Source organism: Coffea arabica, chromosome 6c, assembly GCF_036785885.1.
Source record: "Coffea arabica cultivar ET-39 chromosome 6c, Coffea Arabica ET-39 HiFi, whole genome shotgun sequence".
In the NCBI taxonomy this organism is placed as follows: domain Eukaryota; kingdom Viridiplantae; phylum Streptophyta; class Magnoliopsida; order Gentianales; family Rubiaceae; genus Coffea; species Coffea arabica.
This window is the reverse complement of record NC_092320.1, coordinates 31,884,602-31,956,690: the sequence shown is the minus strand read 5'-3', so window position 1 is coordinate 31,956,690 and position 72,089 is coordinate 31,884,602.

Below are 72,089 nucleotides of genomic sequence, written 5' to 3'. Positions count from 1 at the left end.
TGTAGTCATCCTCCAAAACTGGCCTCAATAGGACATGTCTCGTATCCAAAAACCCTACTGGACAGTCCCCCTTTAACCTTAATGAAGTGATAAACTTCTTGATCAGTTCCATAGGAGTCCGACCATATGCAAAGTTCCCCACCACAGTATTGTGAAACGATTCTGCTAGCAGCATCATCTCACTCCTTGACATACGTAGTGCTGGCTCTCCCCGAAACGTAGAAACTACACCAGGACCATCATAGTCATGACCCTTGAAGACTTAGCAGAAACAACTACAGCAAAACTTCTGATTGGAGGGGCCGAGACTCCTCCAAGAGCACGATCAGGTGGCAGTGAAGCCGCCATGAATAGATTAGCGAAAAAAAGGCAGAGCCTCGTTGCTATAAGAAACCCTTGTTGTATAAGTTATCTACACATTGTACTTTATAAATTTTATGAACAAGGATATAAATTATTTTATAGTTTCTATAATATGTACATTGAGTATATAATCTTCCACATTGTTCTTTACAAAGGCAAGAAATTGGCCATTGAATTTCAAAATAAAAGTAATACACATGATATTTATTTTTAACATAGAATTGATTACTCTATCCAGTATTGGGCTTTCTTTGTACTGTTAAATTATAATAAGTACTATAAAGTACTCTTGCATGCTTTTCCTTCTTCCTTTTTTTTTAATTCTTTAATGTACAACCAAATTAATCTATGAGATGCACATTGATGTATTGCAAAAGTAAATTATCAATTTCCAACTTGATAATTTAGTTAAATAATTTGGATATTGATAATTAAAATAGATTATATTAATTAAATATGTCAAATAAATGGTGATGACAAAACTTTTTAAAGAAAAAGGAAGAAATTTCTTTCAAATAATTGCTTTCATAATTTTAACTCTCAAAACATTTTTTTACATCCTTCCATATTTTTTCTCTTTTTATGGGTATTTAATTGACATTTTAAGTAAATGTGAACTAGCACTAAATGATGTTGTGTAGTCATATTAACATCAATAGTAAGTGTGACAGCCCCACCTTCCCCTAAGGCGAACCAAAGGGGCTAGCGGACTGCCTGCCCAACTCTCACTAGGACTAACGGGACAGTTCAATGCGATCTACAACGTTTTGGAACATACAAGCGCGCTTAAACAAGTCAAAATTCACAAAATAAAAAAAAAAACAAAAATCGGAGCCGACATGAACAGTGCCAGACACTTCAAAATCCGGCCGGATACCGGCCAGAGAGCAATGGCCGGATTTTAATTTTTGCTCAGGGCAATCCGACCGCTAATCCGGCCAGTTTCTAACCGGATTCTTGGGCGGATTCGACCCTGTCTTTTCCCGCCAAATTTTTTCCTTTCACCGTTTGAAACCCAAATCTGTCCGAAATCTGGCCAAACGTCAACAAAGCATGTAAACCAAGAAATCACATAACTGCAAGCCCAAATAGCATACCAAACACCTGTATAAATGTACGGTTCCAAAATTTACAATTCAAAAGAAAGGTCGGATCTAAATCCAACTAGGGTTTTGTACATCGAAGAGCTAATCAAAAGGTGTTTAGTCAAGCTCAATTCGGCAACCAAAATATCAGGGCCTTCCAAACGGTTTTCAAATCCCTGTAAGGAAAACAAAAGAGAATAGGATGAGCTTTCGCCCAATGAGGTACTTTCACTCAAGCAAGGATGTTCAAATAAGCACAAGTCTGATCATTCCAAATTCATTCCATACGAAACCAACTAAAGTCATATATCAATACAAGTAGTAAAAGGATACGGACGGCTCTCAAGAGCCCCTTTCCTCGGTTGCCATACTTGATCGTATCTCATTGACCCTCCATCAATGTACAAAGTAACCAAACGTAGACTCCACTTTACTCCCTTTTCCTTCCACCTCACATACCCCAACCGGGCCCGAACTCCAAACAGTTTCGATTTGGTAATACTCGAGTATACCGGAATCGAGAGCCTCATACTCCAAGATTCCATATAACAGTCCCCATGGCTCATCAATTTTCACGACCAAACCCTTGCCGGCTCGATTCAATCGACCACCAATAGGGTTGAGCTCAGTGATAGCAATAACGGCCGTTGGATACTTGTCCAAACGACACCAATTCAAGCATTTTCATATATCAGTCCAGTGACACTGTAAACAGTCATATAAAATATAAAGGGTGAGAGTGATCAAGTACACCCTCACTTTAAACAATATCAACGATGCAACTAGGCATTCAAAGCATCAATTTCAAGTGAACAAAGCCACACAGTAACAAACCAGTGAGTAGTACACTCACCAAGCAAGTAAGAGAATTTCACAAATTTTCACTCGAGCGTCTTGAATCACCGTCACACCCTAAAACATTTAAATAAGTACAATGAGACTCGATTACGAGTCATAAGTCCAAACCGCACATTACTAATGTAAAATCGTAATAACTTGCAAGTAATATAAATACACTTGGGGCTAAAGGTTTAGACAACCCTAGGGTTACCAATTACCCCCCTAGAGCACCCCAAATCTGATAGAACACAAAATATTACAGTTTGGACAGCATTTCCTTTTATAACTTCAAATTTCCAACCTATGAACATTCACCCTTACTTTCCAAATACAATCATCAAAACCATTACAAGTCATAAACCCTTTGATACCTCATATTAGGGTCACAATACCCTTCAATCAAAGCCAATTCAAGTGTGTGAGAGCCTGTAATTTTGCTTTAAAGTACTCGGTTTTATTTTTTCTTATAATTGCCCGTTTTTTTCACATTTTATTGATTTGAGAAATTGGGAAAATAATTTTTATGAGTAAATATGGTTTTTGGATGATTTTTCTAGTATCGGATAGTTTTTGAGAAATTAAGAGCGTATACCGGACGTGGGACCTACTAGTGCGAAAAGTTCGGAAAAATTCGGTCAACTAGGTTAAGTTTTGGATACTGGACTTAATTTATCGGGTGTTAAGAGATAAGTAGAGGATGCTAAGTGGATTGGTATAAGAGAGACAAAAGTTAGGCAAGCATTAAATGAGGTGACAAGTGTCACCATTTGATTGGAGTGACTTGTAAGACTACTATTCCTTTTCTTACCATTGACTAAATAAATCACAAAATTAACCAAAAATTCCCATTTTCTTCTCTTCAAGTGGCCAGCTCTCTCTCTCCAAAAGAAAGAAAGAAACTCTTCAAGGTTTGCTTCCATTTAGCTCAAATCCATCCAACCAACCATTGAAACTTGCAATTACTCCATAAAACCTCTTCAATTAGTGTTAGTGAGTTGATTTGTGGAGTTATTTGGAAAGCTAAGAGGACCTATTGCTCTCTCTCTCTTGTTTCTAAGGTGAGTTGTGAAGAACCACCCTCCTTCCTTAATTGATGCTTCAATCATGATTAGTGGTAGTATGAGATGCAAGTTTATGGACTATTTCTTGATTTGTGGTTGAAGTGGTGAAGTTTTATTATTTTTGGGGATTTTTCTGTTTTAATATGAGCATGATTGTGTGGCTATCTATGATGATTGGAAATGGTATATAATGATTCTAGAAGGTGGAAAAAGTGGATAATTGCAACCAATTTCTGGTTTGGAAGAAAATTGAAAAAATCAGGGTTCTAATGGTTACATTCTGCCCGAATTTATAGCTCCTAGTTACAGGCCGAATTGGCCTTGGCTTAAAACATAAAAGTTGTATGGAATGACATTTTAGAGGTGCCTACAAAATTTCAGGTCAATCGGAGTAGCGTAGAATGAGAAAAGTCGAAATTACCCTTGCTGTCCTGGTTTTACCCGAATGCTAGAATTGCGCCTGTAATTGGTTGTTTTGGCTGGAATTGCTTCCGAATTGGTTGTTGAGGTCTTCTGATGAAATGTATCCCTATTTCTTAGCTTTCAGCGGGTTTTGGAATTTCTGGATTTGGACTTGGGTAGGCTGAGTTATGATGTTTGTACTAGAACGTGTTCTGTGAATCTGTTTTTCCGATTCTGGTGTAGTTTCTTGCATTTTTTACCTGGTTACACTCAAAACTGGGTTAAGTGACCTTCTGAAATATTGTAGCCCTATCTTTTAGCTTCAAAACAGTGGGTCTTGTACCTTCATCCGATAATCGTAGTACCTTTGGTGCCATTACCGCAAAATGAGGTCAAAAACTATTTTTTTTAGGGTTAAAGCTAAATCATTTCCGGATTTTTTTTTCTGGTTTCCTCTATTGCTTCTGTATGCTTAGGGAACCCTGTTTTGGTAGTATATAGAATTGGTTTATGACTTGTAATCGAGTATTATTGTGTTTATTTGAATAGTTTAGGGCTTGACTTTCATATCCGGTCATTTCCTAGCTAAATTTTGTACTTGAATGACTTTAAGCCTAGTGAACGGCTTTTGGAAATGAGCTTATTTTGTGTGAGATGTTGGGACTGATTTGAGGAAATAATGAAGCCATTAATGGCTGGAAATAGATAAACACAAGGGATTTGCTGCCGAAATTTTCTTGAAGGCTAGTTGGATTCCGACTTGTCTTTGGTCCAAGTGCTTTTTGCCGCAAAATTTTATAACCCTTTTAGTTTAGTTTTGCGTTTGGTCTATGAAACCCTAGATATTTTCGACCATCAGTCCAAATGCCCTGTTTCGCTTTAAAGTCATTTTTATGCGTTTTACTCATTATTTATTGTGTTTTTTGGATTTCACCTAATTAGTTGTGCTATATTCTTTCTCGTTCAATCTTAGGTTTTCTCGGTGATTAAGGATTCTATCCAGAAGGATATTTTGCACGTTATTTTGCATAGTTTGGTGAGTGTTCCTTGTTTGCTATATTTCTTGACTTCATGACTTGTATTTTTTATTGATAACGTGTTAAGTGTTTTTAATGATTTCCAAAACGAGCTTTCTAGGCGAGTGTGTACTTTATCGCACTCGACCTAAATAACTATGCAATTTTCAAGGATTTGATGATTGAAATGTTACTTGCGCGTGAATGTAAGCCTTTTGGGATGAACTGGCCATTGCCCCTTGTTACCGGTCGTCTCGAGCCAGAAGCGGTCTCGGTCGGGCGATTAGGGACTTGGGTGAACGTTTGGTATACTCGAGTATTACCTATGTAGGTTGGTGGAGGTTGGTGGAGCTTGGTGAATGAAATGAACGAACGAATGAACGAGGGATTTATTGATAAATGAAAAATGCATTTTCAAATGAATGAAGGAAGGAGAATGTCAGGAGAACGAATGAATGATCGAATGAATTGCTCCCTGTGAGCCGTATCCTTTTCATGAATGTTTTATCGCTTTCCATTGTAAATGTTTCGTGAAGTAGTGATATTCCATGTTAGTGTATTGGATTGATTGTTTTATTATGTGTTCGGAACCTCACTGAGCTTTTAGCTCATCCCTTTAGTTTTGTTTTCCTTAGCAGGGGAAGGCGAGCAAGGACGAGAGCTCTGTATAGACTAGCTGGTCTAGCTTTTGTTTTTTTTTTTTGTAATGGTTCTCGCCCTAGTGCTTGGCCTTTGGCTGGTTGTATGGTGGATTTGGAACCTTTGTATATTCGACGGTTGTACTTCTTTTGAGATCGTAATGTATATAAGTTTCGTTTAAGTTTTTGGATCATTGCTATATTTTTCGTATGGGCTGGATCTGGTTTTGCTCGAGGATGGAAGTGATCGACTGAGTCCCGGTAAGAGTTGGGCAGGCGGTCCGCCGAACCCTTTGGTTCGCCTTAGGGGGAGGTGGGGCTGTCACAAAGTGCTATGTAGGAACCCTAGAAAAGCCCCAAATCCAAACCCTAAATCTGAAATTTCCCGTCAAATGCGGAAATTTTCCACAAACAACCACAATTTACGCTCTAAAGTCTCATTCTACACTATTCCAAGCCATCATCCATGGCCCAACAATATAAAACATATGAAAACGGAAAAATCATGAATAAATATAAAAATTGACCAATTTCTACCAAAAGTCATGAAATAACACCTCAAATCATCTCTTTAACTCACATAAGCCATTAATTAAACATGATTGAGAAGTGAAGAGAGATTCCTTAGCTACTCACCTTGCCAACTCAAGAAAGGAAGCAACTTAGCACCTTAGTCTTCCAAACCACTTCACAACCAACCTTATTACCACTAAACTAAGGGTTTTTATGGATGAAATCCAAGTTGAATCGGTTAAATTTGAAGATTGGAGCAAGTTTTGGAAGGAATATGTTGAAGGTTTTTCTTTCTTTTCTCTCCAAGATGGTCGGCCAAGAGGATGAAGAAAGTGATGAATTTTTTGTCAATTTTTTGATTTAATTGGTAAAGTAAAAAATTGGTCAAAGTCCAAGGGTTAATCACTAAGTGACACTTGTCACTTTCATTAAATGCATGGCTATCCTTTTGTCCCTCTCACGCCAATTCATATAGTAACCTCTAGTTATCTCTTAACACCTGCTAAATTAATCCCAGTATATGAAACTTAGCCCAACTGGCCAAATTTTACCGAACTTTCAGTACTAGCGAGCCCCACGCCCGATATACACTTCTAAAATCTTATGAGCTAATTTATACTAGAAAAATAATTTAAAAACCCTATTTACCCATAAAAATGATTTAGAAAATTTTCCTAAGAAAGAAATTATAGAAAAGCGTGAGATTAAATAAAATAAACCCTAGAAAATAAGAAAATTTACGGGTTCTCACACTCTCTCCCCCTTAAAAGAATTTCGCCCTCGAAATTTCTCACCTTGATTCACAAACAGTTCAGGGTATTTCTTTTGCATTTCTTCTTCCACCTCCCAGGTAGCCTCTTCTACCCCATGATTTCTCTACAATATCTTTACCAAAGGAATCTGTTTGTTTCTCAGCTCTTTAACTTTGCGATCCAACAACTGTACAGGTTTCTCTTCATAAGTGAGCACTTCATCTATTTCGATTTCCTCCGGTTGTAAGATATGAGACGGGTCGAGATAGTACTTCTTAAGCATCGAGACGTGGAAGACATTGTGAATTCTAGAGAGACTCGGCGGCAATTCTAGCCGATATGCTACTGTACCTATTCTCTGGAGAATCTTGTAGGGTCCGACAAACCTCGGTTGCAATTTCTTTCCTCTACCCGCCGTGATGCTCTGTAATGGTGTAACCTTGAGGAAAACACGGTCCCTAACTTCAAACTCAAGATCCTTTCTTCGATTATCCGCGTAGCTCTTTTGTCGGCTCTGAGCGGTTTGGAGTCTTTGTCGTATCAACTTGAACTTTTCTTGCACCTCTTCCATCCATGGAATAGCTGTTGGGTCCAAGACCTTCCTCTCACCGACCTCATCCCAGTAGATTGATCATCGGCACTTTCTCCCATAAAATGCCTCGTACGGGGCCATTTGTATCGACGAATGATAGCTGTTATTGTACGCAAACTCCACTAAGGTCATGTGTTGACCCCAGTTACCTCCAAAATCCAGAATGCAGGTCCTTAACATGTCCTTAAGAGTTTGGATTGTGCGCTCCGATTGTCCATCCGTCTTAGGGTGATAGGTAGTGCTTAGATTGAGTTTAGTCCTCAGACTCTCTTGGAACGTCTGCCAAAACCGTGATACGAAGCGTGGATCTCGATCGGAGATGATGCTCACTGGAACGCCATGTAACCTTACAATCTCGTCCATGTACACTTGAGCCAATTTGTCCATGGAATACTTCATATTTACCGGCAAGAAATAAGCCGATTTGGTTAGTCGATCAACGATCACCCACACGGCATCATGTCCTCGTTGTGTTCATGGTGTGACATCCCGAATATTAGGAGTTTATTTGTAAATAAAATACTAAAGTTATTTCTTTGGGTTTGATTTAAAACCTTATTTTGTTCCAAAAGACTAGAAACCCTAAATTTTAATCGAAAACCCTAATCTACTTGTGACTAATCGCTTTTCTCAAATATCTCATATTTTGATGGAAAACCCTAATTTTAATTACTGGAATTGTAAAATTCCTCACGTTTTTCTTAAAAAGGCCTTTTATTTGGAAATTATTCAATTACTATGGCCATACAACCCAATCACTCCACAATAAGTGTAAATGAACCTAGGAAGTAGGGGTTCACTTTTCAATTCTAAGTTAAGAGTGAATTAGGGTTTTTGCGATTTTTGCCGGATGAATTTTCGGTACGGAACAAGGATCAAATTTGGTGATTAAAAGTGACTTTTAAGTGAGAAATAATATTTGATTAGGAGCAATGAGATAAGGTTAGTGAATAGGAGATAAAAACCCTAGTACGTGTGTTTTTAAGAGAAACGGCGCGAACCGGCGGGTCCCGCGCACTACCGTTTGAACGCACCAATTGACTATCACTTTCTTACCATACAAGCTTGTTGACTCTTGAACAAAATATCTTCCAATTGCCAGCTATTTTGACCGAAATTTGTGGCCTAAAAATGTAAGGGAAGAAAGAGAAAAATGCTTGGCTATGGTGGTGACACTTGTCACAACTCTATTGGGTCCTTGGTTGATATTTTCTTTCTTGCTTTCTTATCTTTCCTTGGACTGCATTTCTTCTTCATTTCTGCTTGTCTTGGCCGAGAGTGAGAGGGAGAAAAACCAAGAGAAAGAAACTCCAATCCATCTTGAGTTTGATCCATTTAAGTGAGCAACAAGAAAACTAAACCAATTGATTGTAAGTTTGGAAGCTTGGGAAGCTAGGGGAACCAGAAATTTTCCAAGGGGGTTGATTATCACTCATCCAAGCTTGTCTTTGAGGTATGAAATCTGATCATGGTCTTTGATCTTTTGAATCTTGTGTAAATTAGCTTAGCAACTCAAATTTGGTGGTGAATAATGGATGCTATCATGTTTTGGGGGTTTTTCCCTTTTGGTTATAGGAACTAGGGTTTGATGATTTGCTGTCCAACTTGGTGTATGGTTAATATATGTTGTAATTAAGGTTATATAAGGGGTTTTGGTAGTGTTGGAAGTAAGAAATCAAGGAAGGTTGTATGGAAAATTGAAAATTCCAGAATCTGGAAAATTTTGCCCTCTTTTCTGTCCGGTTTTGTATCATATGGTTAGAGGCCGAATTGGCCTTTGTTTAAAACATGAAAGTTGTAGGTATTGATGTTTTAAAGGTGCCTGTAAAATTTCAGGTCAATTGGAGTAGTGTGGAGTGAGAAAAGTCGGAAATACTGAGACTGGCCTGGGAAGGGGTGCTGCGAACAGGGTTGCCTTTTCACTCAATTGGACCGTGACTTTTCACCCTGATCCTCACCGAATTAGATTTTGGCCAAAACATGAAAGTTGTAACCAAGGCTATAAAATAGTTACCTGTAAATTTTCAGCTTAATCCGACCACTGTATCATGTGATATGACCGAAATACCCTTGACTGTTTTTGAAACCTGTTTCGCGCCCAGATTTCTGTTTTCGTGTAGTCTTCCATTTTCGATCATGAAAATGCACGATTTGGCCTTTGAGGTCTTCTGATGAAATGTATCTTGATGTATTAGATACCATATGCCCTTGGAATTTCTGGATTTGGACTTGTAGAGCCTGAGTAATGATGTTTCCGCTGGAATGCGTTTTGGTGAATCTGTTTTACGTTTTTGATATAGTATCTTGCCTTTTGACCTATTTACACTCGAAACGGGGTTGAGTGACCTTCTACAATATTGTAACCCTGTCTCTTAGCTTCGTAACGGTACCTCATGTACCTTGATCCGACACTCATAGCTTCGATTAGGCTCAAAACAGTTTTGACGGCAAAATGGCTTGGCCGCCATTCCCGTTTCCGTGTGCCGTTTCCGCACTCGTATGTGCCGATTTTGTCGTTTTGCTTGTTTTAAGTATGTTAGTAGCCGTTTGTGATATATTGTGACACAATCTTCTATTTCAGACGTTGGTGAGCTAGGTGGAGCCTGTAGGGCCTACTAGCTACTCCTCGCGGCACGAATTTCGTATTTTGCTCTTTTGTTCATTGTGTAAGTATTCAGGCCGCTTTTGTGTGTTAGTTGTTTATGCGTTTCGATATGTATGAAAAGGGTACCTAGGCGAGGGTGTACTTTATCGCACTCGACCTAAACCCTAGTTTGTACTCATATTTGTACATGACATATGTATATGAATCATTTTGGAACTAAACCCCTTGAGCTTGTGGCTCGGGGTGACTTTTGAATAAATTTTGTGAAGTTTGTGAGTTTGAGGTTGAACTCATGACCTAGATGGACTATTCGGGCCGGTTAGGGCTTGGTCGAAGTCAGTCCAACTTAGTCTGAGGTCACCAAGTTTGTAGGTTCATGTTATGAACCAATTTTGTGAATCCGGTTCACCGAGAAGGTGACCAAGTTTGTGACCCGAGCTTGTGACTCAAGCTCAAGTTTGTGATTTCGTTCGCCCGGGCAAGTTTGTGAGGTGACTGGCCAGTGAGGGTGATAAGGTGTCGGTGGGTGTACAAGTGAAGTTCTACGGACCTTATTTTTGGTCGACGGAGTGTCGACAGGAGATCACGCATAGCACATGACTTGGCTTTGGAGCCATCTGTATCCTTATTATGTGATGTTACTTTTCTGCTTTTGCTTTACTCTTATTGTGTAATGGTTGCTACGTGAATTTATGCTTTCGCCCCTGTTTACTTACTAAGCATATAGCTTACCCCTTTCCTTTTGTTTTCCTTAGCAGGGGCCGATGCGGGGACTTTTGGCACGTACACTAGTCTAGTTAGGTTGATTGTAATACTTGGACATATAGTATGTTTGTTTCTTTGTTTTGGTGGGTTGTATAAGGACCCTTCTTAGGGTCTATCTTCTGCTGGTTGTGGTTATAGTGTATTAGAGTAGTTTGACTCGAGACTTTTGAAGATGTAAATATAACTTTTGGGATTGTATATATTGTATATAGTGCTCTTTCGATTCATCTCGTTTTATTGCTTTAAGTTTTGAGTCCTGGCGCGAGCTAGGCAGGCGGCCCGCCGATACCCTTGGGTTCGCCCTTGGGAGAAGTGGGGTCGTCACACATGGCAACCCTGAAACGAATTCCATGGTGATGTTTTCCCACTTCCAGTCGGGTATCTCAAGAGGTTGTAGTAAGCCTGATGGTTTTTGGTGCTCTGTCTTAACCTGTTGGCACACGAGACATTTCTGCACGTACAGAGCGATTTCCTTCTTCATATTGTCCCACCAATAGGCTCCTTTTAGGTCTTGATACATCTTGCTACTACTCGGATGGATCGTATACTTGGATCGATGAGTTTCCTCTAAGATCTCCGTCTTTAACGCTTCATCTTTAGGCACCACTACTCGGTTTCGGTACTTTAAAATACCCTCAGGACTAAAGTTGAAGTCAGTTGATTCTCCTTTTTCCACCTTCTCTTCCCATTTTCACACCATTGAATCCTCCTTTTGAGCTTCTTTAATTCGCTCCAGTAGGGTGGATGTTACCTTCATATTACCAAAAACCACCTTATGACTCCCGAGGCAGGGTTTCCACTCGTAAACGGATTCTAACAAATCCCACTCTTTGATCATTAACCCTGCTACTTGAGCCTTGCGACTTAAGGCATCGGCCACTACGTTCGCCTTCCCCGGATGGTAATTGAAAGTGCAGTCATAATCCTCTCGAAATTCCATCCACCGCTGTTGCCCCATATTCAATTCCTTTTGTGAGAAGAGATACTTAAGGCTCTTGTGGTCTAAGTACACCTCGAATGTTACCCCGTACAAGTAGTGCCTCCACTTTTTCAGAGCAAAAACAACCACGGCTAATTCCAGATCATGGGTTGAGTAGTTCTACTCGTGGGGTTTTAACTTCCTAGAGGCAAAAGATATCATATTTCAGTTCTGCATCAGCACACACCCTAGACCTTCCCGTGACGCGTCGGTATAAACGGCAAACCCGTCAACTCCATTAGGCAGGACTAGAACTAGCGCCATGGTCAACCTTGTCTTTAATTCCTGAAAACTCGTGTCGCATTTGGCATTCCACATAAACCGGCCATGCTTCTTCGTCAGGTCGGTTAAAGGACCGGCTAGTTTAGAAAAGTCTTTGATGAAACGCCGGTAATACCCCGCTAAACCTAAAAAGCTACGAACTTCGGTGGGGTTTTCTGGTCTCTTCCAATTAATCACGGCCTCTACTTTTGCCGAGCCAACCGAAACGCCTGCTCGAGAAATTACGTGCCCTAGAAAGGAAATTTTCTCCAGCCAAAATTCGCACTTACTGAACTTGGCGTACAGTTGATGGTCTCTTAGGGTTTGTAAGACAACCCTCAGGTGCTGCTCATGCTCCTCATGTGTCTTGGAGTAGACCAGAATGTCGTCGATGAAAACCACGACAAATCGATTCAAGTAGGGCTTAAAAATCCTATGCATTAAGTCCATGAAGGCGGCAGGGGTATTGGTCAGTCCGATAGGCATAACCGCAAACTCATAGTGCCTGTATCTCGAATTGAAAGCGGATTTCAGAATATCCTCTTTTTAATCAATAACTGGTAATACCCCTGGCGGAGGTCCAATTTCGAGAAGACCACCGCTCCTTGTAACTGGTCGAACAGCTCATCTATATGGGGCAGGGGATACTTATTTTTAACTGTGACATTGTTCAGGCCCCGATAATTAATACACATTCTCAAACTGCCGTCCTTTTTCTTCACAAACAGTACAGGAGCTCCCCAGGGAGACCCACTCTCTTGAATGAACTTTCGCTCCAGAAGGTCTTGTAACTGCAATTTCAACTCCTTAAGCTCCGCAGGGGCCATTCGATATGAGGTTTTTGAGATAGGCGAGGTTCCCGGTGGCAAGTCGATCTTGAATTCTATCTCTCTCTCCGGAGGCAAAGATACTAACTCATTAGCAAACATGTTCGGGTATTCCCTTACTATGGGTACGTCCTCTACCTTCAATTTATCCGTGGGGGTGTTAATTAGAAAGGCTAAAAATCCCTGCGCCCCTCTATTTAACAGTTTCCTAGCCCGGATGCCCGAGATCAGGGCGGATGAGACTAATCTTCACCTTATATCTAATCTCAGGGTCGCCTCCCCGGGAATGTGGAACTCCACCACCTTCGTTTTGCAATCTAGTTGGGCATTATACCTGGTTAACTAGTCCATGCCCAGAATCACATCATACCCTTGATGGACAGGCCAATCAAGTCCCCTAACAATCTCCTCTCTCCTACCCAAACTTCACAATCCTTATAAACCAAACAATGATCCCCCGCAGGCATACTAACTTCTAGGTCGTAAGGTAAACTAGCAGGTTTTATATCGATGCCACACATGAAATTAGGGTTAACGAAGGAATGAGTGGCACCGGGATCTACTAAAACTTTTGCAAAGTGGTGGAATACAAGAATCGTACTTTCTACGACCTCAGAGGAATCTAGAACCTGTTGTGGCTCTAACGAGTACACTCGAGCCGCGACCTTAGGTTTCGTCCCATCTCCCTTTGCTGGTCCAGCATTGGTCCTCGGTGGTTGCTGACTCCCCTTTCCATCTTGCTTTAGGATTGGGCAAGTAGCAAGCTGGTGGTCTGCGCTTCTGCAACGCAGACATTTGCCCTCTTTCTTCCAGCAGTTATCTTCAGAATGATTCGGCTTTCCACAGTACCCACAAGGTCCACGGGACGCCGAGCCTGAACCCCTTTGGAAATTTCCAACTTAGCCTCTCCCAACTGGGCCACCCCTGGACGTAGCCCCTCTACCTACTCCTGACTGTCGTCCACCTCCAACGCCCTGTCCGACCTTGGAAGGGGTCCCTTATCCCCCTGCCCTGAACTGCTTCCAGGAAAGCCTCGCTTCTTTGCCTGGAAGTTTCGTACTTGTAGCCTAGCGCTTTCCACTCGTTGGACTTTCTCCACAGCCTCGCTAAAAGCATTAATTTGGGCTACCGTGAGGTCCTTCTGAATTTCTACATTCAAGTCCTGGATAAAACGCCTTATCCGCCGTTGTTCAGTCATGATCAGTGCGGGGGCAAATTTAAATAGGCGGGTGAACTGGCTCTCATATTCCGCTACTGACTGGGCCCCTTGGCGAAGTCGGATAAACTCATCTTCCTTCTGTTCCTGGACTAGAGGAGCGAAGAATTTAGCGTTAAACTCTCGCATGAAATTCATCCAAGTCCGGGGTGTTTGCTCCCGTTCCCATTTCTGTCGGATTATGTTCCACCAGAAACGGGCCGCCCCTTCTAGTTAAAAAACGACGAAGGTCACCTGCCTTTCTTCGGTGTAGTGCAAGGCCGCAAAGATATCCACCATTTTCTCGAGTCACCTTTCAGAGACATCCGGATCGGGCCCCCCAATGAACTTCGGTGGGGCAAACTTTTGGAATCTCTCAAGAGCCCTGTCGTCGCTCTCGACGTGGTTGCCAGGGTTTCCAGGGTTAGAATTAGGGTTTTGACCCTGTTGCTGCACCACTTGTGCCAGTAAGTCGGTCATTTGCTGCATGGCAGCAGTTATCTGAACGTTGGGGTCAATCCTAGGTTTAGAGTTGGATCCAGACGAGGTCTCCCCAGCGTCCCTGTCTGACGTGGGTTGCCTACTTCCACGCCCACGTCCCCGACCACTACGTGTACCCTCCATGGAGTCTATCCAATCTAGGTAAACGTAACTAAAACAATAAAATAACAATACTTGTAAGGAAGAAACCCAGAAGCTTTCACAATAAAGCATATATATACATTGCAAATAAGGTCAAACAAAGCACACATTAACAAGCAGTCAAGTCAAGTACAACAAAACAGTCTACAAGGGAACGGTATCATCACAAGTCATATAATTGCTAGGCCAAACATACAAAAACGGCTAGCTAACGTTCTTTCCCCGGTCTACCCGTCCCTATCCGTCCTATATACAATAGTCAAAAGCCTCCAAAATGCTACAAAAGTGATGGCCTAGTCCGTCGTTGGGCGAGTGGACCCATCCGACGGGGTGGATTCACCTCCCGCCCCGGCCCTCGTACACGACGCCTCGTCGCTCTCCTCCTCGAGCAAGTCGTCGTAAAGGTTCAAGATTGACTCGGCTCGAACCCTGACTTTTCGTGCTCTCTTGGTCATACACTCACGAGCCTCTCCGAGTTGAGCGCAAAGGTCGTCCACCCTATCTTGACCTTCGAGCATGTCATACTCCAGTTCCTTGATTCGTTCGGCTTGCTTCTAGTTGGCCGCTCTCAGTTGGTTCACCTCGGCCTCGAGTCTAGCGTTATTCTTCGCCAACTCGTTTCGTTCCTCAACCACGGCCAACACAATGGTGTTGGGGTAAGCGTAGGCGTGGCGGCACTCACACCGTCGGAGGCGGTTAGCCGGGCTCCAACGCACGACGGCACCTCGCGGCCGGATCCTTTCGTTACTAGATTAAATAAATTGCACTTAGAAGCTTGTAGCTTCATGTGGGTACCTCTATATTGTTGTAGATCTTGTGAGTGGGCTCTATAAAATCCCACAATGGATTTGATGATCTGATTTGATGAGATTGGATGTCAATTGTGTTGATTAAGTGTTAATCTAGTAGAGTTAAGTGGTAAAAGTGAAAAGGAAATCAAATGAAGGGTTGCATGTGAAGTGCCGGTTCTGCCCCTGCTTTGCCGCACCTGTTGGTGCAAATTTTTGTGGTCCAATTCACTTGATTTTGATGCAGATATGTTGTATAGGTTGTGTGAAAAGTTTCCACCAAAAATCACTTGATTTGGTCGGGTAAATGTTTAAATTTCAAAATGGTTTCATGGCTGGAAAACTGTCCACAGTTGCTCTGGCAGTGATTTTGAATCGACCATAACTCTTTGTTCCGACGTCGAAATCGAGTGCCATTTGTGGCATTAGAAACTAGACATTTCCACTTTTCCTATGGTATAAAATACATCCCATGATTCCACTTGAGTGAACTGTACCAGCCTTTTAAAGTCACTTGCCCTATTTCTCGACTGTGTTTGAAAGCCTGTTTTGTGCTGGAACTTGATGCTTGAAATGAGCTAGTTATGGACAAAATCTCAAAAACAATTTCTTCTTAGAAATTGTAGCTCGATAAATCTAGTTTCCAGCACCACAACCACACCCAATTCCAAGTTAAATTGAGTGAGTTGTGGCCGAATTTCAGAACTGCGTTAGTGATTGAAAACCCTAATTTTGGGCTAGCCAATGGCTCATTTTGAATTGGGACTTGTTATTTTAAAACCCTTGGTGTTACTGTGAGGACTCGCAAATTTTCTTATTTTAAATTCCTATTACGAGCTCATTTAAATATTTATTTGGCCGTTTACTTCGAATATTTTATTTCAACCTCTTTATACTCAATTACATGGAATTATGACCTATGAGTATTTTAAAAATACCTTGATTCGAAAATTTATTTTTTTAAAGCTCGTTCAGAGTGAATAGTGGATGCGCGTTTGGAGACAATAATCGAATCGAGAATACAATAAGATTAGAAAATTGGAGACTTGTACATTAGTCTTGAAATAGGTATTTTTATGTTTAAGTGCTTAAGTATTAGTAAGTAATACTATCGTTATAAGAATTTCTTGAAAATTTCACTTTATCGCCCACAAATCGGGAGTATGTGTTTTCGCGCGTGCGATTAATTGAGGGACTTTAGACCTTTATTTTTAGACTATTAAGAGTGAATAATAATAGTATGAATGGAAGTGAATTAGAGGTTTAGGGCACTAGTGAAATGAACCAGAGAGGAATCGGGCATGAAACGCGCGCAAACGCGTACTATTGAAGGGTTGACTTTTGGAGCACCTTTTGGCCACACACTTAAGCTTCTTGAAGAAGCTTTTCCACCAGCCATTTCTCTTTCCTTTCTGCCTCAAGACAGCTGACTCTCTCAAGCAAGAAGGAGCAAGAAATTTCTTCCAATCCAACCATCCATTTCACTCCAAACTTGCAACTTAAACTCAAGACCAGTTGGAGATTCACTTAGGCAAGGAGAAGAGCTTCATTTCCACCATTTTTTGGAGCTTTCTTGTGGCAAAAAATCTGACCTTTAGCATCTAAGAAGGTATCACATGATCTAACTCTTGAAACTTGTTATTTATGAGTTAGATTGAGCTTAGAAACTTGTAGCTCCTTATGGGTAACTTTGTTTGGTTATAAATCTTGTGAGTGGGCTCTATGAAATCCTACATTGGACTTTATGGGTTTATATGATGATTTTATATGTTATATGTGTTGTTTTAGTGCTAAACTAGTGGATCTAAGTTGAGGAAGTGGAAAGAAATCAAAGGAAACTTGAAAGAGGAAAGGGCCGAATCTGTCCTGTTTGTGCAGAGGCTTTAATTCGAAATTTTTCATTGTTCAATTGACTTGTTTATGATGTATATATGTTGTGTGGGTTATGAGGAAAGTCTCCACAACAAATTACGTGATTTGGACGGGTAAATGTTGAGTTTTCGAAAATTTGTCAAAGCACTCTGGCAGTGTTTTTGTTTTGACCATAACTTTTTGCTCCGATGTCAAAATCGAGTGCCATCAGCGGTATTAGAAACTAGACGCTCCCAGTTTTCCAACAGTATAAGTGCATTCTCTGATTCCACCTGAGTGAACCATACCAATCATTTGAACATGCCTGTTCTGTTTCTCGTCTGTACTGGAAGCCCTGTTTTGAGCTGCGACTGGATGCTCAATTATGAGCTAGTTGTGGATAGAATTTTGAAACAATTCCTTCTGAGAAATTGTAGCCTTATGAATGTAGTTTTTAATTCCACTAGCCACACTCAATTCCAAGTTGAATTGAGTGAGTTGTGGCTGAATTTCGAAACTGACTTAGTGATGAAAAACCCTCTTTTTGGCTAGTTGAATGACTCTTTTTGAATTGGGACTTGTGATCTTGAAATTCTTGGTGTTAATCACCTACCAAATGTATCTTGGATATTTCTTAGACATTTTTATTCATAAATGGACCATGTTTGAAAAGATTCATTGGCCAAATGTTTTAAAAAAGGGAAATGGAAGTACAAGGCAGCTTTGCCTTGGAAAATTGGAAATTTAGTGACTTTGTTAACCCACTTCCTGAATGGATGTTTCTATGAAAATTGATAGAAGAATAGCCCTTAAATGGTAGTGTAATACTACCAAACTTGGTGCCAATCTGAGTCCATTTCGATGCCCAACCAAAGTCCCAAAGTTCGTGATTTAAACCTGGAAATTAGCCTAATAGTCTCACTTTTTCAGCAATTTTGAGCCACTATCTCTTGGTGCTCAAAACTCCGAATCTTGTTCCTCTTGTTGTTTTTTAAACTTTGATTGCAACTCTAATTGAGTTCCAAATTTCAGAGGCTAGTTCACATTGTGTGAATTTTGCCGAATTTACAAACTTTGCCAAAAATCAACCCAAATCTGTCTTGGTATTCCAAGACAACATCTTGGACCCAAAATTTGAATGTCTTCCAATTAGAATCATGTGAGAACCCGTAATTTTCTTAATTGCTAGGTTTAATTTTCTTTTAATTGCATACTTTTCCACATTTTATTTATTCAAAAAATTGTGAAAATAATTTTTATGAGTAAAGATGGGTTTGAAATCATTTTTTTCCGAGTATAAGTTAGTTTATAAGATTTTAAGAGTGTATATCGGATGTGGGACCCACTAGTACGGTAAGTTCGATAAAATTCGGCCAATTAGGTTAAGTTCTGTATACAGGAATTAATTTACTAGGTGTTAGTAAGATAAGAGAAAGAATTGGAGGATAGGAACATGATTTGGCAAAGATTAGTGAGAGAATGGCCAAGATGGTGCGAAGTGGCAAGACACCAACCATGTAACTTATTTGACCAAAGAATTTGATGAATTAAAACCATTTTTTTTTGCTCCATTTCCTTCATAAGCTGGCCGGCCATCTTGGAGCAGCAAAGGAGAAGAAGAAACTCCATTTTCTTGCTTTTTACTCTTAGTTTAATCTTAGGTAAAAAAATCAAAAATGAAGGAGTGAGTTAGTGAGTGAAATCCATCCAACTCTAGTGTGTGGTCTTCAAGCCTTGAAGCTTTTGGTTGGTGGTTGTTTTGGGTGACTTAATCAACTTGTAAGAGAGGTATGTGATCTTTAATCCTTGCTTTTATGGTGTTATATTAAGTATTTAAAGGTTTGAGGGCAAACTAGAAGTTGTATGGATGCTTCCTATGGCTAAATCTCTTGAATTAGTGAAGTGGTAGTTGGGTTGGTTAAGTGGCCTACCATGTGTTTGATTAATTGTTAAAGCTTTGGTTCATGGTTTTAGTTAGAGTTAATGTGACAGCCCCACCTCACCCTAAGGCGAACCAAAGGGTTCGGCGGACCGCCTGCCCAGCTCTCGCCGGGACTCAGTCGAGCCGTTAAAAGAAATAAAAAACGTTCAGGAAGGTAATAGCACGCTCAAACGATTCAAAGTCACCAAATAGCAAAACGAAAATCAACACCAAAAAATGAATAGTGGTTGCCACTTCACCACCCCGCCAGGAGCCCAACGAGTACAGATATGGCCATATGACTCGGGAAAACATTTCCAATCCAAATAGGATACATGAACAGGGTAAACAGTTTTATACACATACGTTTGTAATTTACGGAACAAAAGAAGATAATTAGATCAAAATACATTTAGGGTTTTCCCACTATCGAGGAGCTTTACAAAAATATAATAAAACTAGCTTGACTCGTGCGTCAAAACATCTTAGCCCCGAAAGTGGTTCCCTGTAAGGAAAACAAAGAGAACGGGAAGGGGTGAGTTTACGCTCAATGAGGTACCAAAATAATAGCAAATAAGAAACATGGAACTTTATATTCAATTAATCACATATGTGCATCAAATAAAGAAGTGAACAAACACCATAGACAGAAAGGATACGGGTGGCTCTCAGGAGCCAAATTCCCATTTGCTTCACCGAAACTTGATCGAAATAACAGTTGACACTCCGTCAACGTTACAGAAGTAACCAATATCGTAGACTCCATTTTCTTTGATTCCTTCCACCTCACATACCCCCACCGGGCCCGAAATCCAATCAAATCAGAAATGGTAATACTCGAGTATACCGGAATCAAGGGTCTCAATACCCAAAGATCCCAAAACAGACTACCGTGGTTCGTTATCTAATCGACCAAGCCCTTGCCGGCCCGACTCGAGTAACTTGCCACAGGTGTTGAGCTCAGAGGTCACAGAAAGGTCGTTGGATACAAGTTTCCAAACGACGTCAGAACAGATACAGATACAGATACCAGATACAGATAGCAGATTCCGATACGCACTCAAAATTGGCATATGAACAGACAAGAGAACGAGTGTGATAAAGTACACCCTCGCCTCCATTTTATCAAAATAGTATTTGGCTCCAACAGTCATAAATCAAGTATTTCAGATATTCAGATATTTCACATAACGGGTAGCAGGTAGTGGAACACTCACCGATTCAAGTACAGATACTTCAAAAGTTTTCACTTCAGATTGGCTTTAATCGCCAAGAAACCCTAAAAGAACCAAAGTAAAACAATTGAAGGTTCCACTTCCAAAATCGAGTATACAGAATGCACATGTGAGGCTCGACAACCAGTCGTAGGCCTCGCCAAATAATTACTAATGCAAGGGTGCAAAACATGATTTTAAGGTAACATGAAGACCTAGGCTCAAACAACCCAAAAGCCTTTCATTTCTACCAAAAGGGCAATTCAAACTTAAAGGAACCAAACGGTCTCGAAAATTGGACAGCATTTCCCCTAAATTTGCTTACTTTTCCAGCCGTCATGGCTTCATTATTTTCCTCAGCCAGTCCCAAAGTCACACACAACATAAGTTCATTCAATAGCCGTTTAGTAAGCTCCAAGTAGTATAAGTACAATTCAAGCTAGGGAAAAGTCCGGAAAGGAAAGTCAAGCCCTAAAATATTCAAATAAGCACAATAAAACTCAATTACAAGTCATAAACCAATTCCAAATACCACCAAAATAGGGCTCCATAAGCATACATAAGCATTAGAGGAAACCAGAAAAATCCGGAAATGGAGTTAAGCGTTAACAAAAAAAAACAGTTTTTGACATCATTTTACGGTTTTGGTATCAAAGGCACTACGATTATCGGATAGAGGTACAAGATACACCGTTTCGAAGCTAAGAGATAGGGTTACAATATTTCAGAAGGTCACTAAGCCCAGTTTCAAGTGTAAACAGGTAAAAAATGCAATAGACGACACCAGAACCGTAAAAACAGGTTCACAAATCGCATTCTGGTGAAAACATCATAAATCAGGCTACCTAAGTCCAAATCCTGTAATTCCAAAGCCATCCGAAAGCTAAGAAATAGGGATACAATCCATCAAAAGACCTCAACAACTAATTCCAAAGCATTCCCAACCAAAATAACCCATTACAGAAGCAATTCTCAAATTCGGGTAAAACCAGGGCAGCAAGGGTAATTCCATCTTTTCTTAAGTTACGCTACTCCAATTGACCTGAAATTTTGCAAGCACCTCTAAAATATCATTCCCTACAACTTTCATGTTTTAACCCAAGGCTAATTCGGTCTCTAACTATGAGCTACAAAACCGGACAGAATGTAGGAACATGAACCCTAGTTTTCCAATTTTCCTTCCAAAACAGAAATTTCCAGCAATTAACCACTTTTTCCACCTTCTAGCTTCCTTAAATATCATTTTCAATCATCATACAAAGCCACACCATATGAATCATATGAAATCAGAAAAATTCATGAACAAAAGAAAATCCATCAATCTTACCCATAGGTCATGAAATCATCCATAAAATGCAATGCTCTACCACTAGAAATCCTTAATTGATCATTATTAGCATGAGAGGGAAGATATTTAACACCTCACCTTTGCAACTCCAAGAAACAAGACAACTAGAGCTTGTTCTTCACAAATGGCTCCACTCAATACCTTAAACTAGCTTAGCAACTCACTTTTGTAGAGAAATTTTGGAATTTAACCGGTAGGTTTGCAAGATTCAAGCTAGAAATGAAGGAAAATTGAAGACACTTTCTCTCTCTTTCTCTCCTCCATGGCCGGCCAAGAGCAAGGGAAAATGAAGCTCATTTTGGTCAATTTTTGGTATTTAGTAAAGTTGGTGAATAGTGGTCAAATCCAAGGTCCAATGAAAACGTGACACCTAGCAGCTCTTTTGGCTTGCAATTATCCTTTTGTCTCTCTAATACCAATCCACTTGGGTAACCTCTAATTATCTCTTAGCACCCGACAATTTAAACCCAGCATCCGAAACTTAACCTAGTTGACCAAATTTTTCCGAACTTTTCACCCTAGTGGGTCCCACGTCCAGTATACGCTCTTAATTTCTCAAAAACTAACCGATACTAGAAAAATCATTTTAAAACTATATTTACTCATAAAATTTATTTTTAAAAATTTTTGAATAAAGAAAATGTGAAAAACGTGCAATTAAAAGAAATTAAGACCTAGAAATTAAGAAAATTACGGGTCCTCACAGTTAACACTTGGTATGTTGGTTAAGAGGAAAACAATGAAAGGATGAAGCAAGAAAAGTAGTGGTATGCACTAATAGCCCAAATTTCAGATTTCTGGAAATTCAAACTTCAGTTCTGCCCGGTTCCAGTTCGTGATGTTAGAGGCCGAATTAGGCTTAGCACAAAATATAAAAGTTGTATAGAATGATGTTTTGTAGTTTCTTACAAAATGTCAGTCCAATCGGAGCAATGTAGCCTGTGAAAAGACCGAAATACCCTTGCTGCCCTGTTTCTGTCCGAAACTGATAATCAGCTTCTGTAATTGGTTAGTTTGACCAGGAATACTACTGATTTGGTTGTCGATATCTTCTTAAGAATTATAGCCTTGTATCTTAGATTTCAAATGGCTTTCGAATTACCTGAATCGGAGTTGTGTATGCTGAGATATGCATGAATGAATCAGGACTGCTAGTGGAATTTCACAGTGAGCTTCGAACTGGAAAATCAGGGGTTGTTTTGGTGCCTTTGACCTATTTAGGATGAGACCTAGACTAAGTGGTCTTCATCAAATTTATAGCCCTCTGTCTTAGCTTCGAAACGGTATAACTTGTACTTCAATCCAATAAGCGTAGTTTCGGTTAGGCCCTATACGCTAAGTAGCGGTGAATCTGCCTTTTTGGTTTCCTAGCTTAAAGCTCATTTCTGGTCATTTTCCTAGCTAAATCTTGTACTTGAATGACTTTGAGCCTATTGAACGGCTGTTGTGATGAATTTATATTGCGTATGACTTTGGGATTGATTGAGGGAAATAATGAAGCCATAAGAGGCTGGGAAAATAGGTAAATACAGAGGGCATGCTGCCCAAAATTTTAGGGCCACGCGATTCCTTCAATTGAGTTGATCTTAGTACAAATGAAGGGTTTTGGAGTTGTTTGTAACCCTAGGACCAACTGTTATCTTTTGCTCAAAAGTAATATTTTATTCTTTTGTACTAGTACTTAACCTGGAAAGATGTACGACATGTAGTCGAGCCTCACTTGTACATTCCGTTTACTCGATTTTGGATGTGAAACCTTCAATTGTTTTACTTTGATGATTTTAGGGTTTCTTGGCGATTAAAGCCAGTTTTAAGTGAAAACTTTTGAAGTATTTGTACTTGAACTGGTAAGTGTACCACTCCCCTCATTTGCTATTTAACCTGGTTTCTACCTTTGCAATCTGCGATTTAAATGACTGCACTATCTGTTTATTCTGTTTGAGATGAGGGTGTACTTTATCACACTCGTTCCCTTGTCTGTCCATATGCCTATGTACTGTGTATAATCTGTTAATTGTATCTAAATCTGTTCGGACGTCGTTTGGAGACTGGTATCCAACGACCTTTCTGTGACCTCTGAACTCAACACCTGTGGCTAGTTACTCAAGTCGGGCCGGCAAAGGCCTGATCTATTAGATAACGAACCACGGTAGTCTGTTTTGGGATCTTTGGGTATTGAAACTCTTGATTCCGGTATACTCGAGTATTACCATTACTGTTCCTGAATGGAGTTCGGGCCCGGTAGGGGTATGTTTGGTGGACGAAAATTGGTGTAAAGTGGGGTCTACGGATATGTTGGGTCTATTTACATTGACGGAGAGTCAACGTGTTCGGATCAAGTACTGCAAATGGAAATCTGGCTCCTGAGAGCCACTTGTATCCTTTCCCTTTGAATCACTGTGTCCAAATGCTTTCCTTTATATCTGGTATATGTATCTGATTGATTAAACATGAAAGGCCATGATTTTACCCCCATATGTTTGGTACCTCATTGTGCGTAAGCTCACCCCTTTCTGTTGCTTTTATTTTCCTTACAGGGGACAAACTTGGAAATCACGATTTTGTAAGAAAAGGGTCAAGCTAGTATATGTGTCATGTTGTTAAACTCTTTTGAAAACGAAGCCCTAATTGTATTTTGTGTAGTAAGAGTATCTCAGATCGCACTGTATGTTAATTTGTTCAAAGCTTCAATGTAAATATATGTATAAGTGTTTAACTTTGTCTATTAAATGTATTCCATTGAGACTATGATTTTATGGTTTGGTAGGCATGTTCTCACCTTAGTAGTTTCCGCGCGTACTATGTTGGGTTTGTGTGAATCGACTCCATTGTCCTGGCGAGAGCTGGGCAGGCGGTCCGCCGAACCCTTTAGTTCGCCTTAGGGTGAGGTGGGGCTGTCACAGGTAGTATCAGAGCCACTTCGCGTGTCTCTGCGCGGAGTGAGTTTGGGCCAAGGGGTGTTAAGGTCCAGATTTCGTGAATGTGTCTAAGTGCTTGTTTGAGCATAAGTTATGAACCGTGCATATCATAAGTTTAAAGATCTTTATCATGGAACTTGAGGAAGATAGATATGTTGTGATGACCCCACTTCTCCCAAGGGCGAACCCAAGGGTATCGGCGGGCCGCCTGCCTAGCTCGCGCCAGGACTCAAAACTTAAAACAATTAAAGCCAGAAAATGCAAAAGAGTACTATATACAACCCCAAAAGAGTTATAATTACATTCTCCAAAAGTATCGAGTCAAACCACCAAAACAAAAACAAACATCCTAACTGTTCAACTATTACAAGCCAAACTAACTATACTAGTATACGAGCCAAAAGTCCCTGCGTCGGCCCCTGCTAAGGAAAACAAAAGGAATGGGGTAAGCTATATGCTTAGTAAGTAAACAGGGGCGAAAGCATAAATTTCACGTAACAGTTACACAATAAGAGTAAAGCAAAAGCAGAAAAGTAACATCACATAATAAGGATACAGGTGGCTCCAAAGCCAAGTCGTTGCCATGCGTGACCTCCTGTCGACACTCCGTCGACCATACATAAGGTCCGTAGAACTCCACTTGTACACCCACCGAACACCTTATCACCCTCACTGGCCAGTCACCTCACAAACTTGCCCAGGCGAACGAAATCACAAACTTGAGCTTGAGTCACAAGCTCGGGTCACAAAATTGGTTCACATACTCAGCGAACCGGGTTCACAAACTTGGTGACCTCAAACCAAGTTGGACTGACTTCGACCAAGCCCTAACCGGCTCGAATAGTCCATCTAGGTATTGAGTTCAACCTCAAACTCACAAAATTCACAAAATTATTCAAAAGTCACCCTGAGCCACCAGCTCAAGGGTTTTAGTTCCAAAATTGCTCATATACATAAGCCATGTACAAATATGTGTGCAAATTAGGGTTTAGAGCGAGTGCGATAAAGTACACCCTCGTCTAAGTACCCTCTTCATACATATCGAAACACATAAGCAACTAACATACAAAAGCGGCCTGAATACTTACCCAAAACACAAAAGTAGTACAAAAGCGGAAAGCACTTCGTTTATTGGCTAGTAGTGGGCCCCACCGGCTCTGCCTAGTTCACCACCGTCTGAAATCGAAGATTGTGTCACAATATATCACAAACGGCTACTAACATACATAAAACAAGTAAAACGGCAAAATTGGCACGCGCAAGTGCGAAAACGGCAAAAAGGGGCACACGCGCGCGCGCGGAATGGCAAACGGGACGGCCAAATCGGCCATCTCAAACCGTTTTGGTCAAAAGTTAGGCTAGGAATATCGGATCAAGGTGAACGAGACACCGTTTCGAAGCTATGAGAAAGGGCTACAATTTTCGTGAAGACACCTTAACCTAGATCTCAATAGATATAGGTCAAAAGGCACGAAATAGTGCCAGCCGTTTCATGGTGGGTTACCAAACAGGCCCTGTTTGCAAGGCCGTAACTCACGGCTCAAAAATCAAAATCAAGAAATTCCAGAGGCGTTAGAAAGCTGAGACATAAGGCTAAAACTTTGATGTTTTGGCCAAGAACTAACGTATAACCCTCGATAACCAAAGTAGCAAAGGTCCTCGAGCGTAAAGTCGGGCAGCATGCCCTTTGTGTTTACCTAATTTCCAGCCATTAGGCTTCATTATTTTTCTTCAACCACAATCCAACATCACACATAAAACAATTCAAGCCAAGAGCCGTTCCATAGGCTCACAACATCATAAAAACAAGATTCACAACAATTACAAGTGCAGAAATTCAACTTAGCACAAGACAGATTTGACGTACAAATGCGGTAATACCATATCCGAGGCTACGCTTATCGGATTAAAACGAAACCTACGCCGTTTCGAAGCTAAGACACAGATCTACAACATCCATGAAGATCACGTAGTCCAGTTTCTAATGTAACTTATTCAAATTCTCGAATTACTAAACCAGAAACCAATTCGTCGGTTGTTTAAACGCAGAACACTGTAATGGACATAACTCAGTGTACACAAGTCCGAATCAGGTTTTCTTTGAGGCATTTTAAAGCTACTTCAGAACACTACAACTTTTATGTTTTGGCCCAGAGCTAAATCAGAATGGATCCTGGTCAAAAAATCGTGATAAACTGGACTGAACTGAAGAAACGGACTGCTGGGAAATACTTAAAACAGTAAGGGTATTTTGGACTTTTCATGAGCTACGTTGCTCCGATTGAGCTGAAATTTTATAGGCACCTATAAAATGTCATTCCCTACAACTTTCATGTTTTAAGCCAAGGCCAATTCGGCCTCTATATAGGACTAAAATTTTCGGACAGAATGAAGAACCAAGAAACCCCAATTTTCCAGATTTCATTCAAAACAGAAATTACTTGCAATCTTCCACTTTTTCCACCATCTAGCATCATTACATACCATTTCCAACCATCATATATAGCCACACAATCATGCTTATATTAAAACAGAAAAAAATCCCAATAAATATAAAACTTCACTAAATCATCCACAAATCAAGATATAAGCCATAATTTTTCATCTCTTAACACCACTAAGCATGAATTAAGCTTCATTAGGTGAAGGAGAGAGTTCATTCATTACTCACCTAGTAAAACAAGAGAGAGGGAGTTGCTTGTCACCTTAGCTTCCACAAACACTTCACCAATCAACTTACTAATACCAAATGAAGAGGTTTTATGGAAGGAATTCAAGATTAACCGGTTAGTTTATGAGATTGAGCAAGATTAGGACAAGGAATTGAGAGAGATTTTTCTTTCTTCCTTTGGAGAGAATTTCGGCCAAGAGAGAGAAAAGAATGAGGAAGATTAAGCTTCATTTGTCTTATAAGAAGGTTGGAAAAAATAAGAATTAATTCTAGCCACAAGTTTGGTTAACACTTGGTTGAATCACAACCACACAATTTTCTCTCTCTTGTTGCATTTTGAACCACTAATTTTCGGCCAATAAGAAGCTAAGAGGGGGAAGATATTTTGTTCTATTAGTGAGAAACTTGTATAGCAAGTAAGTGGTGGTCAAATGGTGCGTTCAATCGGTAATGCGCGGGACCCGCCGGTTCGCGCCGTTTTTTCTTAAAACACACGTACTAGGGTTTTTACTTCCTATTCACTAACCTTATCTTATTGCTCCTAATCACATATTATTTCTCACTTAAAAGTCACTTTTAATCACCAAATTTGATCCTTTTTCCGTACCAAAATTTCATCCGGCGAAAATTGCAAAAACCCTAATTTTGCTCCAAACCTGAAACCGAAGAGTGAAACCCTACTTTCTAGGCTCACTTGCACTTATTATGGAATAACTGGATAGTAGGGTTTTAAATCTTAATCCCTACATAGGGTTTTCGAAATACTCCCAAAACCAAACGTTACCGCCCAATTAATGAATATATCAACGTAGAACGAACTGGGGCCTCACAATCTCCCCCACTTAGGACAATTTCATCCTCAAAATTGCAATCAACGAGCTAAGGGTTGAAAAACTCGAAATAATCAAAAGATCAAAAAGTGTACATATATATACAAGTCACGCCAAAATGTACGCAATATAATGCACCATATACACCAAGAGACATTTCAAGTTAGACAAAGCCAAGTGCAGCAAGTACTATAGATGCAGGTATTAACATACCACAAGTAAATGACATGTAGGGACAATACAAGGGCAAATGAAAGAAACGCGACTTGTCGTCCCACACTCAGTGAAAACCACCCTCGTCCGGTTTCTTACTCCACTTCCCAAAGTGCCCGTTGATCTCTTGTACTCACTCTAGCCAGACAAAGCTTGTTCATGTTCCCCAAAATGCAAATCTCAAGTACTTAGCAGCGCCTCAACTCTGGAGTACTCAGGCACAAGAATCCGAAATAAGATAATTCACATCTCAAGCTGCAGTCCCAAGAGTAAACTATCTACAATCGAAATTCCTACCTGACGAACCTACATATGGTCCTCAGATACCATGAGAAAGATTTAAGGCCTATAACATTTATGATCCATAACTTATGCTTGACCGAGCATCTAGTCCTTCATACTTATTCACCACTTCATCCAGGCTCACCCCGCGCACAGACCACGCGAAGCAGCTATAGGTTTTATCCCTCAATTGCTTAACTTTCAAATAAAATCAAATCCCACAGTCCGGCATCCTAAACTTTCAGCCTAGGATACACTACAGAGATCTGAAGCCTAAGCTCTGATACCAACTGTGACGACCCCACTTCTCCCAAGGGCGAACCCAAGGGTATCGGCGGGCCGCCTGCCTAGCTCGCGCCAGGACTCAAAACTTAAAACAATTAAAGCCAGAAAATGCAAAAGAGTACTATATACAACCCCAAAAGAGTTATAATTACATTCTCCAAAAGTATCGAGTCAAACCACCAAAACAAAAACAAACATCCTAACTGTTCAACTATTACAAGCCAAACTAACTATACTAGTATACGAGCCAAAAGTCCCTGCGTCGGCCCCTGCTAAGGAAAACAAAAGGAATGGGGTAAGCTATATGCTTAGTAAGTAAACAGGGGCGAAAGCATAAATTTCACGTAACAGTTACACAATAAGAGTAAAGCAAAAGCAGAAAAGTAACATCACATAATAAGGATACAGGTGGCTCCAAAGCCAAGTCGTTGCCATGCGTGACCTCCTGTCGACACTCCGTCGACCATACATAAGGTCCGTAGAACTCCACTTGTACACCCACCGAACACCTTATCACCCTCACTGGCCAGTCACCTCACAAACTTGCCCAGGCGAACGAAATCACAAACTTGAGCTTGAGTCACAAGCTCGGGTCACAAAATTGGTTCACATACTCAGCGAACCGGGTTCACAAACTTGGTGACCTCAAACCAAGTTGGACTGACTTCGACCAAGCCCTAACCGGCTCGAATAGTCCATCTAGGTATTGAGTTCAACCTCAAACTCACAAAATTCACAAAATTATTCAAAAGTCACCCTGAGCCACCAGCTCAAGGGTTTTAGTTCCAAAATTGCTCATATACATAAGCCATGTACAAATATGTGTGCAAATTAGGGTTTAGAGCGAGTGCGATAAAGTACACCCTCGTCTAAGTACCCTCTTCATACATATCGAAACACATAAGCAACTAACATACAAAAGCGGCCTGAATACTTACCCAAAACACAAAAGTAGTACAAAAGCGGAAAGCACTTCGTTTATTGGCTAGTAGTGGGCCCCACCGGCTCTGCCTAGTTCACCACTGTCTGAAATCGAAGATTGTGTCACAATATATCACAAACGGCTACTAACATACATAAAACAAGCAAAACGGCAAAATTGGCACGCGCAAGTGCGAAAACGGCAAAAAGGAGCACACGCGCGCGCGCGGAACGGCAAACGGGACGGCCAAATCGGCCATCTCAAACCGTTTTGGTCAAAAGTTAGGCTAGGAATATCGGATCAAGGTGAACGAGACACCGTTTCGAAGCTATGAGAAAGGGCTACAATTTTCGTGAAGACACCTTAACCTAGATCTCAATAGATATAGGTCAAAAGGCACGAAATAGTGCCAGCCGTTTCATGGTGGGTTACCAAACAGGCCCGGTTTGCAAGGCCGTAACTCACGGCTCAAAAATCAAAATCAAGAAATTCCAGAGGCGTTAGAAAGCTGAGACATAAGGCTAAAACTTTGATGTTTTGGCCAAGAACTAACGTATAACCCTCGATAACCAAAGTAGCAAAGGTCCTCGAGCGTAAAGTCGGGCAGCATGCCCTTTGTGTTTACCTAATTTCCAGCCATTAGGCTTCATTATTTTTCTTCAACCACAATCCAACATCACACATAAAACAATTCAAGCCAAGAGCCGTTCCATAGGCTCACAACATCATAAAAACAAGATTCACAACAATTACAAGTGCAGAAATTCAACTTAGCACAAGACAGATTTGACGTACAAATGCGGTAATACCATATCCGAGGCTACGCTTATCGGATTAAAACGAAACCTACGCCGTTTCGAAGCTAAGACACAGATCTACAACATCCATGAAGATCACGTAGTCCAGTTTCTAATGTAACTTAGTCAAATTCTCGAATTACTAAACCAGAAACCAATTCGTCGGTTGTTTAAACGCAGAACACTGTAATGGACATAACTCAGTGTACACAAGTCCGAATCAGGTTTTCTTTGAGGCATTTTAAAGCTACTTCAGAACACTACAACTTTTATGTTTTGGCCCAGAGCTAAATCAGAATGGATCCTGGTCAAAAATCGTGATAAACTGGACTGAACTGAAGAAACGGACTGCTGGGAAATACTTAAAACAGTAAGGGTATTTTGGACTTTTCACGAGCTACGTTGCTCCGATTGAGCTGAAATTTTATAGGCACCTATAAAATGTCATTCCATACAACTTTCATGTTTTAAGCCAAGGCCAATTCGGCCTCTATCTAGGACTAAAATTTTCGGACAGAATGAAGAACCAAGAAACCCCAATTTTCCAGATTTCATTCAAAACAGAAATTACTTGCAATCTTCCACTTTTTCCACCATCTAGCATCATTACATACCATTTCCAACCATCATATATAGCCACACAATCATGCTTATATTAAAACAGAAAAAAATCCCAATAAATATAAAACTTCACTAAATCATCCACAAATCAAGATATAAGCCATAATTTTTCATCTCTTAACACCACTAAGCATGAATTAAGCTTCATTAGGTGAAGGAGAGAGTTCATTCATTACTCACCTAGTAAAACAAGAGAGAGGGAGTTGCTTGTCACCTTAGCTTCCACAAACACTTCACCAATGAACTTACTAATACCAAATGAAGAGGTTTTATGGAAGGAATTCAAGATTAACCGGTTAGTTTATGAGATTGAGCAAGATTAGGACAAGGAATTGAGAGAGATTTTTCTTTCTTCCTTTGGAGAGAATTTCGGCCAAGAGAGAGAAAAGAATGAGGAAGATTAAGCTTCATTTGTCTTATAAGAAGGTTGGAAAAAATAAGAATTAATTCTAGCCACAAGTTTGGTTAACACTTGGTTGAATCACAACCACACAATTTTCTCTCTCTTGTTGCATTTTGAACCACTAATTTTCGGCCAATAAGAAGCTAAGAGGGGGAAGATATTTTGTTCTATTAGTGAGAAACTTGTATAGCAAGTAAGTGGTGGTCAAATGGTGCGTTCAATCGGTAATGCGCGGGACCCGCCGGTTCGCGCCGTTTTTTCTTAAAACACACGTACTAGGGTTTTTACTTCCTATTCACTAACCTTATCTTATTGCTCCTAATCACATATTATTTCTCACTTAAAAGTCACTTTTAATCACCAAATTTGATCCTTTTTCCGTACCAAAATTTCATCCGGCGAAAATTGCAAAAACCCTAATTTTGCTCCAAACCTGAAACCGAAGAGTGAAACCCTACTTTCTAGGCTCACTTGCACTTATTATGGAATAACTGGATAGTAGGGTTTTAAATCTTAATCCCTACATAGGGTTTTCGAAATACTCCCAAAACCAAACGTTACCGCCCAATTAATGAATATATCAACGTAGAACGAACTGGGGCCTCACATATGTATGTCGGGAAGAAATCTTTAATAGGGATGATTTATTCTTGGCACCGGCCGGCTCGAGTTGTGAATTATCTCAGATGGGATTCTTGCACCCGGATACGAAAGAGATGAGAGCCTAGGTTAGAAAGGACTTGGGCGAACTAGAAATGTGATTCTATGAAACTTCATGTGGTTTGTTTGCGTGTTGTTAAGTGTGATCCACCTTGATTAAGATATAAATGGTGTTGTTCTCGTAGATTATGGACGGAGCCCTAGAGAGGGGGAAAAGCTTTTCGTTAGTTTTTTTTGTACTTGTGACCTAGTCTGTCTATAGTACTTTTGGATGACCCCGTTACTTTCATGGATCTCTCATATTTGTATCTAATTGACTGCTACTGTGTGACTGGTTCGGTACAGTTGTGTGTATATATGCTTTTGGTATGTGTGTACCTCTTGTTATTTGCTTATGCTTATAATTATCTTTAATATTATCTTTGCACCTCGACCTTAGATTGACTTAGATCAATGGAGGGTACTCGTAGTGGACGAGGCCGTGAGCGTGGAATTAGACAACCCACGTCTGAAAGGGGCACTGTGGAAACCTCGTCTGGACCAAACCCTGAACCTAGGGTTGACCCCAACATCCAAATAGCTGCTGCCATGCAGCAAATGACTGATTTGCTAGCCCAAGTGGTGCACCAACAGGGTCACAACCCTAACCCCATCCCTGGGAACCCTGGTAATCACGTGGAGAGCAAGGACCGGGCCCTCGAGAGGTTCCAGAAGTTTGCCCTACCAAAGTTTATTGGGGACCTGATCCAGATGTAGCCGAAAGGTGGCTAGAGAAAATGGTGGATATCTTTGCTGCCCTGCACTACACGGAGGAACAACAGGTGACTTTTGTTGTTTTCCAGCTGGAAGGGGCGGCTCGTTCCTGGTGGAACGTAATACGACAAAAGTGGGACCGAGAGCAAATGCCCAGGAGTTGGGTGAACTTTATGCGGGAGTTCAATGCTATATTCTTCCCTCCTTTAGTTCAGGAACAAAAGAAGGATGAATTTATCCGGTTTCGTCAAGGGACCCAGACAGTGGTTGAGTATGAGAGCCAATTCACTCGACTATCCAAATTCGCTCCCGAACTCATCGTGACCGAGCGACGAAGAATACGTCGATTCGTCCAGGGTCTGAACGTGGAGATCCAGAAAGATCTAACCGTAGCCCAAATTAACGCCTTCAGCGATGCCGTAGAGAAGGCGCAACGAGTAGAGAATGCTAGGCTGCAGGTGAAAAACTTCCAAGCCAAGAAAAGAGGCTTTCCTGGGAGTAGCTCTGAGCAAGAAGGTACAAGTACGCCCCCTAAGATTGGAATGGGAAACGGGGGAGTACGACAATCGGGGGTGTCGCGTGATGTCTTTCAGGGGGACCGGTCTCTGCTACTCGTGGTCCCTGTGGATATTGCGAAGGGCCAAATCATAAAGAGGAAATTTGTTGGAAGAAAGAGGGAAAATGTCTGCGCTGCGGAAGTACCGATAATCGGATTGCTGACTGCCCAGTTCGATTGCGAAAAGGAAAAGGGACCCCACAACCAACTAAGACTAACCCTGGACAGTCGGAAAAGGAAGGGACTGGATTCAAGGTACCGGCTCGGGTATATTCTTTAGAGCACCATCAGGTTCCTGACTCATCGGAGGACGTAAAAGGTACGATCCGTTGGGTACTTTAGATTTTGAAAGATTCCGTTGATAAGAAAATTTCGAAGATGAAATTTCTTTAAGGGGGAGAGAGTGTGAGAACCCGTAATTTTCTTAATTGCTAGGTTTTATTTTCTTTTAATTGCATGCTTTTCCACATTTTATTTATTCAAAAAAATTGTGAAAATAATTTTTATGAGTAAAGATGGTTTTGAAATCTTTTTTTTCCGAGTATAAGTTAGTTTATAAGATTTTAAGAGTGTATATCGGAGTGGGACCCACTAGTGCGGTAAGTTCGATAAAATTCGGCCAATTAGGTTAAGTTTTGTATACAGGAATTAATTTACTAGGTGTTAGTAAGCTAAGGGAAATAATTGGAGGATAGGAACATGATTTGGCAAAGATTAGTGAGAGAATGGCCAAGATGGTGCGAAGTGGCAAGACACCAACCATGTAACTTATTTGACCAAAGAATTTGATGAATTAAAACCATTTTTTTTGCTCCATTTCCTTCATAAGCTGGCCGGCCATCTCGGAGCAGCAAAGGAGAAGAAGAAACTCCATTTTCTTGCTTTTTACTCTTAGTTTAATATTAGGAAAAAAAATCAAAAGTGAAGGAGTGAGTTAGTGAGTGAAATCCATCCAACTCTAGTGTGTGATCTTCAAGCCTTGAAGCTTTTGGTTGGTGGTTGTTTTGGGTGACTTAATCAACTTGTAAGAGAGGTATGTGATCTTTAATCCTTGCTTTTATGGTGTTATATTAAGTATTTAAAGGTTTGAGGGCAAACTAGAAGTTGTATGGATGCTTCCTATGGCTAAATCTCTTGAATTAGTGAAGTGGTAGTTGGGTTGGTTAAGTGGCCTACCATGTGTTTGATTAATTGTTAAAGCTTTGGTTCATGGTTTTAGTTAGAGTTAACACTTGGTATGTTGGTTAAGAGGAAAACAATGAAAGGATGATGCAAGAAAAGTAGTGGTATGCACTAATAGCCCAAATTTCAGATTTCTGGAAATTCAAACTTCAGTTCTGTCCGGTTCCAGTTCGTGATGTTAGAGGCCGAATTAGGCTTAGTACAAAACATGAAAGTTGTAGATAATGATTTTTTGTAATTTCCTACAAAATTTTAGCCTAATCGGAGCAACGTAGCCTGTGAAAACACCAAAATACCCTTGCTGTCCTGTTTCTGTCCGAAACTGATAATCAGCTTCTGTAATTGGTTAGTTTGACCGGGAATACTGCTGATTTGGTTGTCGATATCTTCTTAATAATTATAGCCTTGTATCTTAGCTTTAAAATGGCTTTGGAATTACCTGAATCAGAGTTGTGTGTGCTGAGACATGCTTGAATGAATCAGGACTGCTAGTGGAATTTCATAGTGAGCATCGAACTGGAAAATCTGGAGTTGTTTTAGTACCTTTGACCTATTTAGGATGAGAACTAGACTAAGTGGTCTTCATCAAAATTATAGCCCTCTGTCTTAGCTTCGAAATTTTATAACTTGTACTTCAATCCAATAAGCGTAGTTTCGGTTAGGTCCGATACACTAAGTAGCGGTGAATCTGCCTTTTTGGTTTCCTAGCTTAAAGCTCATTTCCGGTCATTTTCCTAGCTAAATCTTGTACTTGAATGATTTTGAGCCTATTGAATGGCTGTTGTGATGAATTTATATTGCATATGACTTTGGGATTGATTGAGGGAAATAATGAAGCCATAAATGGTTGGGAAAATAAGTAAATACAGAGGGCATGCTGCCCAAAATTTTAGGGCTACGCGATTCCTTCAATTGAGTTGATCTTAGTACAAATGAAGGGTTTTGGGGTTGTTTGTAACCTTAGAACCAACTGTTATCTTTTGGTCAAAAGTCATATTTTATTCTTTTGTACTAGTACTTAACTTGGAAAGACGTACGACATGTAGTCGAACCTCACTTGTACATTCCGTTTACTCGATTTTGGATGTGAAACCTTCAATTGTTTTACTTTGATGATTTTAGGGTTTCTTGGCGATTAAAGCCAGTTTGAAGTGAAAACTTTTGAAATATCTGTACTTGAACTGGTGAGTGTACCACTCCCCTCATTTGCTATTTAACCAGGTTTCTGCCTCTGCAATCTGCGATTTAAATGACTGCACTATCTGTTTATTCTATTTGAGACGAGGGTGTACTTTATCACACTCGTTCTCTTGTCTGTCCATATGCCTATTTACTGTGTATAATCAGTTAACTGTATCTGAATATGTTCGGACGCCGTTTGGAGGCTGGTATCCAACGACCTTTCTGTGACCTCTGAGCTCAACACCTGTGGCTAGTTACTCAAGTCGAGCCGGCAAGGGCCTGGTCGATTAGATAATGAACCACGGTAGTCTGTTTTGGGATCTTTAGGTATTGAGACTCTTGATTCCGGTATACTCGAGTATTACCATTACTGTTCCTGAATGGAATTTGGGCCCAGTAGGGGTATGTTTGGTGGACGGAAATTGGTGTAAAGTGGGGTCTACGGATATGTTGGGTCTATTTACGTTGACGGAGAGTCAACGGGTTCGGATCAAGTATTGCAAATGGAAATCTGGCACCTGAGAGCCACTTGTATCCTTTTCCTGTGAATCACTGTGTCCAAATGCTTTCCTTTATATCTGGTATATGTATCTGATTGATTAAACGTGAAAGGCCATGATTTTACCCCTATATGTTTGGTACCTCATTGAGCGTAAGTTCACCCCTTTCTGTTGCTTTTGTTTTCCTTATAGGGGACAAACTTGAAAATCACGGTTTTGGAAGAAAAGGGTCAAGCTAGTATATGTGTCATGTTGTTAAACTCTTTTGAAAATGAAACCCTAATTGTATTTTGTGTAGTAAGAGTACCTCGGATCGCACTGTATGTTAATTTGTTCAAGGCTTCAATGTAAATATATGTATAAATGTTTAACCTTGTCTATTAAATGTATTCCGTTGAGACTATGATTTTATGGTTTGGTAGGCATGTTCTCACCTTAGTAGTTTCCGCGCGTACTATATTGGGTTTGTGTGAATCGAATCCATAGTCCTGGCGAGAGTTCGGCAGGCAGTCCGTCGAATCCTTTGGTTCGCCTTAGGGTGAGGTGGGGCTATCACAGGTGGTATCAGAGCCGCTTCGCGTAGTCTCTGCGCGGATTGAGTTTGGGCCAAGTGGTGTTATGGTCCTGATTTCGTGAATGTGTCTAAGTGCTTGTTTGAGCATAATTTATGAACCGTGCATGTCATAAGTGTAAAGATCTTTATCATGGAACTTGAGGAAGATAGATTTGTATGTCGGGGAGAAATCTTTAATATGGATGATTTACTCTCGGGACTAGCCGACTCGAGTTGTGAATCATCTCAGATGGGATTCTTGCGTCCGGATACGAAAGAGATGAGAGCCTAGGTTAGAAAGGACTTGGGCGAACTAGAAATGTGATTCTATGAAACTTCGTGTGGTTTGTTTGGGTGTTGTTAAGTGTGATCCACCTTGATTAAGATATAAATGGTGTTATTCTCGTAGATTATGGACGGAGCCCTAGAGGGGGAAAAGCTTTTCGTTAGTTTTTTTTGTACTTGTGACCTAGTCTGTCTATAGTACTTTTGGATGACCCCGTTACTTTCATGGATCTCTCATATTTGTATCTAATTGACTGCTACTGTGTGACTGGTTCGGTACAGTTGTGTGTATATATGCTTTTGGTCTGTGTGTACCTCTTGTTACTTGCTTATGCTTATAATTATCTTTAATATTATCTTTGCACCTCGACCTTAGATTGACTTAGATCAATGGAGGGCACTCGTAGTGGACGAGGCCGTGGGCGTGGAATTAGGCAACCCACGTCTGAAAGAGGCACTGTGGAAACCTCGTCTGGACCAAACCCTGAACCTAGGGTTGACCCCAACGTCCAAATAGCTGCTGCCATGCAGCAATTGACTGATTTGCTAGCCCAAGTGGTGCACCAACAGGGTCACAACCCTAACCCCAACCCTGGGAACCCTGGTAATCATGTGGAGAGCGAGGACCGGGCCCTCAAGAGGTTCCAAAAGTTTGCCCTACCAAAGTTTATTGGGGACCTGATCCAGATGTAGCCGAAAGGTGGCTAGAGAAAATGGTGGATATCTTTGCTGCCCTGAACTACACGGAGGAACGGCTGGTGACCTTTGCTGTTTTCCAGCTGGAAGGGGCGGCCCGTTCCTAGTGGAACGTAATACGACAGAAGTAGGACCGAGAGCAAACGCCCAGGATTTAGGTGAACTTTATGCGGGAGTTCAACGCTAAATTCTTCCCTCCTCTAGTTCTGGAACAAAAGGAGGATGAATTTATCCGGCTTCGTCAAGGGACCCAGACAGTGGCTAAGTACGAGAGCCAATTCACTCGGCTATCCAAATTCGCACCCGAACTCATCGTGACCGAGCAACGAAGAATACGGCGATTCGTCCAGGGTCTGAACGTGGAGATCCAGAAAGATCTAGCCGTAGCCCAAATTAACGCCTTCAGCGATGCCGTAGAGAAGGCGCAACGAGTAGAGAATGCTAGGCTGCAGGTGAAAAACTTCCAAGCCAAGAAAAGGGGCTTTCCTGGGAGTAGCTCTGAGGAAGAAGGTACAAATACGCCCCCTAAGATTGGAAAGGGAAACGAGGAAGTACGACAACTGGGGGTGTCGCGTGATGTCTCTCAGGGGGGACCGGTCTCTGCTGCTCATGGTCCCTGTGGATATTGCGGAGGGCCAAATCATACGGAGGCAAATTGTTGGAAGAAAGAGGGAAAATGTCTGCACTGCGGAAGTACCGATCATTGGATTTCTGACTGCCCAGTTCGATTGCGAAAAGATAAAGGGACCCCGCAACCAACTAAGACTAACCCTGCACAGTCGGAAAAGGAAGGGACTGGATTGAAGGTACCAGCTCGGGTATATTCTTTAGAGCACCATCAGGTTCCTGACTCGTCTGAGGACGTAGATGGTACGATTCGTTGGGTACCTTAGATTTTGAAAGATTCCATTGATAAGAAAATTCCGATGTTCGGCTCGAAAATTTTGGCTTCGTTCCAGGAAATTTCGAGCTCGAGCTCCTGCAAATTAACCTTAATAAAAACCTATAATTTTTAATTTTTATAATTTGGATTTCTAAAATAACAAATATGCCCTTTATTCACGAGTTCTAACGAGCTACTCGAGTATCAAACGAACCGAGCTCGTTAACTAAACGAGCATGTTTCGAGCTCGAGCTCGACTCGTTAATCAAAATTAACGAGCCGAGCTCTAACGAGCTTTCGAGCTACTCGATTGATTTAACAGCTCTACTCGCAGGCAAGTCAGGTCACAATATCCTGTCCGACCTATGGATATTGTGGAAGGATGAATCATACCGAAGAAAACTGCTGGCTAAAGGGGCGAAAGTGTATAGGATGTGGGAGTACCAACCACAAAGTTCACGACTGTCCAAGTAGGTATCCATGAGAAACTACTATTCAATAAGGAAATGGAACTATCCCTCAACAAGCCAATGGAAGAGGAAACCGACCAGCGGCATCTGCAAGAACATATGAAATGATCACACAACACGGTTCAGGTTTATTTGAGATTATGGAAGGTATGAATTTCGAGGACGAAATTCTTTTTAAGAAGGGAAGGTTGTGAGGACTTGTAAATTTTCTTATTTTAAATTCCTATTACGAGTTCATTTAAATATTTATTTGGCTATTTATTTTGAATATTTTATTTCAACCTTTTTATACTCAATTACATGGAACTATGACCTACAAGTATTTTAAAAATGTCTTGATTCGAAAATTTATTTTTTTAAAACTCGTTTAGAGTGAATAGTGGATGCGTGTTTGGAGACAATAATCGAATCGAGAATACAATAAGATTGGAAAATTGGAGACTTGTACATTAGTTTTGAAATATGTATTTTTATGTTTAAGTGCTTAAGTATTAGTAAGTAATATTATCGTTATAAGAAGTTTTTGAAAATTTCACTTTATCGCGCACAAATTGGGAGTATGCGTTTTTGCGCGCGCGATTAATTGAGGGACTTTAGACCTTTATTTTTAGACTATTAAGAGTAAATAATAATAGTATGAATGGAAGTGCATTAGAGGTTTAGTGCACTAGTGAAACGAACCCGAGAGGAATCGAGCACAAAACGCACGCGAATGCGCACTACTGAAGGGTTGACTTTTGGAGCACCTTTTGGCCACACACTTAAGCTTCTTCAAGAAGCTTTTCCACCAGCCATTTCTCTCTCCTTTCTCCCTCAAGACAACCGACTCTCTCAAGCAAGAAGGAGCAAGAAACTTTCTTCTTTATTTCTCCCAATCCAACCATCCATTTCACTCCAAACTTGCAACTTAAACTCAAGACTACTTGGAGATTCACTTAGGCAAGGAGAAGAACTTCATTTCCACAGTTTCTTGGCCAAAAATCTGACCTTTAGTGTGAGGACTTGCAAAATTCCTTATATTTTCTTAAAAATTTCCTTTTATTTGGAAATTATTACTTTATAATAGCCTTACTACCCAATCACCTCACAATAAGTGCAAATGAACATAGAATTAAGGGTTTTTCCTTTTCGTTTTCAAGTTAGCGCAAATTAGGATTTTTACGCCTATCCGTAGTGTGACTATCCGGTACGGAGGGTGGATCAAATTTGGTGATTAAGGGTGAGTTTTAGATCATATTAAGTGTGTGATTAGAAATGCTAATAATAAGTTAGTGAATTATAAGATAAAACCCTAGTATACAGAGATCAAAATCTCCCTCTTGGTACAAAAGTTTGAACTACTCCCAGGTAAAAACTCAATTCATTGTTTAAATTTCCCCAGTGAAATCCCGTTTTTACATTTCCATCCGGGTCTATCCCATTTACATTTCTGTCCGGGTCTATCCCATTTACATTTCCGTTCAGGTCAATCCCTTGGTCTATCCCATTTACATTTTCGTCCGGGTCTATCCCATTTACATTTCTGTATGGGTCTATCCCATTTACATTTCCGTTCGGGTCTATCCCGTGGGTCTATCCCATTTACATTTCTGTCCGGGTCTATCCCATTTACATTTCCGTTCAGGTCAATCCCTTGGTCTATCCCATTTACATTTTCGTCCGGGTCTATCCCATTTACATTTCTGTCCGGGTCTATCCCATTTACATTTCCGTTCGGGTCTATCCCGTGGGTCTATCCCATTTACATTTCTGTCCGGGTCTATCCCATTTACATTTCTGTCTGGGTCTATCCCATTTACATTTCCGTCCGGGTCCATCCCGTGGGTCTATCCCATTTAAATTCTGTCCGGGTCTATCCCGTGGGTCTATCCCATTTACATTTCCGTCCGGGTCTATCCCGTGGGTCTATCCCATTTACATTTCTATTCGGGTCTATTCCGTGGGTCTATCCCATTTACATTTCTGTCCGGGTCTATCCCGTTTACATTTCTGTTCGGGCGAGTCCCGTTTAAATTCCTGTTCGGGTCAGTCCCGTTTCTTTTTAAATTCCTGTTCGTTGGTATCATTTTGCGGCCAAACAACACAGGTAAGTATTTGGTGTCTACTTCTTTGTCTCAAGTTTTTCAAAACTCAGACAAATAGGGGCAAACTGTAGACACCAAATTTTTAGTGTATTTTTATTTTTCATGTTAGTTTTTATTTACGTTAGTCTTTTATTTTTGTTTTAAGTCATTTTAGCATAAATTTTGCCCAAAAAAAAAGAGGAAAAAAGGAGAAAACCCGCATGCGGGTTTTAGGCTGATTAAGAGGTTCTGAAGGAAAAAAAAAAAGGGGTCCATGCATGCGACATCAGTACGAAAGGGATTGCAGCTCCATTTGGTTTCCATTCATTTTTAATCTTTCTAGGACAACATCCATCGGATGGCCCTAGATGCCCAGCAAACCTCCACTCTCATCCTCACCTTTGAGGTGAGGGTTTGAGAGTGGTGTCTTTGGTATAAATAGAACAGAAAACACAGCCGACTGGGGGGGCTTTTTGGAAGGACGGCTGGAGATAGTTAGCAGCTGGAAAGAAAAACTGAGAGAGAACTGGAGAGAGGGATAGGGAGTAAACAGGGCATCGAGTGGCGGCTGGGGTTTTGGAGAACAAAAAACGCAGCTTTGAGAGAGGAGGTTGGATGACGGCTGGGTGAAAGAGATTGAAAAAGAAACCATAGAAACGGAGAGTTTTTGCAGAGAGCAGAAGGAAAACTTCAGCAAGGAAGCAGTGAAAGATCTGGACAAGGCCTGAGTAGGAGAAAGGAGATCGCAAAGAAGGTTGCACAAAGGGGACTGGATCATCATCACCATCCTTCACTGGTGGTCCTTCGAAGAACTGGCAAAACTAGCCGAGCCTTTTCTTGTCATCCCACAACTCATTTTCCGATTCAGGGAACCTTGGAAAATCTGGTAGAAGGCTTCAACAGAGAGAGGGGAGAGAAAGAGAGTGGCGGCCGGAACAAGGGCAGCAGAAAAACCCTTACACGATCTTCACCAGAAATTCGCAACTTCAGAGTCTACATCCCGACGCAATCTCGTCAACCAACTCTCTGTTCAGAAGACTCCGCAAGATGTCAAAGGTAATCTCTTTTGCCTTCTACTTCTCATACAAGCCTAGATCTCTCTAGTTTTTCCTTTCTTGTTTCTTTTTTCTATTCAGCCCGCAGCCGTTCTTTTTTCTTTTTCCTTCCTTGGGTTTTCTCCTCCTGATTCCCATAGCTTCTTTTTTCTTATTTCTCCTTTTCATTTTTTTTCTCCAAAATCCCCCAAATCAACAAGTGTCCTACCACCTAATCTAACAAGTGTTGTGATGTCAATAAAAAGTGAGGACACTTGTCTAATCCTTATCTATCCCACTTAACTAGTTTGCATGGCCTTCACCTATCTATTATACATGTGTTTCACATATTTTCACTTTTTAATTTTTTGTTTTCCAAAACAAATTTTAGGATAAATAACAAATGTTACATTCCTGTTTTTTATTTTACCTTGCAAAAAATCATTTTATTTTATTTTGAAAAAATTGAAAAGATAAAAAAGAATGGAATTTTTATAAGAATTTTCTTTTTTCGAAATTTAATGCAAAAATATCTTAAAAAGAAAAATGATGAACCTAATTTACTAAAATAAGCAAAAATAAACACTAACTATCATTTTGCAAACTTAATCAACTAAAATAAAGTAAAAATAAAAACAAGAATAAATAATTAAAAAAATAAAGCTAAAATTGATTTAAATAAAATTAAAATTTTTGTATCTACAAGAGGCCTATTTATTGGTGAAATTTGCTTCTAACAATCTTCCTTAAAGTTGTACAAATTGACCATTGAGATTCCCAAGATTGTTTCTAAAGGTTTCCATGTTTCCTTTTGCAGAATGCAATTGAAATTTGTTTAGAAAAACAGTCAAAAAGTTGTGTGAATAAATTACATTTGTAACTTGCACAGCCACAATAAGGATCCGTGGACCTCACCTATGGATCTGGTTCGCAGATCAGCTCGCATGCATTTTCTTTGTCTTTTCTAGATCTATGGGGTGATATGTGGATGGCCTTATGGACCTAGCTCGCGAATCCACTCAGAAACCTTGATTTCTTCACTTTTTCATTTCTGAATCATCTTCGAATCGTTGCCAACATATCATTTTAATTTCACTCTGTTTGAATCAATCATCCAAATGCTAAAACCTATAAACACATTTTGCACATTAATCTACTCAAATGCAAGTTTTGGTGAAAAACTATAACTTGTAGAAATAGTTGATAGAAGGAGCAAAATTTTATCTTTAAACCCTAAAAACACACTAAAATCTAAGAAATAAAATACACTAAAAATATACAAAATAATCACTTATCAAACTTCCTCACACTCAAACTATTACTCATCCTTAAGTAACAGGAAATATAAACCATAACAATGATTCAAGAATTGAAATAAAACATGTGCAACCTTGAAATTCAATTTCTCAAAACCAATTAAATATCCATTATGCGATCATTCATTTTATCTCAAGTACTGATAATATCAAATAAAGGTGAGATAATTATATCATAAATTCAACTAGTTTAACTCAATTTCTCAACCAACCTAATTTCACAAGCAAGCGATTAAAATAGTCAATACTTACTTTTCTCAACCTATGATCACCTTCCTTACAAACTCAAAATAGGGATTTATTCATATGTCACAAATACTTACTTGAGTTGTGAAACATGACGGTTAGTGTCGAGATATGGATTGTAGGATCGCTACGATCCATATCGTGCTTAGGATCGTAATTCTAAAGAAATGTAGTGGGTTCTTTAGATTCAGGATACGAATTGTAGGATCTTATGTTCCTACAATATTGTATCGATCCTACTAATTTATATGAATATAGGACTTTTATTACTCTCCTCTCATTTTTCATTCTTTATTGATTCACTATTATGTTATTTGGCCCAATAAAAAAGCTAGTCTTGGGGTTCATAAAGGGCCCTAATCCTATTAATTAAATCAAACGTTAAATTTTTCATATGCCTTATCAGTTATTGGGAGATTTAGGACTTTTAAGTCTCTTACTTTCTTAGCAGCAAAGAGATCGAGTAAGAAACTAAACCCTAAAGTCACCAAAAAAAAATATCATTGGTTTATCATAATATTACTCTTCAAAGTTTGAAAAATCGAGGTTGGGAATTTCGGAAAGGGAAATTAGGGCAAAAGAAAAAGTTTCAACTTCTCATATTTTATTTTCATTTTTTATATTAGTTTGTTCTCAAATTAAATGAAAATTTTTCTCAAAACTCCACTTGGCCAGTCATTAAGAGCAGTAAATTGAGCAAAAATCTTGAACAAATTGAGCAGCAAGGGCTTTAAGAAGAAGGCTGGAAGATTAGGGTCCGTTTGGATTCTTTGTTTTTGTCACTGTTTTTGAAAAACTGTTTTTCACATTCCAAATGCTACAATAAATGTGTATTTCTAAAACAACTCAAAAAACACCATATCCAAATATTATATAAAAAACAACTCCATATGTATACTTCAATTTGTATATTCCAATTATGTATATTATATATATATAATATTAATATAAATTGAAATGTACAAATTAAAAGTTATATATTTATATATTATATATTATATAAATATTTATATACATTAATATTATACATAATATAATATAATATACATAATATGTAATATTGTATACATAAATGTATAAATATCATAATATAATATAATATAATATACATAATATGTAATATTGTATACATAAATGTATAAATATTTATACATAATATATTATGTACATTATATTATAATATATACATTATTAATGTATAAAATTATTATGTACATTATTGTGTATAATAATGTTATGTATAATATATAATATACAAAACACGTAATAATGTATAAATGTATATAATGTATAATATATTATATTATGTATATTATATTATATATATACAATATTATGTATATTATACAAATTGAAAATTATATATTATATATACATAAATTATATATTATATAAATATTTATGTAATGAAATATACAATAAATATTACAAATTGAAATATTATATAAACACCATATTTATAATATTTATAATTAATATAAATGTATAATATATATATTAAATATTTATATATTATTTATTTATTTATACATATTATAAATACTTTATTTTTTTAAAAAATATTTTATATATTTATAATATATATAATATTATATTATATAAATTATATATAATATAATATATAAGATATAATATATATTATACATTTATATAAATGTACATTTATACATAATATATATATTAATTTATATTTATAATATGCATTTATATTATGTATTTTATATAATATAATACATTTATATTGTCGCGCCCCATTTTTTGATAAATAAATAAAATGGTTTGAAAATGTATTTTTTGTGATTAGAAAATGACTTGTGATTTAAAAGAAAAATGGGTCTAAATGGGGGGTTGAGAATGCGACGATTTGACCCAAAATTATAGTTTAAAAAGGGTTTGAAATAAAAATTGGAGTCGCCACTTGGTAATGAGTTAAGGTGTACCAAGTCACCAAAAAAAATGAATTTTTAAAGAAAAAATAAGAAAAAGTAGTAAGAAACCCCTTTTAAACGACTCCTAATCCACGTAAACCAAAGAAAAAGGTTCGGGAGTCACATTTGACAAAGGGGAAGGCAAGGATAAAATCCAAGGCACCCCTTTGACCTAGCCAAGGCTAGTTGCATGATTTAATCAAAGATTTTCTTGTTTTAACCAAAGAATTTATTACATTTGGATGCACTACATGAATGCAAACCCTAGACCTAGGGGTATTGGGGGAAATTTTTCTTCAAAGGTTGAATGGTGCCAATCACATTAATTGTGAAACCCAATAACGATCCTTTGAAGAAGTCACGAATAATGCGAGTGGGATGCAAATGAATGGAATGCATGTATGCAATGTGAGGATATGAGTTTGAAAAAGTAATAAAAAACAATAAATATGTAAATGAAAATGTGCACGTGAGTGGGCAAGGTATGGTATGTGAAATGATAATATGAAGTGCATGTGTGCAAGTGAAGGGACAAAAAGGTGTACGTGTGCAAATGGGAGGAAAAGTGTTCGTGTGCAAGTGAAGGGATAAAAAGGTGTACGTGTGCAAATGGGAGGAAAAGTGAAAGTGTAATGATAGAGTGGACTTAGAATGCATGAGCCTAGGGAATTCATGCATATTGGGTACGGGGAGACCTAAATCGTGACTCAATTTGCCCTTTTATAGAGGGAATACAAGCGTGCTAAGGCTTAGAAAAAGCCACACTCGTCTATATCCCATATTTAAGGGGACTCTCAAGCAAATGAACCCTATAACTAGCATGAAATGCAAAAATCCTAAAAATGGAGGGAAAAGGGGTTCGAGGGACATGCAAAATGATAAAACTAAAAAGAATGCATGACATGTAATGAACATGCAAACATGTACTAACGAGGGAAATCCCTAAGGGTCTAGCGTTGGACTAGCCCATTCTATGAATTCCGACTAGCGTTGGACTAGCGGAAACGTACATTCATCCATCACATTCATTCATGGCTATGGAAAGCGAGTAGACATGCCAAACACTCATAAACACATAGCACATAACATCTAGCATGCTCGACTAGATGCAAGGCCCTAACAAAGCAAATTAACGCGTAGCAACTAAGCATGCAAGACACATAAGACAATTAAATCCCTAACTATTACATTTGCTAGCTAGGCACATGACTTCGATAGGTCTTCATTGAATGCTCCTCCAAGCCCTATCTATTAGAAGCCAAGAGGTGTACACATACCCCATAAAGAATAACTTAAATAAAAAGCAAAAGTAAATGACATAAATAAAAGAAATTAAAGAAAGGCTAGGAAAGCAAAGTAGACATGTATTTCTCACGCAGCATGTTGGTTCACATAGGAGAGACGAAAAAGATAAAAGAAATTATACCTCCCTTGAGTTGAAGCTCTAACGTAGTGAAGTTACTAATGTACCCTCCAAAATAATAAAAGGGTCAAGGTACCACAAATAGTAAAGTATGACAAAGTCACCAAAGAAAAGGGTGGCTTGGGCTAAGACTATCAAAACAAAAAGGTAATAAGACAAATCGGAATTCATCAAACATTGAATGTTTCCTCACTTTGCAACTTAGAAATGATCAAATAATGTATGAATTCCAAACAAAGGTGGAACATTGATCAAATTTTTAAAATAGCAAAACGACTAAAGACCCAATAGCAATCATTGATCAACCAATCAAGGTTACTTGAAAGCATTTTTAGGAACTTTACAGGTCCAATGAGCAAGAAATGGTCAAATAACCAATTTATTTCAGAAAATTCAAGAAAATAGGCAACCGCATACTCATTTAGACACCAAGTTTCACAATCCATGCATTAAACATCACCTTGGCAAAACATGATAACCAATGAAGGCAAGCAAGCAATTGAATTGAAACATTAGTGCTGCCAAAGACTCAATTGTGAACACTAACCAAGCATTCAAGCTTAATTAAACACATTTAAGAACTTCAAAGGTCCAAAGGCAAAGAAAAGGTGGAGGAATGGTTCAAATGCAAATATCTTATGACCTAATTGCAAGAACATGGAATGTAATTGGGCCATAATGCATTGCTGCAAAAATCACAGGGACCCAATTGATTAGTTTTCTCAATTTTGTAGGTCAAAATAGCATAAGGTGAAACTTGAGGGGGTTAAGAGGCAATTTTGAAGAATTGTTCCATGCATGCACGAAGAAGATTTCTGCAACAAACAAAGATGAAACTTGCTGCATTTCCGTTTCCTTTTGCATCATTGCAACATTCCATTTCCAACCGAAAACAGCAGCAATCAACAACATCAAGCTATCATAAGATCCAAACCTCCTAACTCAAATACTAGCTCTTAACCCATGTAGTTAACAAACAACCTAAACCAAAATGATTGGATAGAAATGCAACAAAAGATAGGATGACACTAGCAGCAAATTTTCCAGCCACAGCTTGCTTTCCATTTTTCATCATGCAAACCAGGTTTTTGATTCAAATGCACAGCTTGTAATCAGGAAAAGATGTAAGTTCCAAAAAAAACTAAACAATGCAGAGAATTATTGGCTAATGACTCTAGTCCCTGGGTTTCCATCAAGTGGGTTCAAAACATTCAAGAGGAAAAGCTAGGCTAGACCATGACTGATTGCAGGATAAAAACCAAGGAAACTGAAATGCTAGAATCTCTTCAGAAAATCTGGTTTGAAGAAGTATTTTTCAGAGGAAAAACCACCCCTTACACCACTCTAAAACCTAAAACAAATGCGACCCAAAAACAGCCAAGCATAACATACCAAAAGTTAAATAAACCAAGATTGCAGCAACCAAGAGAGCAGGAAAACAAATCACACTACTGCTGCAACATGCCGAGAGCATCAGGCTTGTTGCAGCAAAACTCTCTTTGTGTAAAAAAAAATATATATTAACCAACACATTCCTATGACCAAACTACAGGTTCATCAAATGTTATTTCCAGTTTTTAGATTTTAAACAAGGAAATCACAACATTCGCTACTCCCATAAACTAAATGAAACAGCAGGGCATGAAGTGCGGCAAAAGAAAAAGTGAAGCCACGCTAAAACTACTGCCAAAGAGCACAAAACTTCAGATTTTTATCAAGATTGCTGCTAAAAGGTTTTAATCCACAGAAAAATTCTAACTTTTTCCCACAAAACTCTTGACAATGAAAACAAGAAAAGAAGGAAAGCAAGATCCACAGTTCTTCCCTTCCTCAGCAGATTTACGGAAAAGAAAAACAACTAAACTTCATCCAAGAGCTTCAAGTAAAGATCTAAGATATAGCTTTGATGGGGAACTTGGAAGTATACCTTAAAGAGTTGACAGAAGCCAATGCGGTCTATAAACAAAAATCAGCCGATGAAGGAAACTTCCAGCAGTTCTTCCTCCTCTCTCCTTCGGTCGCTGTTCCCTTTCTCTCTCGCCCGTAACCTTTCCCTTTTCTTTTGTTTCGAATCTGTCCCAGCTTCACTCTCAGCTCTCTTGGTTATCCCTCAGATCGTTTCTTTTCACCGTCCTTTTCAATCTTCTCTCTTGCTCTAGGTTTCAGTCGCTACCAAAACCTCTCCCTTTTTTTAATCAGCCACCCTCCATTGTTTTCCTTTGCCGTCAGTTTTTTCCTCTTCTTTTCCTTTCTCCCCCAACCGTAGCTCTCTGCCCTTTCTCCAATCCGTCCGCCTCTGTTTTCCTGGTCTCTTCCTACCTAGCCTCACGAAAACCTCTGCCCTCCAAAACCTTCTCAACTTTCTCAGCCGCCACCCTCAGAATTTTTCCAGTTGTCAGCCGTTCCAAAACCTCTCTCGTTTTAGCCGTCCCGAAAAACTTCCCTTTTGCGGCTGTTTGTGAGAACCTGTAAAACCCTAATTATTTTTCCTAGGGTTTTAGTTCCTTTAATTGCATAATTTTTGTATTTCTGGCTTAGAAATATTTTCTGGGTGAATTTTATGAGCAATTAAAGTTTTTAGATGATTTTTCTAGCATTGGTGAGTTTTAAAAAAATTAAGAATATATATTGGACGTGGGACCCACTAGTGCGAAAAGTTCGGGAAAATTCGGCCAATAAGGTTAAGTTTCGGATACTGTGAAAAATTTATCGGGTGTTAAGAGATAAGTAGTGGGTGTGAAGTGATTGATGTGAGAGAGAAAAGAAAGATAGGAATGCATTTAATGAGGTGACAAGTGTCACATTCTCATTGGTTGGACTTTAAGAATTACTATTCACTTTCTTGACTTTTTTGACCAAAGGATTAAATATCAAAAAAATGCACAAAAATTGCCATTTTCTTACCTCTTATGGCCGGCCCTCTCTCAAGCTCAAGAAGGAAGAATTTCATCAACTCTCAAGCTTCCATATGGTTCAATCCACCAAAATAAATTGCCTATACTAGATTCTACTCCATATTATCCTTCCATTAGGTGTTAGTAAGTTGATTAGTGAAGTTTGTTTGAAGGTCTAAGGTGGCCAACATCCCTCTCTCTCTTGATTTCTTGGTAAGTGATGCTTGAACACCCTACTACCTCTAATGATGCTTATTTTGTGCTTAGAAGTGGCATGAGGGAAGGAATATATGATTTATTTCTTGGTTTGAAGTGATTTGATGAAGTTTTCCAATTTATGATGAATTTTCTGGTTTAATATGATCTTGATGTTGTGGCCTTGTATGATGAATGGAAATGGCCTATAATGACTCTAGTGGGTGTGAATTGTGGTTAAATGCAACTAATTTTGGATTTGGATGGAAAATGGAAAGTTAGGGTTCTTAAAATCCCCAATTCTGTCCGGTTTTAGATCACTGGGTTAGAGGCCGAATTTGACTTTGCTCAAAACATAAAAGTTGTAGGTATTGATGCGTTTGAGGTGCCTGTAAAATTTCAGGGCAGTTGGATTAGTGTAGAGTGAGTTATGACGAAATTACTGTAGCTGTTCTGCTTTGGACAGAATGCGAAAACTGCGTTTGTATTTGGCCATTTTGACTGGAATTGGTTTGGATTTTGAAGTTGGTGTCTTCTGATGAAATGTAGCTGGATGTCTTAGCTAACTTATGCCTTTGGAATTTCGGCATTTGGACTTGTATGGACTGAGATATACCGATTACAGTTTTCTGTGTTTTGCAAACCTGTTTTGGGAATTCTGGTATAGTATTTTGCATATTGGACCTAGTTGTGTTAGGAACTGGATTGAGTGGTCTTCTACAATGTTGTAGCCCTGTTTCTTACCTTCGAAACGGTGGGTCTTACACCCCCATCCGATTATTGTAGTGAGAGTTACGCCATTACCGCATTATGACGTCAAAACCGGTTTTCTTATCAAGGCCTAAGCTAAAGCCATTTTCTAATTTCTGGTTTCCTATGATGCTTATATATGTTTGCAAAACCCTATTGGGGTTGTGATTGGCATTGTTTTGTGACTCGTTATCGAGTCTCATTGCATTTGTTTACGTGTTCTAGGGCGTGACGGTGGTTCACGACACTCTCCTGACGGAAGTGCATGACATAGCACTTAATTGCTTAGTGAGTATACTACTCACTTACTTGTTATAATATGGCTTTGCTCTATGTGTATTTGATGCCTTGAAGGCTTAATTGGTTATTGGAAGTGATTGAGGTGAGGGTGTACTTGACCGCCCTCACCCCTTGTGATTTCATTCATGACTGCTTACTGTTATACTGAAATACTGCACTGGCTATATGAGTTATTGAATTGCAATCTTGGAAAACTGATTTGGTGTTGTTTGGACGATGTCCAACGACCTCACTGTATTACTGAGCTCAACCCCGTTTGGTGGTCATTTGGATTGAGCCGGCAAGGGCTTGGTCGTGATAAGTGACATACCACGGGGACTGTACTGGGGAACCTTGTGGTAATGAGACCCTTGGTTCCGGTATACTCGAGTATTACCAAAAGCTACTGAATTGGAGTGCGGGCCCGGTTGGGGTATGTTTGGTGGAAGGAATGGAGTGAAGTGAGATCTACGGTCGGGTATTCTTAAACATTGACGGAGGGTCAATGAGATTGGATCAAGAATGTAAGCGTGGAAACGAGCTCTTGAGAGCCATCCGTATCCTTTTACCAACTTGTTTACTTCTTAAGTGTGTACTTGAAATGAAAGATTATGCTTATGTGATCTTTACTGCTTATGTGGTAGTAACTCACTGGGCTTTAGCTCATTCCGTGTTATTTGTTTTCCTTACAGGGGTATAACTACTTTTGAGAATAGATTGGATAGTCTTTTGCCGAATTGAGCATGTAAATGACTTTTGTATTGCTCTTGAAGTGAAACCCTAATGTATAATGGGTTCATTTCCTTTTGATAGGCTCATTGAATGTGTACCTCCTTAATGAATGATTTTGGCATGCCACTATGGTTGTAAATGTTGAAATTCAATGTATATATATGTTGGATGATGTTTGGATGAATTTCGGAGTGACGCGACTTTCAAACGGAAAAGGAAAAATTTTGCCGAAGATGAACAGTGGCGAATCCGGCCAGGAATCCGGCCAGAAACTGGCCGGATTGCAGGCCGGATTGCCTGAGGAAAAAATGAAATCCGGCCAGACAATCCGGCCGGAATCAATCCGGCCGGATTGAGGTGAAATTTTGAAAAAAAATTGGATGCTCTCGGCCTTGTATCCGGCCAGATTCCGGCCGGATTCTGACGTGTACTGCACTATTCCTTTCGGCTTCGTTTTCGTTTTTTTTTATTTTGTGATTTTGACTTATTTGCGCGCGTTGGTATGTTCCGGAACGTATTAGATCGACGTGAACTGATCCGTAGTCCTGGCGAGAGCTGGGCAGGCAGTCCGCTAACCCCTTTGGTTCGCCTTAGGGGAAAGTGGGGCTGTTACACTGTTAATCCTTGTCCTTTTATATGAGCAACCCCCAACCCTAAAACTCCAGCAACTTCCCCTATATTTGCAGGTAAGGAGCCGCCTGATGCTCCTTTGCAAGCTGCAACAAAACGCAGCTTGTATGCGCGACATTTCCCCCTTTTTTTTTAACAACTTGATAATTACAGAAATGATAAAAAATAATATAAATAATAATAATAATAACAAAATTACACAAACCAGGTAATAATAATAACAAAAACAAAAAATAATTTTAAACAAGAAACTAAACAATAAAAATGGCTATTTTTCAATTTTCCTTTTTTTCTTTTTTCTTTCTCTTTAAATAATTAGAACAAAAATAAAAATAAAATGACAAAAGCAAATTAATTAACATTGGATAAAATAAACTAAAAACAACAAAAATGCAAATTCCACTTTTCCCCTTTTTCCATTTTTTCATTGTTTTTTTTTCAATTTTTCATTCATTTTCCATTTTCATTTTTAAATAATGAAACTAAATCTGAAACAACTAAAACATATTTTTTTTGAACGTTTTTTTTCCTTTTTCCTTTGAGAAATTCTACGCTAAAACTTAAAAATAAAATAAAAACTAGAAACTAAAAAAAAACTAAAAAGCAACCACGACAAATGAGAATAAAAAGTAAAAGAAATTACACCAAAAATTTGGTGTCTACAGTTTGCCCCTCTTTGTCTGAGTTTTGAAAAAACTTGAGACAAAGAAGTAGACACCAAATACTTACCTGCATTATTCGGCTGCAAAATGATTCCAACGAACAAGAATTCTAAAATGGGACTGACCTAAACATAAAATAAAAGCGGGACTGACCCGAACAGGAAAATTAAAAACGGGACTAACCCGAACAGGAATGTAAACGGGATAGACCCAAACAGAAATTTAAACGGGATAGACCCGAACAAGAAATTTAAATGGGATAGACCCACGGGATAGACCCGGACAGAAATATAAATGGGATAGACCCAGACAGAAAATTTAAATGGGATAGACCCACGGATTTAAAACGGGACTGACCCGAACAGAAAATTTAAAATCATGGGACTGACCCGAATAAAACGAAAATCATGGGACTGGCCCGAATAAAATGAAAATCAGATGAATTGAAGTGAGGTGGAGTGTTGGTGGGATTGACCCATGTTTATTGGTGATGCAAATGAAAGAAGTGAAATGAAGTGTTAATGGGACTGACCCATGTTTGTTAGTGATGCAAATGAAATGCTCACTAGTGGGACTGACCCACGGCTAGTGGCGAACGAAAAGGAAATGCTCACTAGTGGGACTGACCCACGGCTAGTGGCAATGAAAATGAAACGTCTTGACAATCGGACAGTGGGATCAAACCCGAGCCTGCCGTGATGTGGACGGTCAGCGGGATAGAACCCGGTCCTGCCGAGGTAAGCGGTCAGCGGGACAAAACCCGGTTGTCGCGCCCCACTTTTTGATTCGAATGTGATGTGATATGTGAAGTGTGGTGTGAACGTGTGCAAAATGAAAAGTAAAAAAGGCCATGGGACTTTGGAAAGCGACGATTTGGCCAAATGAAATTTTTTTAAAAAAGGGTTTTTTGTATGAAAAATGGAGTCGGCACTTGGTATAGAGTTAGGGTGTACCAAGTCACCTAAAAAATGAATTTTTTTTTTAAAGAAAAATTAAGAAACCCTTTTTAAACGACTCCTAGTCCACGTAAACAAAGAAAAAGGTTCGGGAGTCACATTTGACGAAGGGGAAGGCAAGGATGAAGATCCAAGGCACCCCTTCGACCTAGCCAAGGCTAGTTGCGTGATTTAACCCTTATTTTCCTATATTTTCTACCCAAAATATGTATTGCAAGTTGGATTTGACTAATGAATGAGAAATGCAATCCTAAATCTAAGAAATGTTTCTTATGAGGCTTTTGGTCCCATTCACACGAGTCGTGATGGCCAATAAAGAAAGCCTCATAGAAAATCGGGAATGATGCAAATGATGACTCAAAATAAAAGTGTAAGTGTGCGTGGTGTAGGAAAAGTGCAAGTGTGCATTTTGAAAGTGTTTGTGTGCAAATGAATGAAAATATAAATGCTCGTGTGTAAGTGAATGAAATAGTAAATATATAAGTAAAAATGGGTGCAATGTGTGAAATGACAAAGTAAAGAAAGTGAAGAAGTGTGTGAGTATGGCATGTGCATTTAAGATATATAATTAGTGAGGAAAATAGTGAGGAAATGAAAATGCATGAAACTTAGAGGGATGCATCAAGTCGGGTACGGGGATGACATCTAGTTTTATGATTTTAATTTTCCCTCGGATTAGAAGGTAAAACTAGCGTGCTAAGGCTATCGAGTAGCCACACTCGCTCGTTTCCCTTATCAAGAGGGGATTTTCACGCAAATGAACCCTAACTAGCATGAGATGCAAGTCCTAAAGTGAAGGGGAAGGGGTTTGGGGAACATACCAAATGATAAACTAAGGAAAAATGCGTGATATGTGGTGATCATGCACTTAATGAAAAAGGAAAAAAACCTATTGGGTCTAGCATTGGACTAGCCCATCCTATGAATTCCGACTAGCGTTGGACTAGTGGAAACGATAAAAGAAGCCACAACTAGCGTTGGACTAGTGTGGTAACGTACATTCATCCATTCCATTCATTCATGGTTATGAAAACAAGTAGACATGCCAAAACGCTCGTAAACACGTAACACGTAGCACTTAGCATGCTCGACTAGATGCAAGAACCTAATAAAGCAATTAAACATGTAGCAACAAAAACAAGCAACCAAGGGGAAGGGGAAATGGACCAGATGCTCTCCGAGCCCTATCTATTACAAACCAAGAGGTGTACACATACCCCATAAAACTTAAATAAAAGTAAAAAGTAAGTAAATGCATGCAAGGAGGTAAGGAAAACGAAGTAGACAGGCATATTCACATAACACATAAAGTCACATAGGAGAGACAAAAAAAGGATAAGAGAAATTGTACCTCCCCCCGCGTGTAATGCTAGTAAGGTGAACAAGACTCAACTTTGGCTATGGTCACTAAAGAAGAAGCTAATTTTGGCTAAAACCATTCAAAGGAAAGGATTAATGCACCGATATAATGATAAAAGACAAATATGACAATCGGAATCCATCAAACATCGAATCCGTCCTCACTTTGCAACTTAGAAATAACCAAATAAAAAAACAAATTAGACCAACCGATCATCTAAACCATCTCAACATGAATATTAACAACCCCTCAAGTCCGATTAATTATTATAGAATTTCAAGAGCCCAAGATCAAATAAGGGTCAATGAGTGGTTTCACTTTGCATTTTAGGATCCAAAAGCAACCATCAATCAATCAAACCAAAACCAATTAAAACGTTTTAAGAGCTTTAAAGATCCAAAAGCAAGAAAAATTCAAGTAATCAACTTATTTTAGGGAAATTAAAGGAAATAGGCAACCACAAGCTCATTTAGACACAAGGTTCACCAATCCATGCATTAAGCATCACCTTAGCAAAACATGGTAACCAATGAAAGCAAACAAGCGATTGAATTAAAATATTAATGCTACCAAATACTCAAATGTGGACATTAACCAAACACTCAAGCTTATCAAACACTTCTAGGCACTTCAAAATCCAAAGGCAAGAAAAAGGTCAAGTAATGGCCTAAAATTCAACTATTCTAAGATCTATTTGCAAAAATTAGGACTTAATTGAGCCTTTATAATATTGCTGCAAAAAAAACACAGGGACCCAATTGATTAGCCTTTTCAATTACTTGGGCCAAATTAGCATTATAGGAGACTTGGGGGCCAAAGTACAATTTTGGAAATTATTTTCATGCAAAAACATGCAACTACGTGAAGCTTAAATTTCTGCAACTTCCAACTAAATATCTCTGCTGTAATTTTTCTGCACACAAACCTCGGTACTCGATGCAACCTTCCGCAAACAAAGGTTCACACCAACTGAAGTTAACTTCACACAACTCAACATTTACTAACAAATGCAATCTTGGAGGCATGTCATGCAAGCTACAAAAATTAACAAGATTCTGCAGCCAGCATTCGGCAATTGATGAAACTCTTGGCAAGACAGTGCAGCAAAATAAACTCAAAGTCTGCTAAACTATGACCTGAAATTTCCAGCAAAACACACCCATTTCATCATACACACAAGTTCATCAAACCAGAGATTATTGTCCCAAATCAAAACATGAAGTTTTGCTTGCAGGATTAAGATGACAAATCTGATTTGACTGACAACGAAAGAAAGAAAGACAACTGCAGCCAGATTTTCGACAACCAGACCAAGCGAACTACAAGACTCCACTGCTAAGCTCCCAACCATTCTCATGACATCTCAGGCAAATGGCAAGCAGATCAGACATGTTAAGCAAATCTAAAGGTTCAGCAAACCGAAGATATGTTCATGTTGCTGCAACAAGCCGAGAGTCATAGGCCTGTTGCAGCAGATTTTTGAAGATCCTGGCCAGGCAAGAAACCCAGATTCTATTTTCAATTTTTTAGTTCAAGCATTTGAGATTATACAACCTCCCAAACGAGATACCCGAACGTCATACTCTGATTTCAAGCAACAAACTCACGGCAAATCCCCATCCATATACACAAAGGAAACCTTTTGCAGCCATTTCAATCAAAACTAAGTCCACTCATGCGAAGAAGGAAAAAAAAAAAACTCAGACAAGCTTCACAATAGACAAATCCCACCGTAATGATCTCAGCCCATTTAAAATCACACAACCCTCATAAAATTGCCAAAGTCCAAAAGATCTAACCAGGTTGCTAATTACAGAAAAATAGACAAAAACAGAAACTTGCGGCCAAATCAAAACTAGATTCATCGAAAGGTACTACTTTTCTAGCCGAATCATCTAATCATTGAGCATCCATTTACCGTAAAGCTCTCAAATTTCTCAAAGGGCATCAGAAATCATAGACAGAGGAATTAACAGATGCACGTACACGGAAAGAAACAGAGACGGACGTGGTGAACTCAAACCCTCACAAGATAAATGATACAAAAACGAAATGGGTTACCTCAAAACAGCACGTTGTTTTTCGGAAATGAGACACCAAAAATGGCTTGCTGCAGGAACTTTTAACGCCAATGAAGTCACTCCTCCCTCCTCGATTTCCTCTTGCTTGGTTCCTTCTCTTCAGATACTCTCCCGTAGCTTCCTCTTTTAGTCCCTCTCTTTTCTCTCTCAGCTATCTCTCACTCTTTCTTCTCCCCGTTAGCTTTTTCCCTATAGCCGTTCCCTTTTTGTTCCAGACTTCCTCCTACACTAGTTCTCTGTGCTTTGCTTTTGCCCTGAAACTCCCTTCTCCCCAAAACTCTCGCTCAGTTTTTCTGTTTGCCTGTCGATGCTCTCCCAAAAAAACCTCAGAAACTCCCTCTTCCGGCTGATGCTTTTCTTTTCTCTTTTATATCCCCTTCCAAATCTCCTAAACCCTTCCTTGAATGGTCAGGATGAAAGCCAGCCTCTGCCTTCATCTTGCCCTTCGATGGCACGTACGAAGCTAACCCTTTGCAAGCTGCCAAAAATGCAGCTTGCAGGCCGTGACCCCCTTTTTTTTTTTTTTTTTTTTTTTCAAGAAAATTAATTGATTAACATTGATAACTAATTTAACAAAATACATAATAATAAAAATAAAAAAAAACTAATGAAGAAAGCTAAATTAAAATGAAATGCTAACGCTAATTATTCTTGTTTTCTTTTCTTTTCTTTTTCTCTTGTTTTTTTTTTTTTTTCAAATTAATAGATGAAATGGTAAAATAAAGTAAAATAAAGTAAAAAAAAAAAGTAATTTAATTAATCGTCAAGTAAAAATGAATAAACTAAAAATAAAAAGCGGCAAAACTGCTATTTTCTACTTTTCGCTTTCATTTTTATTTTCCACTTTCATTTTTGTTCTTTGCTTTTTTTTTTTTCTTTTCTTTTTTTTTTCTTTTCAAGAAAGCCTTGAATAAAACAAAATGACTAAAATGGTTTTTCTTTTCTTTCTAAAACTCTATAAACTTAAAAACTAAAAAACTAAAAAACTAAAAACTAAAATCTAAAACTTAAAAGTGATAAAAACCTGAAATGACAAAATAAAAATGAATAGACAAACTAAAAGGGCAAAATGAATAAAACTAAAATAAAATAACAACTAAAAATGCAAAACACTCAACAATGAACTAAATGCAAGCGATCTAAAATAAAAATCGTGAAGTAGAAGCCACATACAATTCAAAATTTGGTGTCTACAGTTTGCCCCTCTTTGTCTGAGTTTTGAAAAAACTTGAGACAAAGAAGTGGACACCAAACACTTACCTGTGTTATTGGGCTGCACAAGATTCCAATGAACAAGAATTCTAATACGGGACTGACCCGAACATGAAAAATAAGACGGGACTGACCCGAACAGAATTTAAACGGGACTGACCCGAACAGAATTTGGAAGGGACTGACCCGAACAGAATTTTAAACGGGACTGACCCGAACAGGAATTTAAACGGGACTGACCCGAACAGAATTTAAACGGGACTGACCCGAACAGAAATTAAACGGGACTGACCCGAACAGAATTTAAACGGGACTGACCCGAACAGAATTTGGAAGGGACTGACCCGAACAGGAATTTAAACGGGACTGACCCGAACAGAATTTGGAAGGGACTGACCCGAACAGAAATTTAAACGGGACTGACCCGAACAGAATTTAAACGGGACTGACCCGAACAGGAATTTAAACGGGACTGACCCGAACAGAATTTTAAACGGGACTGACCCGAACAGGAATTTAAACGGGACTGACCCGAACAGAATTTAAAACGGGACTGACCCGAACAGGAATTTAAAACGGGATTCACTGGGGAAGTTTGAGACAATGAATTGAATTTTTACCTGAGAGTAGTTCAAATTTTTGTACCTAGAGAGAGATTGGATCTCTGTAGTTGAAGCGATGGCCGATGTTGGTCCTTAAAACCCAACTTTGCAAATAACATTGCTTTAGGTTTGAAAAAGAGAATGACCGCTGTCATTTGTGAACGTAGTGTTCCTGCAAGAAAAGAATAAATAATAATGGATTTGCCACCATTATTTGATCCGGTTTGCCTTGAGAATCGTGTAAACATGAGTCTTGTACTATTTTTGGCCTCTGTTCCGCGGCATCCGTCTTGGTCGAACTTGTGACTCTTCAAATTCTAAGATTGATAAAATACGGATTGACCACGTCACCCAATCCAGGTGGTAGCTTTGTTGCATGTTACTCCCTGTGTCTGATGATTGAATCCCCTATTTTTGCTCAAACCTTTGGGTTTATCACTCATTTGAATTCAATGGTAAAAGAATGATGCGTGAAAATTTGTCATATAACGATCAATGTACATGCAAGATTATTTCCTATGTCGGGCAAAGATGAGCATTCGAAAGAATGTAGACAATCATAAGCAGTCATACACAAATAATTGAAAACAACCAAAAGATTCATAAAGATACATTTTGCAAAAGAATATTTGTAAAGAACAATACAAATTTAGCCAACGAATATCATATTCGAGACTTCGGATATTTTCTCCTCGGAATCCGATATTGGCAGAAGTATCACAAATATGAGGAAAAGTCCAAATGAACCAGGTCACCAGCTGTTCCTCCCCGCGCTTGTCTGTTATGAAAGACCCGCCTTGGCGCCCTTTCGGGTTTTCACCAAGGTTGCCCCTACCCTTTTTGTTTTTGCTTTTTCTTTTTCTTTTTGATTTTTTTTTTTTTCTTCAAGGCGCCCTTTCGGGTTTTCACCTAAAGAATAAAGACACGTCTCGACCATGATCGACTCAGAAATATGAGTTAAAGGTTTCAGGCATCAGTAAAATGCACTTCCCTTGTAGATTAGGCGAAGGCATTACGGACATCACTTGCCAGTTGATTATCAAATTTTGCTAATAGAAATGCAACAAATGACGGAAGCCAGGACTTTGGGTTTTGTAATGAGGTCAGGTGGGGTGTTTTCCTAGAAAGGTTAAGGCTTGAAAGCAAATTCGATGCCAGGGGTAAAATAAACTGAGATTGCTCTATTCTGAAATCATTTCCGATTTTGAACAAAACCGGGAAAAATTTGCCCCAGTTTGATCGGATTTTCACTCTTTGCATTTTTCATTGCATTTTCCTCACTTTTGCAGTTTTCTTTGAAAACTAAATTTGCCCCAGTGTGGGGTTCTCTCTTTTCTTTTCTTCTTCTTTTTTTCTTCTTTTCGTTTTCGAAATAAATTTGCCCCAGTGTGGGGTTTGCAATTCTCAAGGGTGATCAAACGAAATTTGTCAATTCTGATGGCTCAAAGGGGACAAGTAGAGATAAAATATTTTTTAGTGTAAAAGAAGATGGCCTGACTTGCATTTCGCCATTTGCATGAATTTCTAAAGAAAATTTGCATGATCAAATGAAAAACTTTTTGCACATATCTGAGTTGATGGGTTGAGGGAATGCCCGTCCATCCATTTCTGCTAGAATGAGGGCTCCGCCAGGTAATACCTTTTGGACAATGAACGGCCCTTGCCAGTTTGGAGCGAATTTGCCTTTAGCTTCATCTTGCATTGACAAAATCCGCTTCAGTACCTTATCACCTTCTTCAAATGCCCGCCGATGGACCTTTTTGTTGTAAGCTCGGGCCACCCGTTTCTGATAACACTGACCATGACAAATAGCATTGAATCGCCTTTCATCGATCGACGTCAATTGTTCATGGCGCTGCTTTATCCAATCAGCCTCTTCCAACTTAGCTTCCATGAGGATTCGCAACGAAGGAATCTCAACTTCGGCTGGTAACACAGCTTCCATTCCATACATGAGTGAATACGGTGTTGCCCCAGTTGATGTCCGAATAGAAGTCCGGTACGCCATCAATGCATAAGGCAACTTTTCATGCCAATCGCGATGCCTTTCTGTCATTTTGCGGATAATTTTCTTCAAATTCTTATTTGCGGCTTCTACAGCTCCGTTCATCTGAGGCCTATAAATGGCGGAGTTGCGGTGTCTGATTTTGAATTGCTCGCATAGTCCATCCACCATGTCATTGTTCAGATTCTTGGCATTGTCAGTGATAAGCGTTTCAGGCACCCCAAATCGACAGATGATGTGATCTCTCAAGAAATTGGCAACTACTTTCTTCGTCACATGTTTAAACGACTCTGCTTCAACCCATTTGGTGAAGTACTCGATCGCCACCAATATAAATCGATGTCCATTTGAAGCAGGAGGATCGATTGTACCAATCACGTCCATACCCCACATTGAACAGGGCCACGGGGCGGTCATGCTATGCAACTCAGTGGGTGGAGCGCGTATAATATCACCGTGCATTTGGCATTTTATACATTTCCGGACAAAATCTATACAATCATGCTCCATAGTAAGCCAGAAGTATCCGGTTCTCATGATTTTCTTCGCTAGCAAATGGCCATTCATGTGAGGTCCACAAACGCCACTATGCACTTCTTTCATCATATACTGAGCTTCGTTTTCATCAACGCACCTTAAAAGGTTCAAATCTGAGGTTCTTTTGTACAACACTTCTCCACTTAAGAAAAACTTGGAAACCATTCTGCGCAAAAAACTCTTATCCTTTGAACTAGCATGCTGAGGGTAAGACCCCGTTTTGAGAAATTCCTTAATATCCTTATACCAAGGCATGTTATCAGAGGACTCGTCTGCGACCCAACAGTGGGCAGGTTTGTCTTGAAGTTGAATTTGGATTGGTTCGATTTTCAATTCGTCTGGATACTGGATCATAGAGGCTAGAGTGGCCAAGGCATCAGCAAATGCGTTTCGGGTTCTCGGGAGATGTCTAAACTCCAAATTTTGAAACCACTTGGCCAAAGTGAGCAGACTACAATGGTAGGGTAGAATTTTCGAATCTTTGGTTATCCATTGCTTCAAAGTTTGGTGCACGAGCAAATCTGAATCACTAAAAGCTATCAACCCCTTGATTTCCATCTCTAAAGCCATTTTGAGACCCAAAATGCAGGCTTCATATTCAGCCATGTTATTCGTGCAAGCGAATTGCAATTTGGCAGCGGCAGGGTAGTGCTTCCCTTCGGGTGACACCAAAACAGCTCCAATTCCAGCTCCGAGAGAATTTGAAGCTCCATCGAAGAAAAGCCTCCATTCAGGACTTTGTTCACTTATATCATCTGCAACACCTACAAATAGGACCCTCTCGTCAGGGAAATAAGTACGGAGTGGTTGATAATCATCATCCCTTGGATTTTCCGCCAAATGATCAGCTATAGCTTGTCCCTTGACCGCCTTTTGTGAAGTGAACACAATATCGAATTCTGAGAGAATTATCTGCCACTTCGCCAAACGCCCAGTCAACATCGGCTTCTCCAAAAGATACTTCAAAGGATCAGACCGGGAAATAAGATACGTGGTACGGCTCAATAGATAGTATCTCAACTTCTGGGCTGCCCAAGCCAATGCACAGCAGCTTTTCTCAATGAATGAATAATTAGCCTCGTACTGCGTGAACTTCTTGCTTAGATAGTAAATGGCTTGTTCTTTCCTTCCAGAGTCATCATGCTGACCTAGAACACATCCTACTGCTCCTTCAAGCACGGATAAATACATAATCAAAGGTCGGCCCGGTTTGGGCGGCACTAAGACTGGTGGATGCAACAAATAATCTTTAATCTTGTCAAAAGCCTGTTGGCACTCCTCATTCCAATACAACGGCACGTTCTTCCTCAATAATTTGAACAACGGCTCGCATGTGGCAGTTAGTTGGCCAATGAACCTCCCGATAAAATTGATCTTCCCTAAAAAGCTTTTCACGTCCTTCTGAGTTTTTGGCACTGGCATGTCTCGAATTGCTTTGATTTTCGCCGGATCTATTTCTACGCCCTTCTTGCTAACAATGAATCCCAACAGCTTACCCGCAGGTGCTCCGAAGGCGCATTTCGCAGGATTTAGCTTTAAATTGTACTTCCGCAACCTCTCGAATAATTTCTTCAGATCAACCAAGTGGTCCTCTGCCCTTTTAGACTTGATTATAATATCATCCACGTAGACCTCCATCTCCCGGTGGATCATATCATGAAATAGGGTTGTCATGGTCCTCTGATATGTTGCCCCTGCATTCTTTAAACCGAAAGGCATGACTCGGTAGCAAAAGGTACCCCAAGGGGTAATGAAAGCAGTCTTCTCCCTATCCTCCTCTGCCATCAAAATTTGGTGGTAGCCAGCGAAACAATCGCAAAAGGTTTCAATCTCATGTCCGGCAGTATTGTCTAAGAGAATGTGAATATTTGGTAGAGGGAAATCATCTTTAGGACTGGCTTTATTAAGGTCTCTATAGTCAACACAAACTCTCACCTCTCCACTCTTTTTTGGAACAGGGACTGGATTTGAAAGCCAAATTGGGTAATGGGAAACAATGATAATATTGGTTTTGAGTTGTTTTTCAATTTGCTCTTTTATTTTGAGGCTCATATCTGGTTTGAATTTTCTGGGTTTTTGTTTTACGGGTGGAAAAGAAGGGTCTGTGGGTAACCTATGCACCACCACATCAGTTGAAATGCCAGTCATATCATCATAGGACCACGCAAATACATCCTGGAACATGGTCAAGAATTCAAGCATCTCCTTTCTCTGCCTTTCATTCAAATGAATACTTATCTGCACCTCCTTAATTTCATCCTTAGTGCCAATGTTTACTGTTTCTGTCTCTTCCAGGTTCGGTTTTGGTTTTTCCTCATATTGTTCAAGGTCCTTTGTAAAAGAATCGAATACCTCCTCATTATCACTCTCGCTTTGGAGTTTGGATTCACAGACCTCCAAGTCGTGAGTGATATAGAGATTGCCATTATCGTATTCCAGAACTGTGATATCCAAAGGGTCAAATATTTTTATTTTTGGCCATCTGAAAGAATTAACGAATGTGGGATAATAAGCAAATAAGCATACAACAAACAAATGAACAAACAATATGGATATAGACAACACAACATGACAAGAACAACTTGTGCATTTTCATAAAGACCTTTGATTGAAAGCAAGTGAAAAATGAAAATTTAACAATATTTACATGCGCAAACGGGAAATTGTTTTCATTGGCTATTTACAGATGCAAAAGTATTTTTCATGAATTCATATGAATGATAAACCCCTTTTAGTTTACCGAAACTCCTTCCGAATAGGCAGAAATTCAGCTGTCCAATTGGAAATCGACCCTTCAGGGATGTCAGGAAATTCGGCCTCGTTCGGGAAATTGTCTTCAAATATTGCCCCAATGAACAGTTGGGACAAACTATCCTCGATTTCTTCAGTTGAATTACCCTCTGATGTGATTATTTCAGCTGGCCGGGGAAAAGTATACCGTAGCGGTGGAATGTCAAAAACCCTTTGTCGGCCCTCTCTTTCTGCTCTTTTACGCTCCTTCATCTCTTTGAAATCCTTGGCGGTTGGCCGGAAACCCAAACCAAACGTATCCCTTTTTTCGATAATCTCCACCGGCGTCAGGATCCCTTGCAGTTCACGCCCCAACCCCTTGTTGAATTTGTATCCTCCACGAATCATTTCTCTGGCCATCATTACACTAGCCTTTGAGAGAGCTTGTTCCTCCGTGGTTATCCAACTTACGGAGACTATATCGGATGTGCTGTGAGGGGACATGGTAACACTTTGACTACCCTCCTCTTTAACTCCAGAATCGGTGATCACCAGGCAGTCCTCTTCAGCAAAGATAGTGATTAGTTTGTCATTTACCACGAACTTGAGCAATTGATGCAACGAAGACGGCACAGCCCCCGACTTGTGAATCCATGGCCTTCCAAGTAAAATATTATAAATGCTCGGGAAGTTCATGACTTGGCAAGTTATTTGAAATTGGGCGGGCCCCATCTCGATTACTAAATCTGCCTCTCCTATCGGCTCCCTTTGAGCTCCATCAAACCCTCGAACGATAGTCCCTGAAGGCCTCAGCTTGATGTCTTGCAAACCTAGTTTCTCTAAGGTATTCCAAGGACAGATATTCAGTGCGGATCCATTATCGATTAACACCTTAGGCAGCATTTTTCCATTGCACCTCACTATTATGTACAACGCCCTATTATGTCCGATGCCCTCCGTCGGCAATTCATCGTCAGAAAAAACAATTTGCTTGTTGAATAATACGTTCCCCACCACGTTTGAAAAATTATCAACAGAAATGTCCCTCGGAATTTGAGCTCTTGTTAATACGTCGATCAATGCATCCCTATGCACGTCCGAAGAGAAAAGTAGGTCCAACATGGTTATCTGGGCAGGTGATTTGCTTAGCTTTTCCACTATGTTGTATTCACTTCTTTGAAGTCGTTTAAGGAAATCCACGGCTTCTTTCTCGGAGATTGTTGGCTTAATGGGTGGCTCAGAACTATTGGCTTGAATTGGAGTAGTAGTCTCAAATGGATTTACAGTCTTCCCCGATTTGGTAACTACTGACACTTCCTTCTTTGCGGTTGAATTCTCCCCGATCTGTATGCTAGGCTCATCGTAATTCCACGGCACTTGTTGCAGACTTAATACGGGTTCCTGCTTCGGGAATTCGATGACTACCGGTTTCAAAGCTTCATTCTCCGCTGGCGTGAGATCTAAGACAAAAGGCTTGTTATCTTCTTCGAATGGCAACTCTATGACAAACGGTTGGTCCGTGACCCCAAACACTTCAGCTTCTATTGCCAATTTCTTGATTTGTTCCTCGTACTCCGCATCGTCCATAATAACCCCAACATGCTCTGGCAAGGGGTTTTGATTTACGTTTGGCCCTTGCGGCTCCCTCTTTCTGATCACGATTTCTCCAGACTCAACCATATCCTGAACTTTATGCTTTAGCGCCTTGCAATCCAAAGTTGCATGCCCAGGGGCCCCCGAATGATATGCGCAAACAGCTTGCGGGTTATACCAGGCGGGCATGCCATACGGATAGGTAGGAGGGGGTACTGTGCCAATTTTTCCGGAGGCCCTTAACTGGTCATATAGTTGGTCCAAAGGCCTGCCTAAATTGGTAAAAGTACGGCTAGGGGGTCTGTTGTAGGGTTCAGTGGGTTGAGAATAGTTGTAAGCAGGTCTATTTGGAGGAGGAAATCTTGGGTTAAATGGAGGTCGAGGTCGGTTTTGGGGTGGATTTGGTTGAGAAATTTGAAAAGGGGCTGAAGGTGGGTTTGGATAGCTTGGGCGAGGTCGTGGGTGATGGATGTTGGTAGTATATACAGGGTGCGGATTTGAGTAGTAAGGGTAATGGGGTTGGTAGGTTGGGTTGTGCTGGTATCGGGGTCGGGGTGAAGGATTGTGGTTCCAAACAAAGGTTGTATCTCCTTCTTTCTTTTTGAATTGTGGTTTCTTTTCACTGCTTCCTCGCCCTTGCAAAGCTTCCACTTGCGATTTCAGGGCAGACACATTAACAATTTTCCCGGCTCGTACAAAGTCGTCGAATTCTTCAAGTTTATTTACAATTGCCGCGAATGAACATCCAGTCATACGGAAAATTTCTTCAAAATATGGAGGATCATGGGCCTTGATGAAAGTACGGATGATTTCTTCCTCGGTCATCGGAGGCTCCACCTTGGCAGCTATTTTCCTCCACCTCTTGGCATAAGTCTTGTGATCTTCGGAGGGTTTTCTTTTGGTTCCTTCCAAGGTGGTTCTAGTCGGTGCCAACTCACAATTATACTCATATTGCCTTACGAAAGCCTTGGACAAGTCAATCCAGGTTCTTACGTCTTCAGGTTTCAGATTTGAATACCAGTCAAGTGCGTCCCCTTCCAGACTTTCAGGGAACAACCTTAGAGGCAAGTTTTCATCGTCCACAGGCTTTCCCAATTTGTTTGCAAATAGTCGGAGGTGCGTCTTGGGATTACCCGTCCCATCGTACTTGTTAAACTTAGGAGTTTTGAACCCCTCAGGCAGTTGCACATTCGGAAAGAGACACAGCTCATCGTAATCCAAGACTCCTTGCTTGTTCAGCACCTGACTCTTCCTCATGAATTCATCGAAACGGTCCAGGCGCTTTAATAACTTCACATCAATGGGAGCAGAGGATCCTCCCACCTCTGGTTTGGTTTGAATAAAATGGTCCGGCAGATAAGGCTCAGTGGTGGGGTAATAAAAAGCTTGTGTTTCAGGTGGTATATTTGCAGTAACTTGAGGTTGTGGGCCTTGCATATGAGTAGGGAAAAATGAAGGATTAGGAGGGTAAGTGCATGGCAGATGAACGGTGGGGTAGGTGAAAGTCCCTTCGGGTGGACCTTGCATGGGAACAGTAGTTTGAACTGTAGGAATAACAAAGGGTTCAGATTGCAGTTGTATTACGTGCGGAAGCTCCGGCTGTACCCCGCTACTGACAAGCTCATCTATTAATTTCTTTTGGGCGGCCATTTCAGAGGCCATTTCCCCAAACTTAGCAAGTAACTCGGCTAACTGGACTCCAGGACTCGTGACTTCCGGCTGTGTAGTCGCTGTAGTCTTATCAGATGATTCTGGTTGAATATTCATGTTTACACGATTCCTTTGAGCTTTACTTCGGGATCGCGTAATAATGGGGCTTTTCCGAAAAGCTATTTTGAAATTTTACCTGAGAAGGCACAAGACTGCTTTAGATAAACCAATCATTATTGAATTTCTGCAATTTATTCAAAAAAGAAAAAGAAAAAGAAAAAAGAAAATGAAAAAGACATGAGTTAGTAGCTATTCGAACAAATCGGATGCATGTCCTATTTGGGGAACCCTTTTGTGCCAAGGGTGGGCCTAGCATGATGCAACACTTTCGGAATGAGACCCATTAATCAAACCTGTTATTTGACAAACACTTTGTGAAAAGGGATTCATTTCATTGCAGAAACCAAATACATCTGTTTACATCATATTGCGAAGGCGATTTCGTACAAGATCACCAAAGTTCCTAAGCCTATCTAGTACGGAGTCTTTACTTTCTCTAGCATATGGCATCTGGACGCGTTCGGCTTGATCATACAATTCCCCACATTTCCGCTTCATCTCTTGGCGCCTTTCTCGCTCCTTCTCATATAACCTCTTGTTTTCTTCTGCCTTTTCTTTGTGCGATTCGATGGATTTCTTCAACTGTACCACCTCCATGTCCTTGGCTTTAATGATGGCTCTCAGCTTCTCAATTTCCTCATACGGCTCATGTTGCAACCCTTGCGTGGTGGAATCTTTCAACCAATCCTCGTATGGAGCGGTCATTACCCCCTTCTGTTTGAGCTCCGGAAGATAACGAATGCTTCTATCGTCGGATATTGTTCTCCAAGATTCAGTGATTTGGCTCTTCATAGGGATCTCTTTTGGGCATACCCCCTGATCAAAGAAAATGGTGACTTCACTAAACTCGGAAATCGGTGGCGGCCCTTGAATGCGACCTAGTTGTCTGAGAAATCTCTTCGGGGTATACGAGATGATTCCTTGAGTACCCAGCAAGAGAACACGTTCGGATTCCTTAGTGCGAAGTATCGGCTCGAAACAGTCTGTCCAATCTAATACCCATCTAATGTTGAAATCTTGCAATTTTTCCAAGTAGTCCACACATTCGGATGCGTTCTTTGGTAAGTCTCCCTCGTTGACTCTTTTGGGATGTGTGACTACCCAATTATATCCAACCACCGGCAAACTATCGGCAACTGATGCTTGTCTCTTAAAATGTTCCGTAGCCCATATGTATAAAACCAAGTTCGCCCCATGGAAAAACTTTTCTCCCTTTAGACAACCAGTACAAGCTAAGAAAATATCTGCGAGAATGGTCGGGACTATAGAACATTGCTTACCCTGAATTCCTAAGAAAAGGTCATTCACAATTTTTGCTGATTTAAAGGCTATCTTTTGATCTTTTCGCGGAAAGAGATAGGTCCCAGCCATAACTACCCCATATACTAGTAGCCTTTTGCGCTCCCATACGGCTTTGGAAGTGAACACAAAATCCGTCATATGCCTGTCGAATCCATCGCGTGGCGCAAATCGTTCAAACAGGATACTCACGGCGACGCCCTGATCTGACCCTCGTAGCACGGACTCTTTCAATCCTATAATTTGACAAAATTCGGCCTTGTCGGAAGCAAATGGAAATACCAAGGCAGTTCCTCGTGTGGGTAAACCAAAGAGGCCAGCTACTTCTTCGAGTGTTATAGTCATTTGCCTATTGCCTATTCTAAAAGCAGTACACTCAGGGTCCCAAAGATGAACTAAAGCCTCTACCAAATAATTGTTGGATTTGATCTGCTTAAAGTCTCCAATTGGTCCTAAAAATTGGGCTACTTGATTCAGTTCACTAGGTAACATGAAGGTAGGCCATTGTTGAACCTCAGTTGATGGTATTAACAACTGGTAGATGCGGCGAGGGCAAGCCATCTGATAATGAAGAAGGTAGTTTGTCAATTACCTTACCTACGAGTCTCATTCCTCCAGTTATGCGATAATTTAAACGTGCAGTCCCTTGAAGGGTTAAATACCCATGGGACACAAAAGGGTTGGTTTTATTCCTAAAACGGGATTCCCTACGTGGCGTTCCCTTTCTAGGGTTTATGCATGATGCTATTTTATTAAAACAATAAAATATGCAATTTGAAATGAAACGTGACCTAAGGAACCCTTTATTTGCCAGGGTAGGCCTAGAATGGTTTGCAATCATTAATCTACGAATGCAATATACCAAAATCTTTAAACGTGCAATAACCTATCTATAAGGGTAGGTTCTAAAAGAAAATCATGTCAGACCTCTTATTTCCTAATGTTTGTGAATGCAAAAGACAAGAGACAAGGAAACGTGAGTTCAACACATAATCACATAACACATTTGGACAAATAGATAAGGCAAAATAAATAAGGAAAGAGGGTTGGGACCCCTCCCCTCGTGAATAGTGTCCCTAGTTCAGGATAAGGCTGACTCTACCCTAGGCAATTCTAATATGGATGCATGAGGCTTGGCTTACTAATGCATCTAGACTCGATAGGTCATAGGCCCCCGAGCCTTCAGACTTAGAAACCAAGGGTCATCAATCCCAAGGTTCTTTGTCGGTGGCTCGAGCGATTCCCCAAACACCGCTACGCACACATCGTGTCACGGCTACGTGTTTGAGTGAATCTATCAAAACCTCAATCTTCGACCAAAAGCTAAAGGCTATCAACCCATAGCTTAAAGCGGAAGATTGAGTGACCCATTGGAACATGCTACACACACATCGTGTCGTGATCACAGGTCCAAGTGAGTCACCTAATCCTAATAGGGTGGAGTGGCGTGACAAGCCACTAAAGAAAAATAAAAGGGATAAAAGAAGTAAAGCGTATGCTCGTATGCTAGTGCTCGTTTGGAGGGGAAGGGTCAAGAACCAACGCGAGGCTCTAGGGTGACCCATACCTCCCAAAATGCAATGCAAGCGCGAGATAACAAATAAACATTCATTCAAACATACATTCGTGAGTCGAGGGATTGGTTTGATTACGTATATAAGACAAAAGGTCCTAAAAAAAATGAAAAATGCAATCCTAATATCCACATGCCATGCATAGAAAGGGTAGAAAAAGGAAACGAATGGTTAAGTCAAAAATGCTTGGACCCACTTAGGAAGTCCCCAGTGGAGTCGCCAACTGTCGCGCCCCACTTTTTGATTCGAATGTGATGTGATATGTGAAGTGTGGTGTGAACGTGTGCAAAATGAAAAGTAAAAAGGCCATGGGACTTTGGAAAGCGACGATTTGGCCAAATGAAATTTTTTTAAAAAAGGGTTTTTTGTATGAAAAATGGAGTCGCCACTTGGTATAGAGTTAGGGTGTACCAAGTCACCTAAAAAATGAATTTTTTTTTTAAAGAAAAATTAAGAAACCCTTTTTAAACGACTCCTAGTCCACGTAAACAAAGAAAAAGGTTCGGGAGTCACATTTGACGAAGGGGAAGGCAAGGATGAAGATCCAAGGCACCCCTTCGACCTAGCCAAGGCTAGTTGCGTGATTTAACCCTTATTTTCCTATATTTTCTACCCAAAATATGTATTGCAAGTTGGATTTGACTAATGAATGAGAAATGCAATCCTAAATCTAAGAAATGTTTCTTATGAGGCTTTTGGTCCCATTCACACGAGTCGTGATGGCCAATAAAGAAAGCCTCATAGAAAATCGGGAATGATGCAAATGATGACTCAAAATAAAAGTGTAAGTGTGCGTGGTGTAGGAAAAGTGCAAGTGTGCATTTTGAAAGTGTTTGTGTGCAAATGAATGAAAATATAAATGCTCGTGTGTAAGTGAATGAAATAGTAAATATATAAG